General features: G+C 46.0%; 5 protein-coding genes and 1 pseudogene across 6 annotated transcripts; 5 read left to right on the forward strand and 1 right to left on the reverse strand.

Annotated features, from left to right (window-relative positions):
* Window positions 1-12,504: 12,504 nt before the first annotated feature.
* Window positions 12,505-13,413, forward strand: LOC136499627 (subtilisin-like protease 4). Its single transcript, XM_066495216.1, has one exon. It carries the CDS (start codon window positions 12,505-12,507, stop codon window positions 13,411-13,413), a length of 909 nt encoding a protein of 302 aa, XP_066351313.1.
* A 10,447-nt stretch (window positions 13,414-23,860) lies between these two features.
* On the forward strand, window positions 23,861-24,795 carry LOC136499628 (uncharacterized; annotated as a pseudogene).
* Window positions 24,796-25,957: 1,162 nt separating this feature from the next.
* On the forward strand, window positions 25,958-27,401 carry LOC136502217 (subtilisin-like protease SBT4.2). Its single transcript, XM_066497679.1, has one exon. The coding sequence runs from the start codon at window positions 25,986-25,988 to the stop codon at window positions 26,697-26,699; it is 714 nt and encodes a 237-aa protein (XP_066353776.1). The 5' UTR covers window positions 25,958-25,985; the 3' UTR covers window positions 26,700-27,401.
* Window positions 27,402-34,832: 7,431 nt separating this feature from the next.
* LOC136502215 (pentatricopeptide repeat-containing protein At5g66500, mitochondrial-like) lies at window positions 34,833-36,761 on the forward strand. The gene has a single exon (XM_066497676.1). It carries the CDS (start codon window positions 35,150-35,152, stop codon window positions 36,536-36,538), a length of 1,389 nt encoding a protein of 462 aa, XP_066353773.1. The 5' UTR covers window positions 34,833-35,149; the 3' UTR covers window positions 36,539-36,761.
* Window positions 36,762-38,890: 2,129 nt separating this feature from the next.
* LOC136502216 (lactoylglutathione lyase) lies at window positions 38,891-42,127 on the reverse strand. Of its 2 annotated transcripts, none has more exons than XM_066497678.1 (9): window positions 41,939-42,127; window positions 40,915-41,047; window positions 40,723-40,847; window positions 40,443-40,507; window positions 40,148-40,360; window positions 39,972-40,019; window positions 39,732-39,839; window positions 39,497-39,649; window positions 38,891-39,126 (listed from the first exon to the last, which is right to left on the reverse strand). In XM_066497678.1, exons 2-9 carry the CDS (start codon window positions 41,043-41,045, stop codon window positions 39,085-39,087), a joined length of 885 nt encoding a protein of 294 aa, XP_066353775.1. In that variant the 5' UTR covers window positions 41,046-41,047; window positions 41,939-42,127; the 3' UTR covers window positions 38,891-39,084. The 2 variants fall into 2 exon arrangements, with proteins under 2 accessions (XP_066353775.1, XP_066353774.1); XM_066497677.1 differs by having other exon boundaries at window positions 40,915-41,059; window positions 41,939-42,124.
* A 16,263-nt stretch (window positions 42,128-58,390) lies between these two features.
* On the forward strand, window positions 58,391-60,028 carry LOC136502040 (uncharacterized). Its single transcript, XM_066497521.1, has 2 exons — window positions 58,391-58,406; window positions 59,385-60,028. The coding sequence occupies exons 1-2, from the start codon at window positions 58,391-58,393 to the stop codon at window positions 60,026-60,028; spliced, it is 660 nt and encodes a 219-aa protein (XP_066353618.1).
* Window positions 60,029-67,923: the final 7,895 nt, after the last annotated feature.

Below are 67,923 nucleotides of genomic sequence, written 5' to 3' on the forward strand. Positions count from 1 at the left end.
CGAACGTTTTGAGCCTAATTAGTCAACGATTGGACAATTATTACCAAATACAAACGAAATGCTACAGTACATTGCAGTGTCGAAGAAATCCGGCGGCGCCAAATCGGTGGGCAACTAAACATGGCCTTCGCTCGCGCTTCGGTTCCTGCCTGCACGATATCCCGAGCATCGGCACACCAGAGGTGGGAGGGATTGAGACCAACCAAATCATTTGCATAAAAAACAAAAGGACGCCCAAAGAAAATGACGCGTGGGTTGGGACCACATGGGCACGGCGGGGCCAGGCGTCAGGGGCACACGTCGCTCGTGTGTGGCCGACTGGTCGAGCGCAGCATATATTTGAGGACACACTCGTGTGCTTGTGTGTGTGTGGCGTGCCTCTCCTCTCACGTTGCGGACTTGTGGGTGCAGGCAGCCACCGCTGTCGTGTGGCACGCCGGGATTCGGACTTAACGCGGTCAGGGTCGTACTACCACCAGCGCACAGGCACAACTCATACGTGCCTAACGCCAGTCTCCGTGAGAGTTTCGTGGCTCAGTTTCAACGCACTCATATGTATATATTAGAAATAGTGCAGAAGAGTTTTAAACTCTTTCTACTCTCATAAAACTCTCATTATTTCTCTTTTCATCGATACAATATCATGTCAGCATATTTAATACCCATGAAACTCTCATTGAGACTAGCCTAATTCAAGTTCCGCTCACTTTGCGAAGAGAATATTGTGTTCTTGCCCACTACTTTGACGTTCAATCGTGATTTTACCCTTGTTTTTGTCATCGTTGTGATTTTACCACTGCTTTATAACTACTAAGGCTCAGTTTACCTTTTTTTTTACTCCATTAGCGATATTTGGAATAAAAAAATTTAAAAACAACAAAATCCTTCACGGTAAGATCAAAGGACAATAATAACCCTCGTCCACTCCTACCTTCCCAAGTATCATCTTCTACCATGGCCTCTCTATCTCTCGTTCTCCTCTGAAACCTTAGCAGTGGCGCGCGCGTGCGGCGGCTGGGCGGGTCCCTGCTCCCGCGGCTATGGTTTGACGCGACGGCACGGCTCCCCGTTGGTTGGCGGCCGGCGAGGTTGCCGTCCCCTCGTTCTCTGCTCGGCGCCGCCAATGGCAATGGCCAGCTTGAGCTACGCCCGTCGCGTTCCCCGCCCTCCGTGCCATCTCCTCCCAACCGCGTGCACCACTGCCTCCGCCACTTCCTCCTCTCCGCCTGGCGCACCTTGGCCGAGCCGGAGCAGCCCCGATGTCGGGCCGTTGCCGCTGCCACCGTGGGCGCGCGTGGCCAGCCGGTCGAGTGCCACTCCTGGCCGCACTGCTACAAGCCGCAGGCGCGGTGGATCACCGGCCCGCCCGCGCTGCACACAGTCTCTGCCGCCGCCGGCCACCCGCCTGGCCGGGATCGGGAAGTTTGGGCCTCTGTTACGATAGGAAGAAGAAGAAGGGCAGAAAAAGAAAATAGAAAGAAATCTAGGGTTCCAGTTGTAAAGGTACCTGAGACAAGTTTTGGTGGAAGGGCAAATGTAGAATTGGAGAAAGTCCAAGGTTTCCGATGCAAAGCGTGTTTTCTTTTTCCTGCTAACTTTTTCTTTTATATGTAAATAGGATGAAACTTCCATAATTCATAGTAAATAGTAGAAAATTCATAAAAAGAAAAATGAAGATGCTTTGTAATCCTTGTGAGTAGATCTATGCAGTAGAAGTATAATATAGCATGATTTAGTATAAAGTTTTTATTGTATGGCAGAGGCAATTTCGTGTAGGCAAATTTGTCCTTACTCAGCCCATTTAACACCGTTAGCTGCTGTTCACGGAGTAGGGGTAAACTTAAGATTCGTTTTCAAAAAGTATGGTAAAATCACAACGATGACAAAAATAAACGTAAAATCATAATTGGACATTAAAGTAGGGGGCAAGAATGCAATAGCCCCCTTTGCAAAAGTCGCTATCTCTATGGTATATATCGGAGAGAATTTCAGCGTTGCCACTAAAATCTATACCCTCCGATCCCCTTATATACATTATTATATATAGAAGGATTCGATCCGATGCATCTCATGGTAATCGTATCGGCATAGGTTTCTGTCTTGAGGCTCTGCAACGAGCAACTGCTCGCCGTAGCCGTAGGACTTGGGAGCGCCTCTGCCTGCCGTGGCTGCAGCAGAGACCAGACACCCAGCCGTGCACCCAGGCCACTTCTTCTCTGTCCTCCCTCAAAAGGCTCGACTAGTCTCTCCCCTCTCGATGCTCCATTCATGGCGATGCAACGCAACTCCTGTGCATGTTTCACGCTACGCTCTGCGATCAACATCTGTAGGAGTACGTTGCCTCCTTGGCTGCAGAGGTGCACCCAGGCCACTTCTTCTCTGTCCTCCCTCAAAAGGCTCGACTAGTCTCTCCCCTCTCGATGCTCCATTCATGGCGATGCAACGCAACTCCTGTGCATGTTTCACGCTACGCTCTGCGATCAACATCTGTAGGAGTACGTTGCCTCCTTGGCTGCAGAGGAAAACGGATCATTTATCAACAAACAAATTTTATTTTAGAAAAAATAAAGGAAAACGGATCCTAAGGCCCTCCACAGCGTGGGGCTTGAGTGGTGCCAGAACAAGAGAGAGATGATCGAAGAGTCACTCCGCACGCTGCAGCTAGTGGTGCCAGTTCCAGAAAAATGAGGAGCGGCGCAACTACTTTCGCCGTTGTCTGCTACGTGAAAAGCTGGTAAAAGTACTGCTCCGGTCCCACTTCTTCTCGCTGTATTGCTGCAGTATAGACTGTTGAGGGTTTTTAATGCCTGACTTTGCATGCTCGAAGAATCCCAGGAGTGAAGCTTCACACTGCAACATTCTAGGCCGATGTCAGTTACTGCTCATGGGACCCAAAGATTCTTTTGAGCACCACTCCACGTTGTGGAGGGCCTAAAGCCGTAGGTACAATGCAGTGCAGGAGTCCCTGCCAGTGGGCCCAGGCCCGAGCCTAAAAGTCGGTGTCGGCCACGGCGACTGCTACCTGATTCCACCGCTGCAGGTCTAGGCCTGTATCTATGCACCCTAAGGGCTTGTTCAGTTCTCGACAAAATCATCTTCCGGAAAGAATCCAGTTGGATTAGTTATGTAATTTACCCAAACAAGGCCGGCCTGCTCCTCCGCCAGGAGCCCCGTCCACGTCACCCAAAATTCTACCGTTCATTGGATCTTGACCATCGACGGCTCAGGTTGTTTTCATCTGATTCTACTGAGATCAGCTTCTGATTTTACTGCTTAGCTTCTACCTGGTCTCTTGTACCAGAAACGACTTGCTCTTGCTTCTCATTAGAATCTGTAAAAACTAAATATATACTCAGCTTCCCTTCTCTTCCCTTACCTAGAAACTTCTCGGCCCGTCCCGATCCATCCATCCCGAGAAAAAAATCCTCCCTCTCGCTCTCTTTCCCATCTGCCGACGCCCACAGGGGCGGCGACGTGGGGAGATCGTGCCACGCTGCTGCCGTCCTCCTCCTCTGCCGCCCTCCCCGCCCTCCTCCGCCATCTCATCCTCCTCTCTCCCCTTACCTCCCGAGATGCTGGCGCCATCTCATCCTCCTCTCTCCCCTTACCTCCCGAGACGGTGGCGGGCGCAAGGACATGGCGCTGCTTCGAGCGGCATCGCTTGAAGCGTCGTGGCGGCGGGTCGAGCCGGCGGCTCCCTTCCTCTTCCCCATCCTCTGTGCGGCCTCTTGATGCTTCGTCTCGCTAGGGCACGTGTGCTCCTTTGGCCGGTGAAAACTTAGGTACCATTCCGGATGGGCCTAACCCTAGACCCCGCCGTGCACTCTTTTCTCTTCTGCCTCCCCTTCCCTACAGTTCGATATTTGCGGTTCTCTACTCTTTGATTCATAGCTATTGTAGGTTTAGGATTTTGAGCCAAGTTTATGTGCTAAAATATGGTGCTCTGGTATGCTCTACGACTTTCATGCGCTTTTGATCAATGGTCTTACATTCATGTTTTTTTTAATTTGGCATATGATTGATAGTCGAGGGCTTCAATTTATTTGTTTTTAGATATAACAAGACTACTAGGCCTATTAAACAAGGGGTTGTTCCTATTATAATATTTTGTTCATTTATTGTGGCAGTTCGAAATCTAAAATATATTAAACACGCGTTGTGCCTTGTGCCTCTTTAATTGATCCTGGTGCTTATATTTTTTACTCTATATTGGTACCTAAATGTTGATCCCAGTGCTCATATTTTCTACTCTATGTTGGTACCTAAATGTCTAATGGATCAACTACATCAAACCGATCTACCGCTGCATCTCGGTTCAATGGTGTCTCTTAGGCCTTGTACACACCTATATATAATGTTTCCTTCTTTTTATAGTCACGGTTAGAAGTCTTAAATATCTTAGACAGCGCCATGCCTTATGTCTTTTTAGCTTATGTCGATGCCCATATATTCAGCTCACTTTATTTAGGAGGCTAGCAAAATATCCAACGTATCTGCTAACTAATATTAAATATCTTATCCTATTTATCAGCACATGACTTTGTTAATTATATTTGTCAGCAATATTTATGAATCCACCTTCAGATACAAGTAACACCATATTTTTATTAGATTAATGTGCTTTGGTACTCAATAGTAACCTTACTTGACTTTTCTACAGGTTTCGTCATCCGCCTGCTAATGGGTTTGTTAACTATTTTTCATCGACATGGACCTTAGTTCATTGGCTTTGTTGTTCACAAAGACGGTTAGTTTGGCTAACTAAAAAAAATATGAGCAGCCTTGAACTCCTTAGTACCACCTCTTGGAATTACAGTTTTACTGAAATGAATTATTCGTAGGCTCATCTGTTGGCCCTCTTATGAATCCTGCTAATGCTTGGTCTGCTATGATTCCTGCTGCAATCTCCGCTTCAGACTATTAACTAAATGAACCTTACAAGTTGATTGTACAAATTAGAAGTTCACACATATTAGAAGTTCATATTACAGATCTTGAATTTCCATTAGTAGTTCTAGATTTGTCTACCACATTAAGAAGCAATTTATTCATTACAAACTTGGTATTAAAAGAAGAAAATCCATGTTGATTGGTACATTCACTGAAATATTGTGTTTCCTGTGCTTACTCACACTTAGATTTGAGGCTCCCTCTTCATAACACTGTTTAACTGCTAATGTCGGTTTATTGTATGGAGTATTGCTTCATCTGGTTGAAGTGCTATTTCAGTAATGTCTCTTCTGAGCAGATTGTATTTTTCGTTTAGACAGGCTAGCCTTGTGTCTTGGTTCCAGTAATTTGATAACATGGTGGTATGCTCTATTTTTTCAGAGAAACAAGAGGCAGTGAGGAAGCTGATGGAGACCTTAGGTATCTCAGGTATCTATCAATATTTTTTCTGTATCTCTGAATGTCTTTCCTCCTAATGTTACAGCAGTCAGTGCTGTCATTCGTATCCTTGCGATGCAGCTGTGTGAGGTCAGCTTCCAATTCTCTTAATTTTTTCTGTATATAGAATAATGTATGATACCAATTAGGATAGTTACCTTTTTGTAAACAGCAGTGTTGAATTCTTTCGGTCCAGCACTAGCTATGTCTGACAATGATTAATGTTGATCATGATGATCTTCTTTTACCTAAATTAGGTGAAACAATACAATCTGATAATGGATTGGAAGCAGCGCTTACACACACATACCCACGTACACACTGCACTGATCAACCATAAGTGTTCCTTCCTGATTACTGAAGCATGGATATAGTTGAAGATTCAGTGAACCAAACAGCTATGCCAAGGTACACACATCAGCAGGTGCAACTTTATAAATCCTTACTGCTCTGCAGGAATTGTTACTTCCTTTATTTGCCATAGGGCTGCGGTAGGAAAGATGTATCTAGATTAAAGCCGGTCTATTTTTTTAGGAAACAAGGAGGGGGGTCTATTTTTCACCACGATGCCAAAAGTTAATAATGCTATATTTAGTTTTGTTAGTGCTCCTATGTGCACCAAAATAGCATCCTCTATTCCTATGTGGCCATGGTTCAGTGTGTATCTTAAACTTACACTGGATAGAATAATATGTTGTGACGAGCCTCCATAGTATACTGTGCAGGTTACTAAAAAACTCATTCTAGATAAAAAAAAGAATTACTTCATATCCTCCATTCATTATTCTATGCCTTCAATACCTTGGGCCTAAAGAGAATTCAGGATCTAACTTTTCTAGAGTACGGTGGTGGTGGAGATTTCCTCAGTATAAAATTGAAAATCCTGAAATGAAACATGTGTGTGCTTCTATGGAATAATTGCAGTATGGTTCTGCTCCTGCTTTCTATTGAGTAACTAAAGGTGCTCATACAGATAAAAAGTGGTATGCATTTCCATTAGTTTTGTACCATTAAATGGTGATGTTATGACCGGCATCCATTATCAGCGCAGGAGGCCCAATCGTGGCTAAGGAGACGCCGGTATTAGAGGGCCCAAGGGCCAGAGTTATATTATTTATAATATTAGGAAGGGGTTATTTATAAATTATTATTAGCAGGAGACTAGAAATATTTGTAAGACAATTATTGTGGAATTAGGCAGAAACAATATAACTGTTTCCGGCTTCCCTCAGGGAGCCGGGAGCTTGCCTAATTCCCGGTGTGCGGCATGGCCGTCCGAAAGGGCCCCGACGGTGGCTGCCTTCCGACACGGAACGGCGCGGCGCAGTGGATCCCCGCAGCTGGCTGTAGGCGCCGCTGCCCCCTGGCTCCTCGGCGCTGCCTCCTGACGTCGATCCGCGTCGCCTCGACGAAACCCTAGCTTGACACTTCATCATCGACCGCGCCAGTGGTTCTGCTCGGCGGCCACATCTACCGGTACGTAGTCCTCTTCTTCTCTTCCCTCATTTGATGCCTCCTCCGCCAGAATCCTCTCTCCTCCACGGACGTGCAATGGCCGGTGCCAACGTCCGGAACGCCGCCCGCGATTCGTGGCGCAACGGCTCGACCGGGCCCCGTCGGTACCCGACGATGCGGGTACCCCTCGGCGCGGCCTGCTCCCGTCAGAAGCCTCCGGCCCAGCTTCAAATCCAGCCAGTACAGACGCAGGTGCTGCCTTGCTTCTCTCCTACCTCCTTTTTGCTTTCAGTTCCGTGTTAGTCTTTAAAATCCATGCATGCCAGGTGCTATTTTCTAAAATGTTGTCGTACGTATATGTTGGATTCTTCAAATTGTTATTCCGTACTTAATTAAGGAAACCTCGTCAAATGGTCAGACCAATTGTTTAAATTTGAGTTATGCCGTTAGATGCTTTCCGCACAATTTTTTGTCCCAGATAATTTGTTGCTCCACAATTGCTTACCCAAACCTTCTACAAAGAGACAGTTCTATAACGACTGCTAATTTGGCAATGTCTTTTTTTTTATTATGTAGTTTTTCCAGGCCAGACAATTGTTTTTGAGTACTGTCCATGTCTTGGAGTGTTTTGTGCACCAGTGCTGTGATTGGCCTCAGATTTAGACACCACATAATTTGATTAAGTTTTACTGCCTTCCTTGGCTCCCAGAGGATTTAACTAAACAAAAGTAGATCTCGGCTGCAAATTTTTTAGAGTATTTCAATTTAGGCTTCGTAATTTTAGTTCATCTGTTCTACCATGATCCCAACCGAATCTTGATTTTGGGATACCAGCCACCAAAGCATTTCCCATGAATGGTCTTACCCTATTATGTTTATTTCCTTTCTTACATTTGTTGATTTGGAATTTTGGATACCATCCTTGCTCACCCTTTATTTGATTATTATGCATGCTAAACAGTGGTACCTCCATCCTCATCTTGCTATGAGAGAACGCATCTATAGGAACAAATGCTGTGGAATATACGCCGCATAGTTTCTAGCTAATATTGAGAGGAGAGCTGCAAATTTTTCTTGCTTCCATTTCCCCTCAATATTTTTTAAAGAATTTCCAATAGCAGATCAGATTAAACTCTGGACTTCCATTTTTGTTATACATTACAAACCAGTAAAGCATCGTCTGATTCCTTTCCTGTAAATAGTTCCTAGGTGATGGGTAACCTCATTTCTCTACCATATTTCTTCACTCTGTTTCCTTCCTTGAATTACTACATGCCTTATTCTCTTTAATCCCTATCACCACACTCATCATGCTCTTCATCACCCACTTTTTGCTCCTATTTTTTTGGTCTTATTGTTTCACTACATAAAAATCTGGCTATGTGTAGTTTCCCATATAAAAAAAAAATGGTACAGCAAGAAATTTCGTATGGCAGATCAAATTTTTGCCAGGCTTATTGCATCAACCTGTAGAGTAAAGTGAATGAAAATTGAATGAACACTTTTGTAACAAATGCCGAGTCACACTAAATTAAATGAGCAATGCAAATTACTCTCCGAATATTGAATAATCGATGATATCCTAAGAAACTGTGCAATTCATATTACGATTTTGATTGTGCTCATCAAATTGATTTGCCTTACATAAGAACTCATGCAAATTTTACTGCTCCCCATATCCAGGTTCCCCTGATGCTGCTCCCTTCTTCCTTTTGCAGCGCCTAGGAATGGAGACCTACCCATCTAATCAGGCTAGGTGTGTGATGAAGCGCATATGCTACTCTCTGGAGTTTGGAGAACCAGGTCATTTGCCTGATCCATATGTTGAGATTGGATGAAAAGCTACTTTCTACAGCATAGGATTATGGGAAGGAAATATCACTTGTGAGTGATGATGAATTCATTATAGCAGATTGCAGGTTGTTTCATCCATATGTTGACATCTGATGAAAAGCTACTTTCTGCATCACATGTTTCTGGAAGGGAAATACCACTTGAGAGTGATGATGAATATCATAAGGATTCAATGTTTGAAACTGCTGAATCAAGTGATTTTGATGACGAAATCGAAGGCAATATTGTGCAAGATAGACCTGTTAAGGTAGACAATGGTAATGTTCGACCACGCAATGATTCGAGCAGAGTTACGAAAAAAAAAATTGAAGCAAGCAGTATGTCTTTGCTGCTACGGTGATAAAACTTATGTTTCTAAATTTTACGTGTCTAAGCTATTTAAAGAAATGCTGATGATAAATGGGAACTTGCCAATATCATACCGATGCATGCTTGCTAATATATTTTCGGCAGTTTCTCATTTCTATAGATGAGTCCACATCCATACATCTAACCATCTCATTTTAAACTTGCAGCCTAGGTCGTCTTGGTTCCATACATTGTCGAAGACAGAATTACTGTCATAGGTCTTCTCACATTATCTTAGTGAGTTCCTACATGTTTGTGCTGTGCTCTTTATGCATGATACCAGGGTTGGTTTGCATTTTTTTCTATTTGGTTAAGTACCTCTCAGGTTCTTCATGTCCCTGTTTACATTTCAGGGCCAGATAGCATGGGATTTCAAATTCTTCGTGCACTTCGCTTTGGAATGAATGATTTAAAGCTACTTTATCAGATATCGTAGATGGTACGGGCCTTGTGCTTCGTTAACTTCGCCACCTGCTTTCTTACCATGCCTCTGATCTTACAGGAATATTAGAAGCAAAGAAAATTAAAGTGTTTTGCTTGTTCTTCCCATTGCAGTATCTTTAGTTTATTCTGTTTACCTTGGGTGTCTGCTTTTTACCATGCCTCTTTTCTTAGAGTAGAGTGTTAGAAGCAAACAAAGTTAAGTCCTTCGTGTGTTTTTCTCATTGGGTTCAGGGGCTGCCAGCCATCATATTTGTAGTGATCATATTCCTTATGCCTCACAGACAACAGAGAGCTAACAAAAGCAAATCTGCATACAGATCCATCCACCTGGGATGCTTCCCTGGGAAGCTTCTGTCTCCACGGATAGTGACCTCTGAGACCGAGAAGCGAGATGCTAACAAGGTCATCACCGAGTGCTTGACCTACAATGTTTAATTACCTGAACCTGTCACCGTGTGTATAAACTATGTGTCATCATATCAGCACTGCCGTTGCTACCTAGCATGAACTCTAATGTATAAAGCTTGCAAGTGTCGTCAACTGTTATGTAAGGGACCATTACCGCGCTTATCACATCTATGTAAAATATATGTACATAGCATCCTCATGCTACGACCATGAGGAGTTGTTGCTAAAGATTAGTTGATTGTTCAATTCTGCGTTGTATCTTTGGTTGGATAACCGACGCGCGCAATGACGCGCGCAACATACTAGTTTATATAAGCTTCAGCAAACCGGAATGATTCAGGGCTCAATCCCCGCCTACCGAACGAGCCCTAAGCTAGGCCTACGTTCATCAGAAAGTTGACGTGCTGCTCCAGCGACCGGCGAGGGCGGCAGCAACCAGGTACTGTATATACGAATCCTTGTCCTATGACTATTATGATCTCTAATTGTGAATCTTCTCTTTGTGCAATTGTTTAATCTTTGACTAATTGTTATTCTAAATTTTCATAGTACCATGCATGTCTTTTTTTTTAAAAAAATCATAGTACCATGCATGTCATCAAGAAAGTACATATGCTTCTGGCAACGGCAAAAAAAAGAAGAAAAAGGGCGATTGATGATTTGATATACAATCATAGATAGGAGCTCTTCATATGAATTTCTTAAGCGAAATTAGCAATGAGTAGCGCTAGTGTAGCAGTAATAATATCTTTATATATAACAATGCCCAAAATTTTAGTTCCATTAATTCTAGTAGGTCCAAAAAACCCCAGGCGAGGACGAGCATCTCAGTATTATTTTGAAATTTCCTCCTGTGCTAGCTGCTGCAACGAGCCAACGACGACTCTGCACGTAGGCGATGGCTAGCTGGGCGGCCGGGTCGGTCTTCCATGCTTTTCTGCAGACCGTATATATATATCTATATACTAGCTAGCTGGGTTGGCCACTTTATATATATAGGCCTTGTTTAGATAAGTTTTTCCACTCTCTCTTCATCACATCAAATCTTTGGACACATGTATAGAGTATTAAATGTAGATAAAAAAATAACTAATTACACAGTTTGATTGTAAATTACGAGACGAATCTTTTGAGCCTAGTTAGGTCATGATTGGACAATAATTGTCAAATACAAACGAAATTGCTATAGTGCCAAATACTGATTCATAACCTCAATCTAAACAAGGCCATACAAGGATTCGATCCGATGCATCTCATGATCATCGTATCAGCATACTCCCTCTGTCCCAATTTAATTGTCGTTTTTGGTGTCCGTGCCACAACTTTAACTCAATTTGTACAAAATATGTGCAACATTTGTGTCTCCAAATAAATTTGTTAAAAAACTAGATTCAAAGATCTTTCCAACGATGCTAATTATGTATCATAAATAATAATATTTTTTAATATATATTTTGTTAAAGTTGTTTCTTGGGAAACGAGAACGACAGATATTCTGGGACGGAGGGACGCATCGCTTGCTGCTAGTATGCATGTGAGTATGTGACACTGCTGCCACAAGTCCCTAGCGAGCCTGCCTGAAAGGATATCGTCAATGGCCTCTGCTGGTTGGCTGCTACCGCTACCAGCAGATCAGAGACCAGAGCCTCTGTAGAACCTGTTGTTGAACAATGGCGCCCACCAGGTACGTGGTCCTTGCTGCATGGCTTTACATCGACGTAGCACTCGCTGGTGTAGCTAGCTAGGACGAGAGGCCTTTAATTTTTTTTGACACGACGACCGATCGACCAGCCTGAAATTCCTATGTAGCGCGCGCGCACACACACACATTAGGCGTTTAAGCTACACGGATCGATCACTGTCGCCCAAGCATGATCACCTAGCCAGGGAGCATTTCGGATGGGCGCCAGAGTATCCCGGGACGGAATACGATACGGCGTGCAGGGAGAGAGGATGACCATGGCGCGCAGCAAGTGGCCTATTGCTGCTGCGATCGACGGCGCGTGCCCGGCCGGCCGGCGTTGATGTTCGTTACGCTACGCAGGAGCCCGACCCGATCGACGTCCATGGACCATGCATCTCGCAAATGCGCTAGTAATGTACTAGCTAGCTGCCACAAAAGCCGAGCATAGTCGTTGGCAGTACGTATACATAGATAGCTAGCTAGCTACTAGCTGGGTGGTCGACGAATCCCCTTGTATATATAGAAGGATTCGATCATCATCGCACTGTTGTACACAAGCCAATTAAAGCCGCTAGCATGCATGTTGCAGCAGGCGCGTTCGCGGTCGTTTTATTTGTTATACGTGGTCATCCGATCCGCCACGATCATCCGTATGCATGTATACCGACGGTGCGTGGCTGATGGACATTATATTGTGCCCGTGTACCGCCCGCGAGTTCAATTCCAAGTCCAACCCACGCAGCTAGCTGGGCCGGCTTGTGTAGTATAGTGTGTGTCTATATATATATATATATATATATATATATATATATATATATATATATATATATATACACACACACATACTTGATTGCCGCAGCCCGCAGCGCACCAATCTTCCACTGCTACCGCTCGCCAGCCACCGCTCCCGCTCGCCCGCAGCCATGGCGAGCAGCATGCTGCTGCTGCTCCTGGCGGCGGTCGCGTCCACCACCGCCGAGCTGAACGAGAGGGATCCGCACGTTGAGCTAGCGTCCACCAACGCCGAGCTGCTCAAGGCGGTGGTCGCGTCCACCTCCACCACCGCCGAGCTGGACGAGAGGGAGCCGCACGTCGAGCCAGCCGACGAAGGCGGCTACAAGATGTACATCATCCTCCTCGAGCCACCAGAAGGAGGCCAAGATGCCGATGCTGATGCTGCCAGAGTAGAGGCCTGGCACCGCTCCTTCCTGCCGTCGACGACGACTGCACAAGGCAAGCCCAGGCTGCTCTACTCCTACCGGACCGTCTTCACCGGCTTCGCCACGTGGCTGACGGAGGAGGAGCTGAAGGAGCTCTCCGCCAAGCCGGGCTTCGTCCGCTCCTTCCCGAACATCATCTACCGCGCGCAGACGACGCACACGCCGTCGTTCCTCGGCCTGCCGAACCGCATGGGGGAGGCGCCCGACAACTGGCCCGGCAACGGCGGCCGGGGGGTCATCATTGGTGTCATCGATCACGGCATCGATGACACCCAGCCGTCGCTGGAGGACGCTGGGTTCCAGGACATGGCCCCGCCGTTCTGGAGGGGGTCGTGCCATCCGGCCATGAAGTGCAACAAGAAGTTGATCGGGGAGAAGAACATGTACGTCCCCAAGGGCGACGTCACCCCGCCCTACGACACGGACAACGGCCACGGCACGCACGTGGCGACCACCGCGGCCGGCAACTTCGTCGCCAACGTCTCCATCAACGGCCTTGCCGCCGGCACCGCCTCCGGCGTGGCTCCTTACGCCCACCTGGCAATCTACAAGGCGTGCGGCGGCCCCCAGGGAGACTGCCCCGGGACAGCCGTGCTGAGGGCCTTCGACTAGGCGGCGGCGGACAGGGTGGACATCATATCCGATCCGTGTCCATCGCCGCGAGCACCAATCCCACGTTCGACCAAGACGCCGTCGCCATCGGCAGCTTCACCGCCATGCAGAAAGGCATCCACGTCGTCGCTTGCGCCGGTAACGATGGCCCGAACGCATCCTCTGTCCAGAACACCGCGCCATGGCTGCTCACGGTGGGCGCCAGCACGGTGGACCGGTATTTCCCGGCCACCGTGTACCTTGAAGGGCCCGCGGATAAAGCTCACGATTCCGCCGTCGGAGAGGCTCTTACGGATAGGATGAAGCTCCTCCTGACGACGCCGCCGCCGAGTTGGAAGCGTCTCCTGTTCCGTACCGAGGAGCTTCGCAGTGTTAAGATCATTTAGGATCTCTAGCAGTAGATCTAGGAGGAAAATAGTTGGATTCGTAATAACACATGCATATCTAAACTTAGAACACTACACCGAGAGGGAGATAGGGAAGAGGTGCTGGTGTTGAACCTGAGCCCTCGGAGGAAGTCGTGGTTGAGCTGGAGCCGGCCATCTCAGGTTCGGTGATGAAGGTCTGCGCACGGGCAGCGACGGGCGGAGTAGAGGTGACACAGACGTCGATGCAGTGCAGACGGACGGCGTAGCAGTGGCGACGGCGAAGTCAGTGGAGCTTCCCGTCGCTGGTTGCGCGCCCTCTCAGATCGGTCTAGGGTTTGTCGGTGGGGTTTGCGGCTCACGATGAACCTCGTACCTCGAGCCGCCGGCCCCCACCTCTATATATAGCGTAGTGCGACGGGGGCCTACCAACCATGTAGGGTTGGGCGCAACCGATCAGGACGCGCGACCAAGGCCCAATAGGCCGTTGGGCTTATTGGTTGGGAGATCAATCTAACATTCTCCCCCTTGATCTCACTATTACTTTTATCTTTAAACTTTAAACTTCAATCCTTTTATCCTTACTCATTTCTTCACAGATGATGCATAGAGCATGTTTCATCGTCACAGTCAATCGCCGATAGATTTAACAGCTACAATGCACGTCTCTGATCTGAAATAGTTACTTTAACTTTTGGGCCCTTTATAGTCCAGGAATCATAGGCTTTCCCTTAAACCCATGCCGGCTACATATTCTCTGAACACGTTGGGTGGCAAGCCTTTTGTAAGCGGATCCACGAGCATCTTTTCGGTACTTATATGCTCAAGACTTATCATTTGATCCCGGACTTTATCCTTCACATCATAATACTTTATGTCAATGTGTTTGGCAGCACCACTTGACCTATTGTTGTGAGCAAGACTTTCTTTACTAATTTCCAGTGTTCTATTCCAGGATTGCTCTAGAATCTACCAAGTAACCCGATAACAAATGCTAAGTCAGGGCGCGTACACACTTGAGCATATTGCAAGCTTCCAACAGCTAAAGCATATGGAACCACTTTCATTTGATCGATCTCATATTGGTTCCTAGGGCATTAAAAATCCCCATATCTGTCGCCCTTGACTATAGGAGCAGGTAAGGGACTACATTTGTGCATACTGAATTTCTTTAAGACTTTTTCTATGTATGCTTTATGTGACAGTCCTAATACCCCTTTACTTCTATCTCGGTGAATCTCGATCCCTAGAACGAACGAAGCTTCACCAAGATCTTTCATATCAAATTTTGAGGACAAAAACTTCTTTGTTTCCAGTAGTAGATTGACATCACTACTAGCAAGTAAGATATCATCCACATACAGGACAAGGAAGATAAACTTCCCATTCTTAAACTTTGCGTAGACACAATTGTCCTCAACATTATCTTTAAACCCAAAATTCTTTATTGTCTGATCAAACTTCAAGTACCACTGTCTTGAAGCTTGTTTTAATCCATAAATTGATTTCTTTAGGCGGCATCTCAAACGTTCTTTTCCTTCCATGACAAAACTTTTTAGTTGTGCCATGTAAACATTTTCTTCTAAGTCTCTGTTGAGAAATGCCGTCTTTACATCCATCTGATGTAATTTTAAATCGTAATATGCCACTAATGCCATTATGATTCTGAAGGAATCCTTACATGAGACTAGAGAAAGGGTCTTATTGTAATCAATCCTTTCTCTTTGTGTAAAGCCTTTTGCCACAAGTCAGGCTTTATATCTCTCTATATTTCCTTGAGAGTCAAGTTTTGTTTTGTAGACCCATTTACAGCCTACTGTTTTGGCTTCTTTAGGAATTATCTCCAAATCCCAAACTTTATTTGCATTCATTGATCTCATTTCATCTTCCATGACCTCAAGCCACTTTGATGAATGATCACTTTTCATGGCTTCTTCAAATGAGGTGGGTTCATCCTCCATTTGAAATTCCTCATTGTTGTACACTTCATAATCAGCAGGAATAGCTGATTTTCTAACTCTTTGAGACCTTCTAGGGGCCTCCTCATTTAGCACATTTTCTGTTTGAGGCTGTTGTTGCTCCCCCTCATGTGTGGCAATAGGTTCTATAGGATCCTGAGGAACAGGTTCCTCATCATCATTCATTGTTGCCACAGGCGGGATAACAACAGGTGCTGGCACCACAGTGTCTTGTACTGTCGGTGCAGCAACAGCAGGTAGTGAGAAAAATGGCTCATGAATTATTGGAGTGGGTGCATACACCCGCTTCTCTTCAAGGTCAATTTCTCGAGCTACCAAGCTCCCCCTAATCATTTCATCCTCTAGGAAGACAGCGTGTCTTGTTTCCACAAACTTTGTATGTCTGTCAGGACAGTAGAAACGAAAATCTTTTGACTTTTCTGGGTAGCCAATGAAATGGTAACTCACTATTTTGGGATTTAGCTTCCTAATGTTTGGGTTAAAAACTTTAGCCTCAGCAGGGCTCCCCCACACACGCAAGTGGTTAAGTGAGGGTACTCTTCCTGTCCACAACTCATACGGTGTTTTGGGCACCGACTTACTTGGTACTCTATTGAGAATATGAATGGCGGTTTTTAACGCCTCCATCCACAGACTCATCGGTAAAGTGGAGTAACTTATCATACTACGCACCATATCCATCAGGGTACGGTTACGCCTTTCAGCTACTCCATTCTGCTGAGGTTCGCCCGGTGTTGAATACTGGGCAACTATACCATTCTCCTGTAAGAACCTTGCAAAAGGTCTAGGAACTTGTCCATATGGGGTATGCCGACCGTAGTACTCTCCCCCATGGTCAGACCTGACTATCTTAATCTTTAAATCATGCTGATTTTCAACTTCTGCTTTAAATATTTTGAATTTATCCAATGCTTCTGTTCTTTCTTTAATTGGATAAATGTAGCCAAAACGAGAGTAATCATCTGTGAATGTTATGAATGAATCATAACCATCCACACTTTTCACAGGAAAAGAACCACATATATCTGTGTGAATAATCTGTAGAATTCCTGCGCTTCATTTGGCATCTTTCTTAATTTTCTTTACATACTTTTCTTTTATGCAATCTCTACATTGTTCTAAATCTGAGAGCTCTAATGGAGGAAGAATATCATTCTTAACTAGTCTTTCTATTCTCCTCCTCGAAATATGACCTAAACGACAGTGCCATAATTTCGACAACGCATCGTGAGCTCTCTTTCGTTTTCTGTTTACATTGTTCGATGAGGATACATTCTCATTCACATCACATACGGAATTCACATTTTCACGAAGTGATAACAAATAAAGCTCGTCTTGTCGGAAGGCAAGACCAATACATCTATTATTAAACAATATCTGACATTTGCCATTTCCAAAATGGCAATCATAACCATCATGGTCCAACTTTGATACACTAATCAAGTTTCTTTGCAAAGAAGGTACATAAAGAACATCTCTAAGAAAAAGTATGAAGCCATCAGCAAACTGTAGTGGAAGATCGCCAACGGCCTCAACATCTGCTTGTACTCCATTTGCGACTTTAATGAAACTTTTGCTTCTTTGCAAAGTTCTCATCGAACAGAATCCCTGTAATGAATTAGCAACATGAATAGTTGCACCTGAATCAATCCACCAAGTAGATTTTGAAAACTTTACATACAAGGATTCATTTACGAACGTAATAATGTTCTCACCTTTATTTTTCATTATCATCTTTAGGAAATTAGGACAATTCTTCTTATAATGTCCCATCTTCTTACAGTAGAGACACTGATCTTTATCTACTGGGAATTGCTTGTTCTGAGACTGTTGCATGGGACCCTTTTCAGATGACTTGGAGGAAGAGCTGTTATTATAGTTTTTTTTCTTACCTTTTAGGTAGTTGATAGTACCACCTTGTGAAACTTTTATTCTTTCCTCCTTCTGCACACACATGGCTATGAGCTTTTCTAAATCCCATTTTTCAAGCTGTATGTTGTAATTAACAACAAAGGTGTCAAATTCTTTGGGCAAAGAAGCAAAAATCAAATGAATAAGAAACTCATCCTTGAGTGCCAAATCCATTGGTTTGAGCTTAGATGCCAGATTGCTCATTCTCAGTATGTGCTCTCTAATGCCACTGCCGCCACCAGAGTACCTTTCTGTAACCAGCTGCTTGATCAGCTAGGTTGCATATGTCTTTGAAGAGCCAGTGAACTGACTCTTTATTCTTTTTAGGTACTCTGTGACCGTGTCATAGTCTGAAATTAAGCCCACTATTGCAGGCTTAATTGTATTCTTTATCACAGCCAAACATTTTTTATTGGTTGTGACCCACTTTCTGTTTTCAAGGTCAAAAGACATCTTTATGGGAGCAAAGTCCCGCTCTCTGTTCTGCCATACAGCATCAGTCTCATCTGTCTCCCTCACCGGTGCCACAGGTTCTTTGGGACACTGTGTGGTGACAACCCAGTCCACCTCAGCGAGGATGAAAGTCAGGTCTATCTTTTTCTTCCACTCAATATAGTTATCACCTTTTAGAGTGAGGATCTCTTTGATACAACTTATCAAGTTGTATCCTCCTGAAAACACAATTCAAATAGTGTGAGAACACAAATAATAACAACGATAATTGCATGCCTTAGTTCAACGTTGGTCAAAATTAAAACATACAATTATTCTCTACACTAATTCTACATCACCGTTGGGCAGAAATAGAATTAATGTAAGACAAAAACATTATAATATTGCCATTAATCAACGTTGGTCAGAATAACAACAATATTATAATCAATTTAAAACATATCTATTTTCAAAATTAAATTCTCCCGTTGGTTCGAATTTAATAATGAAAATTACATCTTTAAATATGCAGCGGAAACATTAACATTCAATAATCATTTTTCTATTTTCCAGAAGCAACTTTACTATTTACTGAACAAAAATTATCGTTGGATAAATTTTGTACAGAAAATTATCATAAAAATTCAATTCAAATTCATCAAATTGTTTTCTGGAAAATAAGAAAATTAAAAAAACTGTGACTGTACTATTTGTTTGGCCATTTCGGCCCGATCCAGCAGCAGTGCGCGCGGCCCAGAGCCAAAAAGCCCATTTCCTGTGGACGCGCGCGGCGCCTCCCCGCGCCCAGGCCGCAACCTGGGCCCGGGCCAGGAATTCGGCCGAGTAGCATCGCCCGCCTAGGCTCTATTCGGCCTGGAGCGACGCTCGCCGTCAATCTGAATCCGATGGCTAGGCATCGATCTCGAAGGATCAAACCCCCCCCCCCGGCCGCGGCTTCCCTCAACCCTAGCCTCATTCTTTGCCTCCCTTTCTCTCTCATTCGACTAGCGTCGCTCATAGAACAGCCGTAGCAGCAGCCGTCCACGATGGCCAAGGGAGAAGAAGAGCGGCTCCGCCCAGCGCCCTCTCGCCGGCGTGCGTGCTCGCCCGAGGCTGAGCATGCCGCCGTCGAGGGGGCGCATGGTAGTGCCCTGTTGCCATGACCGCAGGTGCAGTGCGGATCTCGGCTCTGTCCCGCACGCAGAGGCGGCGCGGTCCCCTTCCTGCACCATGGCAGTGACGACAGCGGGGAGAGGACCCGGGTAGGATCCCTTCCCCTCCATCCTTTCTCTGTTCATGCTAGGGTTAGGGTTTTGATTTAATTTTGTATTCTTTTCTGATTTGAAATCGGTTCTCTTTCTTTCCTTTTCCCGAGCTCTCTAGAGTTAGGGTTAGGTTTTCTTCATTCGAACCTTCATCTTTTCTCAGATCCGAAGGGGTCGAGGTTAGGGTTCAACCGAACCCTATGTCGGCTGAAGCCCCTAATGACCATCCCCTTTCTGTTAGGGTTAGGTTTTCTCTTTCTTGATCCGATTCAAAATCGGACCAACTTCTTTGGATTTCTTTCGATTGTTTTTCTCTGATCTAGATCCACGTACTTGATAGGCTGGCTCCAATGCCATTGTTAAGATCATTTAGGATCTCTAGCAGTAGATCTAGGAGGGAAACAGTTGGATTCGTAATAACACATGCACATCTAAACCTAGAACACTACACCGAGAGGGAGATAGGGAAGAGGTGCTGGTGTTGAACCTGAGCCCTCGGAGGGAGTCACGGTTGAGCTGGAGCCGGCCATCTCAGGTTCGGTGATGAAGGTCTGCGCACAGGCAGCGACGGGCAGAGTAGAGGTGGCACAGACGTCGATGCAGTGCAGACGGACGGCGTAGCAGTGGCGACGACGAAGTCAGTGGAGCTTCCCGTCGCTGGCTGCGCGCCCTCTCAGATTGGTCTAGGGTTTGTCGGTGGGGTTTGCGGCTCATGGTGAACCTCGTACCTCGAGCTGCCGGCCCCCACCTCTATATATAGCGCAGTGCGACGGGGACCCACCAACCATGTAGGGTTAGGTGCCCCCGATCAGGGCGTGTGACCAAGGCCCAATAGGCCATTGGGCTTATTGGTTGGGAGATCAATCTAACACGCAGGTACTGCGTGTACCCTTTCAAGGAGCTGATGTTAGAATCCTGAACCGGCGAGAGGGAGAAGATGATGAACCCACGCGAACACAGTGGACACACGATGATTTGTTGCTGCAAAGCAGCAACGTTTCTGATTGTATTGCCATGCTTAAATAAGCTATTACAAGGAAATAAGCTATTACAAGGAAACTAATCAAGATCTTTAAACACAATCACAATCAGTGATCATGCGCCTAAATAGCTACTAGAAAATATGGTAAGCTAATCTAGCACACAAGGATTACAATAACAATCTCCTCCTAAGCCTTGCTGTGCTTACTATTTACATCAAGCACGCCGATCTTTCCTCGAAGCTCCTGGAACCGAACAAGCCCGAGCGCTTTAGTGAGAATGTCGCCCAGCTACAGTTTAGTACCTACGAACTCGACGTCGATCAGCTTCCTGTCGCAGCATTCCCGGATGAAGTGAAACTTCACATCAATATGCTTACTCCGGTCATGATGCACAGGATTTCTCATCAAGGCGATGGTGGACTTATAGTCCACCTTGAGCTTGGGTGCGAGGACGGCTCCTCTGACAAGATTAGCCAGCAACCGTGCCAACCAAACTGCCTCGCACGCAGCTCCAGTAGCCGCGATGTATTCCGCCTCGCAGGACGACAGCGCAACCACCTTTTGTTTTGCCGACTGCCATGCAATCGGCCCATCGGCAAGGAAGAAGATGAGACCACTTGTGCTTTTCCGATCGTTAACGTTGCCTGCTAGGTCACTGTCGGAGTAGCCCAGCAGCCGAGGAACTGCTCCCTTCTTTCCTCCCAGATGGTAGTGCACACCCCAGTGCACCATGCCTGCCACATAGCGAAGGACGCGCTTCACAGCTGCCAGATGCTCTTGCCACGGCGCCTCCATGAACCGACTGAGGTAGCCCACCGCGTATGCCAGGTCCGGCCTGGAATTGCACAAATACCTCAAGCTACCAATGAGGCTACGATACTCAGTGGCGTCCACACTTGGCGTCGAGCCTTCCTTCAAAAGCTTCAGCCTCATCTCCATGGGCGTGGCGCTCGCATTGCAACCTGCCAGCCTAGCCTTCTCGAGGATCTTGGTGGCGTAGGCACTTTGGCGCAGCATGTTCCCATGAGCTCCTTGGGCAACTTCGAGGCCAAGGTAGTAGGAGAGGAGCCCAAGATCACTCATGTGGAAGGTGCTCAGCATCTACTTCTTGAACCTCCCCACGACATATGCGTCACCTCCAGTGATGATAAGATCATCGACGTACACGCCCACGATCAGGCACCCTTCTCCTTTGCCATGGGTGTACATCCCGTGTTCGTCGATGTGACGCGTGAACCCGAGCAACAGCAGCTCGGCATCAAGCTTCTAGTTCCATGCGCATGGAGCCTGACGGAGGCCGTAGAGTGCCTTGTGAAGCCGAAGCACCTTGTGCTTGTGCTTGTCGTCGACGAAGCTAGGAGGTTGCTGGACGTAGACTTCCTCCTGGAGCTCTCCATTTAAGAACGCCGACTTGACGTCCATGTGATGGACGCCCCACCCATAGTGCGCCGCGATGGCAAGGAGCAGGCGCATCGACTCCAGTCGAGCGACTAGAGCGAACACCTCTTCGAAATCGATGCCGGGACGTTGCACGTAGCCCTAGGCGACAAAGCGGGCTTTGTACTTGACGATGCTCCCGTTCTCGTTGCGCTTCACCTTGTATACCCATTTCAACCCGATGGCTCGGTGTCTGCGCGGAAGCTCTACCAGCGACCATGTTTCATTGTCGCGGATCGACTTCATTTCCTCCTCCATCGCAGCAACCCAGTTGGGGTCGCCATCGGCTTCTTTCAGCGACCTGGGCTCCTCCACGCTCATGGCCTGGCTCACTGCGTGCAGTTCAGCCTCAACGGTGTCACGGTGTGCCAGTCTAGGTGCTGCATCCGTGCCAAGGATGTTGTCCAGCGTCCGGTACCGGTGCTCCCCCTCCTCATCATCATCAGCGTCAAGGTTTGGGTCAGAGGTGAGCGGTGTCGCGAACTCGACCTGCGTCCCAACCATCAGTGGCGTCGAGAACGGCGATGCAGGTGGAGGTGAGCTCGGTGCGCAAGGTGATGATGAGCACGACGCGGATGGTGGTGAGGAAGCTGGCGAGTGCTGCTCAGGAGACGTCGGCTCTTGGGCCGTCACCTCGGTACGTTGGCGCCGCAGCTCATAGTCGTCCACGATGGTGAAGGGGTGCTCGTTGATGGCGACCGAGGCGTCTTCCTAGTCCCAGCGCGTGCCCTCGTCGAAAGTGGCGTCGCGGGAGACATGAACACGCTCGGTGACAGGGTCATAGAAACGGTACGCCTTTGACCCGTCCTGGTACCCAATGAAGACAACCTTCTGCTTGTGGTCGTCGAGCTTGCTGAGATGCGGGCGCAGGTGCTTGATGTATGTGACGCTCCTGAACACTTTGAAGAAGTGCACGAGTGGCTTCTTCCTGTACCACGCCTGGTACGGGGTCATCCCGTCGAGCGCGCTGGTGGGCGCCCGGTTGAGGAGGAACACGGTGGTGTGCACCGCCTCGCCCCAGAAGTGGCCCGGCATGCCCCGCGCGCGCAAGATGCTCCTCGCCATCACCACGACCATCTGGTTTTGACGTTCCACCACGTCGTTCTGCTGTGGCGCGTATGGGGCCGAGTGGTGACGCTGGGCGCCCTCTCCTGCATAGTACTCACCGAACTCAACTGAGGTGAACTCACCACCGTTGTCGGTGCGGAGCACCTTCAATTTCTTGTCGGTTTCGCGCTCAACGCGTGCTTGGAACATCATGATCGCCGCCGGTGCATCCGCCTTTGAGCGCAAATGAGTGAGCCACATATAGCGGCTCATGTCATCAACGAGCAACAAGAAGTAGGCGTTACCGGCCGGTGCTGATGGTGAGATCGGGCTGCATAGGTCACCATGGACCAGTTCAATCTCCTCCTGAGCCTGGTACTTGGTGGCCTTGGGGAATGGCATCCTCTTCTGCTTTGCTAGGATGTGGTCCTCGCAGACTTGATCTACGTGGTCGATGGCCGGTAGTCCTCACACCATGTCCGCACGCCCCGAGCTTGCGCAGCGCCTGGAAGTTGAGGTGACCATACCGCTCATGCCAGCGCCACGCCACGTCACTGACACGCGCGGTGAGGCACACCAGAGCGGCAATGTTCATGTCGAGGAAGTAGAGCCGGCTCGGTGATCGGTGCACCTTCGCCAGCAGTTTCCGCTCTAGGTCGAAGAGGCGCAGTATGCCAGACTCGATGTCGACCTTGAACCCATCCTCATCCATCTAGCCAAGACCGATGATGTTCGTGGTGAGGCGTGGGATGTAGTAGACCCCATCTAGTCGACGGTGTTCATCGAACTTGCAGGCGAAGAGCACAGTGCCCTTGCCCTGGATGTCGACCACCGATCCGTCCCCGAACTTGACAGTGCCAGTGACGCCGGTGTTCAGCTCGGCGAAGATAGTGCGTGTACCTGTCATGTGGTTCATGGCCCCGATGTCTAGTACCTAGCGGCGAGACACCACGGCCTCCTTCTCTTCCTCACTGAGGTGGAGGAGCACCTTCGGTTCAACGAGGTGGACACGCGCCTGTGGCTCAACGATGGGCGGCGGCGACCTAGGGTGGCAGCATGATACGGACGACGCAATTATCTCGACATCCGCGGCGATGTACATCAGCGCGTGCTCGTGCTCCTCAGCCTGCGCGACATGTGTCGCGCCCTTCTTCTTACCACGGCAATCCTTGGCCCAATGGCTGGACTTGCCACAGTTATTGCAGAGGGTACCGGGTGGTGGCCTCCCGCCACCGGCGTTCCCGGCGCCTGCATTCTGGCCATCACGGCTGTCACGCATCGAGGATCCCGCACCGCCGCGACCGCGTCCGCGCCCTCAGCGCTTCCCGCGGCTGCTGGGGCCACCGCTGCCACCAGAGTTCTCCTACTCACGGCACGCTTTGCGGCGGGCCTCCCAGTCCTCCTCGTAGAGCATCAGGCGCCCCATGGCGTCCGTGACCTCCTTGGGCTTGGCGCGCTCCTCGAACACGCGCAGCCGTCTGAACACCTCCTCGATGGTGACCTTGTTCAGGTCAAGAAACATCTCGAGGGAGATGACGGCTTGGTTCAGCCTTTCAGGGACCACCTGCAGCAATTTCTTCACTACCTCAGCGTCGGTGATGTTGTCGCCGAGGGAGCGGAGGTTGGTGGCGAGCGCGGTGATGCGGATGTCGAACTCGTTGACGCTCTCCCCTTCCTTGAAGGAGAGGTTACCGAATTCCCGGCGGAGCTGCTGCGCGCTGGTGTCGCGCGCGCGTTCGTCGCCGATCCACAAGTTCTTGACCGCGTCCCACGGCTCTTTCACCGTGTGCTTGACGGCGAGGGTGCTCCAGAGCTCGGAGGGTACCGAGCGCAGGAGTCCGGCCATCGCCTGTCGGTCGTCGTGGTACTCATCTTCGTCGGTGTCCGCGGCGATGCCATGGTGGACGACGTCCTAGACTCTGAGGGTCTGGAAGTTTACCTCCATGACCAGGGCCCATTCTAGATAGTTGGTCCGGGTCAACATCGGCCACGCGACATTCGCTTGATGGTCGCTCAATGATGCGCTCGACGACGCGCGACCCAGCGTCCCGGTTGCGCGAGCGGTGACTGTGAGAGCGGCCACGGCGACGTGGCGGCGAGTTCGACGGCTGGACCTTCTTCTCGCCGGAGGCATCACCAGTCAGCAGCTTCTTGGATGGTGACTGCGACATGGCGACGTCGGGACCTGGCTCTGATACCAAATGTCAGAATTCCGAACCGGCGAGAGGGAGAAGATGATGAACACACACGAACACAGTGGACACACGATGATTTGTTGCTGCAAAGCGGCAACGTTTCTGATTGTATTGCCATGCTTAAATAAGCTATTACAAGGAAATAAGCTATTACAAGGAAACTAATCAAGATCTTTAAACACAATTACAATCAATGATCATGCGCCTAAATAGCTACCGGAAAATATGGTAAGCTAATCTAGCACACAAGGATTACAATCAACAGCTAAGGGCCTTGGTTCCTGACAAGGTCGTCATTTGCGACCTAGTCCCCGGCAGACGTGATCTGATGCACAAGACAGCCTTTGTACTTATGGGATTGAACGCTTCGACCGTTGTGTTCGTCGAACCAAAAGAGAAAGGAGATACCATTAACTTGACAACTTCGGTCCATTGAGTCCCGTAGTTCAAGTGACCCACAAGCAGGGGCGGACACACCGATGGGGCGGGGGGCTTATGCCCCCCTACCCATATCACAGCAGTGGAACCTTTGTGGAGCCCCCATAAATTTTTAGGCAAAGTTCTATAATATAGGAGGGGTTAAGATTTAAGATCGAACAGTAGTATTGTTCAGCCCCTGAAATATTTTCTGGGTCCGCCGCTGCCCACAAGCAGGGTGAGATGCTTAAGAAGTTCGCGTCAGGCGGGCCTTTACCCTATGGGCTCGTCAACTGGGGTGTCGGCACACAGCATTCCTCTCCGGCGCCTACGGGCCGTGGCCCGAGCAAGTTGATCCCCGGCATCCTCAATCCGGATGTGCTGGCGCCGGGGCTCAACATCCTCGCCGGCGTGCCCGCGAGACCAGGGATCTGGTCTTTCAAGTCGGGATCCTCCATGGCCGCGCCGCATGTCAGCGGGATCGTGGCGCTTCTGAAGAGGGCCCATCCGACGTGGAGTCCGGCCATCATGAGGTAATTCTATGCTATATAATCCCGAGATGCTAGTACGTACTTCCTATACTAATATTCGATCCTGCTGCTGCTTCGATCGATTTGCATTGCAGGTCAGCACTGATGACGACCGCCTACACCCGAGACAACAGCGGGGGGCTCATCCTGGACGAGCAGATCAGCCGGCTGGGCTCTACGCGACGGGCGCTGGCCACGTCAACGTGACCAGCGCCATGGATCCTGGGCTGGCGTTCGACATCAACAAAGAACAGTACATCGGCTACTTGTGCTCCAGCCTCGGGCAGACTGCGATGCGGGCCATTACTCGCAATTACAGCACCGGCGAGTGCTCCGATTACGCACATGTGGCCCAAGAAGAACTCAACTATCCAAGCGTCGTCGTCGACGTGCTCCCTCTCCGGCAGAATCACGTCGTGGTCAGGACGCTGACCAACCTGGTTGCTGACGGCCTGCCGGAGGTGTACAAGCTGTCGGTGGTTCTGTCCAAGATGGTGTTCGTGGACGTGGAACCCGCCGTGCTGACTTTCACGGCGCCGGGGCAGAAGCGGTCCTTCTCCATCCGAGTCGCCCCGAGGTCCGGGGTCACGCTCATCAAGGGAGCCGCCTTCGAGGGCTCCATCATCTGGTCAAGCAACCGCGGCCACGACGTCCGGAGCCCGCTGCTCGCCGTCGTCGGCCTGGACGCCCCTCCGCCGTCCACGGCATGGAAGCTGGACGACTGAATTGAAGCAAGGGAAGGGGCAGTCACCCTGCGTGCGTCTGTTTCCTGTCTGCCTGCTCTGCTAGCTAGCCCAGTCAGGGCTTAATTAAGTTGTGTGTGCTTTGTTGTCCCCGATCGAACAGAACAGGGCGCTGACCAGCAGGCATTGCTGGCGGTGTGGCGAAGAGTTGCCTAGTGCTAACTCCAACAGTTCCCCTGTTCAGCTGTTCTGATCACTTGTGGACTCTGTCATCGTCGATCGTGTTATTTAGCAAATGAACAATCAAATGGCCGCTCCTCTGAATTCTTTGTCGCCTTCAATTCTTGATAGAAACCTAGCTCTACTTGTGAAACGTCGCTTTATCTTCAACTACTACTTGTGAAACGTTTTTATCTTAATTCACTCATACCTATATCCTGTAGTAGTTGCATCACTCAAGGAAGGAAGAAATTGGCTTGTGTACAGGCTAAACTTTCCATTCCATTCGTATACGTATACGCTTCAGGCCCTTTACGGGATCAGCAACCAATGCCACAAGTTCAGTAACCTCTTCTTAGAATTTCAGTTTCAACAATAATGGGCGCATCAATTCTGGTTATGGGATGATAATTTCATTTGATTTCATCACAACTTTTGATTTTGTTTCATCGTTACCAAGTTTCAAACTGCCCTGAAGCCTCAGGGACAGGGACTGTGTGTGTGTTCACGGTGAGCTGGTGACTTCTTTGTGTCCCCCTCGTTCTGATCTAAACATGCACACAACACAGGCACACCGTAACTCAATAGTGGCATCGGACAAGAGGAAAAAACAGAGTTACTTAGCAGCAGCACTTTAGCAACGAAGGGTCGAGATTTGAAGTTGTGCAGTGAAAATTAAAACGTTCACAGCAGCGCGGTTCTAAATAACCAACCAGTGCAAGCTCATCTGTTCCATCAGTTCGTGAGACCAGCATGACCGCCGTGCCCCTGCACACCTGCAAAAAAACAGAACAGGACACATGAAGTTCAGACCTGTAGTTGTAAACAGGGCCCAAGAAAAAGCAACGACACATATACCAAAAGTAGATTATTTAGCAGTGACCACAAAATTATGTAGTTTCTTACGTTTCTTCAGGTAACCATAGGAGGACTACTCATCCATCCTAGAGGATAATCTACTAGAAACACTAGTGCCTGACAGCCTGAGCCTACTTTTTCTGAAATCGTTCATTGTTAACAACCTGAGTTTGTAAGCTTGCAAGAAGATTTAAGACACACTCCAACATCAGCATTACATCAGCTCCCCTATCGCATCACTCAAATAATAGAGGAATTACTAAGTATAAAATCAAAACTGTCAGAAAAAAATACTTACAATGAGACCAAGCTGTCTGGTTTTCCCTGATAACTTCAGTGGGTCATCTTGCTCTACGAAAGAAAATGACAAGGTTATGGATGGTTCTATTCAGCGCTGTAAAAAGAAACTTAATATTCCATCAGGATACGCAGCATACTGAGAAATGTGGCACTATGACGGATGATCTAGTTCTTTGCAGAACAAAGAATCCCATGCTCCGGCTACACTTAGCTCAGTTCTAATAAGCAATTATCTTATATCCCTAGCCAAATTTTAATTAAACAATTAGCTAGCAAATAGTAACAGCCCAAATGATTGAGATATAAAATGTGCATGTAAATTGTGTCCTAAGTCCCTAGCTCTTGCCAATTTCAATAAGCAATACCAAGTGCTATACAACAGAACCAAAGGAATCAAAAAGTACATCTTTCGGACTCAACCGCTTCATCTAGCACTAAGTTGAGTAGCTGGTCATATCCCTTTAAAGTTCCTGTCACTGGACACATGAATATGGCAGCAGGTCAGCATATAGAACAAACCTGAAAGCTACAAAAGGGTCCACACATTGAAATGAAATGAATAAAGGAGCTTATACATTCTTCAGCTACTAGCACAAGAGACTATAGATATGTATAGATGAATAATTCCAACATAAATATAAGAAACTAGTGCAGCGCGCGTGCCATCGCGCGCATAGACAAAATATGACTGAAGTGTAAATGTTCGAATGTGCAATACAGGCATGAAACTGAACTGATCCATGGATTTAGTATATGCAGAATTGAATACTTAGAAAAAAGTATTGGATCCTTTACTCATCCCCGAGTATATAGTCACAACAAAGTATTACAATGAAGAAAAGCGAACTGATCTACATAGAATGATCACCAGAATGGTAGACAAAACTGATCTAAGAATGATAGACAAAACCCCTTTCATACACAAGGCCCTCAGAATATGATCAATCAGGGACACATGCATATCTCACATTTATGGTCATGGAGATCATGGTAGCCTCCTCTTAGTCATTATCTATGTACTCTATATATCCTTTTGAGACCAGTTCATGCCAACCTTCATTAGGACTCTCCTCGATAAGTGGACAAAAGGATATAAGCTTAGGAGAAAAATTATACACATGTAAACTTAAGTGGAAGCTAGCAGATGTTGATCAATGCCAGACCCTTTGTTGCAAAGCTCCGATATGTGTCTTCTTAATGAGCAGCTTCTGGCCCTCAACAATAAACAATGGATGACTACATCGTCCATAATCCGTGTAGAGTCGATGTTCTTTAAGACCGATATGATGAACCACATAAGCTTCAATGTTGACATCAATCTGAAAATGAAGACCAAGCAAATCTGAGATGTTAAGGCCATTGAATTGCACCCTTAATAACATGCATTGATACCTGTCTATGTATACCCTACCAAAGTAAATGAAAATTTCAGTAGATACCTGTGTCATGAAAAGAAGTTGGTGACTTGAATGGCTACGGATGGCTTATTTAGATGACATCGTACTTGTACCAAAGAGAACCCATGTCTTGGGCTGAGGGATTGTGTGATTAGCCTACAGTAAGCAGTGAAGCGAATAATATTTTTGAGATAAATGCGACAATTCAGAAGAGGAATTAATATACAGTGTTAACTGATTACAAGATGAGAAGTGAATACAGAGGAAATTATGTATAACAGGAAAGCCTTCAAATATTCTTAAATCATGGCTGAAAAAAGAGTAGTCATTCAAACTGTCTAACTGTTGTTATTAGGTAAGCAGACAGCCAAATGAAATCTGCAAGTAAATGAACACGCATCACACAGACATGGTTGTACCTGTTCTCTCTACTTGGAGCCAATAACAGACACTATGGTATGGGGGAAAATGGTATAAATATTCTTCTTAATCTAGAACTTGAGAAGTTTTTTTTTTTTTTGAAAGTTAGCAATATACCGAAGTGATATTATAAATTAATTAGATTGAAGAGAACTGCAGCGATTAATTTATCTTTTTTTTTTGTTTTGCTTGACTTTGCACGGATGATGAATGTCAATTTCCATAATCTGTAATAAATGGTTGCACATGATCTGCAAGTTCCGCTGGAAAGAAACAAAAAGTGGTAAGAACGCCCTGAACTAACACCCATAAATGATGGGCATAAAAGAAATACCTGTCAGGTTGAAAGTTTGCTTCGAAACCTGAATCGTCTCCATGTCTCGCATGGTTTCTTTTGAGCTTCTGTAGAAAATAAAAAGAATAATGCTTGTGTTATGTTATTACTCATGATGAAAGAGCAATACTGAATTCAAACCAACTGCATATCAAACATATACTTGCATATGTCCTATGATCCGTTTAGAAAAAGCAAAACACAGTAGCGAGAAATATGGAATTGGAAAAGTGACAAAAAAAAAGTTGTTGCTTTGAGGGGAGAGGAAATAATCATACCAGAAAGGACACTGGAAAGTGGGTTCAAGGTTAAGGAGAGCCTTGCAGATTAGGTGTCAATGTATAAACTGCATGGCATGGAGATGGAGGTGAGCTTTTTTCAGCCAGGTTCACAAATCACAATCTTGCGTAGTCCTTGAACTCTTGTCCACACTCATGCCAACATCCCCATGTATATAATTCAGTGTGCCTGTCAAACAGAGAAAATGCTCAAAACCTTTAATACTGATAACTTACAACATAAGAGCCATTTCATATCTTGCCTTCCCAACTACATATAGCCTCAATGATGTTCTATGGCAATTTCAACTGAAAATGCTGCGGCGTCACACTATTTTTTGAGAAAATAAACTTTTCAGAGGCACAGATGGCGTGACACAAACAATAAACAACGCTACTTAAGTTCTGTATATGGCCTCAGCGGTAGTGAACATGAGATTAGCTCATCAAATGTGTCAGGGCAAACTTCTTCTTACAAAATCAGGGATGGATTCTTGTATGAATTTCTTTGTTTTCTTTACACAAAGCTAATTAATACGGAAATCAGTTCTCCAAATGTGTCAAAAGCAAAGTTCCTCCTAAAATTCTCCTTGTTTTGATTACATAGTTTTTTTTTCTTTTCCTTACACAGTGTTTACTGGTCCTGCAGCGGCTAGTGAAAATGCATCGTACAAGAAACCACCAACAGTCATATTGAACTTTTTGAAAATAATTGCCCCACAAAAATGAGGAGCGATCTATGCTTGGATCAGTAAACAGTACACTACTGTAGTACGGTGATGTAATAACCAATCTAAAATCTTTAGTTTTGGCCTCCACATAGTTTGCCCAACATGCATGGTTTTCCAAGATTTTCTACTTTGTATTGAGGAATCAGTAAATAGCAGACATAGGTGACCTTGCAGAGTTTGATGTTCTATTATTGTCATAGGGAAAAGCAATAAAGTTTCAATCCGAAACTAAAATTAGAAAGAAAACACGAAACTTGTTAAACCTCTTTCAGACTTTCGAAGCTGTACAAATATTTCGCTGAAGCTGAAATTTGCACTACATAGTTTTTATCTGAACTAACACTCTGAAGTTAATTAAAGAAGAAGAGCGGTGTAAAGAAAAGGTAGGGACGATGCACTTACCATTCATAACAGACTGTGGTGCTGCATATCCATAGGTTTTCATTACTCGATCGGAGACATAAGTTTTATCACCTACAGTCCTGTCTTTCGTGAGGCAAAAATCGGAGAGCTTTGCGTTATACTCCTGCACAAGCAATATAATATATGATGCAACAGCATGTAAATCATGAGGCACACACTCAATAATCCTATTCATTAACTTACCGCATCCAGCAGTATATTGGATGTTTTAGAATCACGAGAAATGACTGGTCAATAAATAGTGGGGATGGGGGAAGAGACCTGAAAAACCAAAGAGGGGAAGAGACCTGAGAAAACAAAGAGCAGAACAAATGGGAAGCAGCATGACTCATGCTAGAGGGACAGAAGAACCTGCGACAGAAGGTGACAGGACGAATGCGGCAGGACTGCGGTGCCTGTTCCGGGAGATGCGGCAAACGGCTGGCGGCAATGTCACAGCAGGCGAGGTGGAGGCGTGGGAGGCGACCGGCATTGCATTTTTACAGCGTTAGAACAATTTAATCAAGTAGAAATGCTTGAAAAATGTTCTTCAAGTAGTAGAGCAAAGAAATAATAGCCTATATGCATGTAGATCAACTGAGTCACATGAACAGTTATTTATCACCGATGAAATTATTTATCACACATCATAGCACCATTCCTCGAGTCCGGTGCAAGCAGAAAAATAGGAATTTAAGCAGCTTTTTACAAACTACCTGGTTTCTTTTGTTAGGTTTTTTCGCTGGGGAATGAAAGATACAAAAGCACTATTATGCGATTGGACCAAGTACTAAATTGAAGCTGTTTTTTCCATCATCATCAGAGAACTGTTGAATCAAAGCTGGAATCCGTACCATTGTACTCGGTACAAATTGAAGTTTGAATTGAACCAAGTAGTAAACTCACTGGAAAAAAGAAATAGTTTTTAAATCCCAACCACAGCACTGTATGTGCTAATTTTATATTTTTCCATACTGCACAACAGAAGTTCTGGTGGGCATGAATATCTATGGAAAACATCCTGTTAAGGGAAAAAGGAACGATACCAGCACGCTGTGACAGCTGATATTCCTCAAAATCAGAAACTATCTAAGGTAAATATGCACTGTGTATTCAAGCTCTGGTTCTAAACATATAAGCATATTTTTTTGAGGTTAATGTAGAAACATCCATTCAATTAATTGAATCAGCACATGGCGACATCTACTTTATTTTATCGTCCTACAAAAGTGAACGGCAAGCATAATGTAGGAAATAATCAGCAACCAGAATGGCATCCAGCCGCGCACATACCTGAGGCAAACCCTAGAACAGTGGATCTGTACAGCATGTATATACAGCATGTACAGAATACACATTCATAGGATCATTGATCTGTACATATAGACAGCTCTATATAAACACAGAGATAGAACATAGATCTGCAGGAAGCTAAAACTGTCTCAACTGAGACGGGCAAGTAGCAAGAAGTGTAGGAAAAGCCAAAGCAAAATTGATCAAGAGCATTCCAATTCCAATTGCAAAATGCATTATATCACCATTCATGAGAGGCTGCTTGCACTCCCTGGCACATTTCTCTTAGGAAAGGCCTCATAATATGCTCTTTTAACCGAAGAGCTCTACATACCAAAAAGATGATGCTTGTGCGCAGCAATTATCAAAACACGAAACTATCTTCATTTAAAAAGAAATGGTCAACTGAATTTGGTAAACATGTATGAAAACTCAAAAAGCTACTTCAGAAAGAAGAGAGAGAGAAAAGATGTCGCCACAAACTTTGCTCTTTATCTTAATACCTATAATCTATCTATAATGATACCATAGGAATGCTGAAGAAATGAAACAAGGAAACAAGAACAAACTCGAGGTGAAGTAAATGGCATTTGAATACATAGCAATGAAGAAAAAGTTGCAAAGCTACATGTCCTGAGATATTGAGATAAGATCGGTGTTCTTACCATGTAAAGCAGCCCCGAGAATGCAACAGAGGATACCAGCGGCAGCCTGAGAACCCTGTTTGTGTGATCAAGCGTTGTACTGAAGTAGCAGCCCAGGGGCAGAGGGTGATTAACCTGTTGTAGTCATTCTGCTAAGAATTCAAGATTTTATTCAGCATCCTCTTAAGTAGGAAATAGGAAGGGGCATGAGCAACAGGAAGTCCAATAAACTGAAGCATTACCACGACGAAAGGAAGAGGCATACATCATATTGTCTAGACTCTGACGCAAAACACAGGTATTCAACAACCTAAGGTTAGAGAACAACAATATTTGTAACTGTTAAGTGATGTTCGACACCAAAGTAGGTCATTCACCTGCACCATATTAGCTAAGAAGCAAGCAACCCTTAGTAAGACCCTAGCAAGTCTTTAATTGAATAAGCAATTCATGTATAACATTTTTTCTAGAAAAAAACCATATGGCAGTAGAACAGTAAAAAATAATTTGGAATTGTATAGTGTTCTTGACTCAACCTAGTACTGTATGGGGGAAAAGTATTTTAAATTGGTCCCTGGTTTATTCCCAACGACCAAAAAAAACAGAGCTGTATAAAGTTCGGAATGCAGAGGAAATGAATTACCTTCTGGCCAGGTACAGGGAGCCCAGGACTGCTTAAGGGCCACTTGATGCAGCATGTAAGCTGAGGTCAACATCAAAATTGGTTGTGGTTGACCATATGATGGAACTTCTCATGACTCAAAACTCTCCTATAGAACTGCCAAGCATCCAGCTCTGCAATATTGAGAACCATTGATAAAAAGAGAACACCGTGAATCCTCTAAAAAAATGCACAACTAATCCCAGGTTTTGTGGTTCTTGCGACGTCCAACAAAAATACTTATGATAGGACCCTTGATTTAAACAAATGCTGGGGTATGTGGCAGGTTTCGTGAACTTCACCGGACGACTTACTTAAAACGACCACACAGCAGCAGCACAAGTTTAACACAAACACAGAGCGCAAAGAGATATTTTTCCCCTTCATTCATATCACAAGCTGGATTGGCACTATTCATAGGAAGCCACCTAATTGTGTTCAGTGGCTAAATCCTTATTATGCAGAAGGTGCAAATTTGGAGCACCAAATTATTCTGACAACAATTAGAGGAGCAGAAGGGAGTGAGATGTGAAATCAACCGTGCCGGCCGCCGGTGAAGCTTCACCTGGACGCCCTTGTCGACGAACTTGGCCAGGGCGAGGCGAGTGCAGTCTCCTTGCGCCCAGCCTGACCAGGAAGCAAACGAACAGCACAACTCAACCTCGCATCACGAGCCAGCCACCACACGACTCTAAAGCAAGCGAACTACTTCGCGCACGAGAAGAGGGAGGGAGATCGATGGCTTCTTGTTACTTACCATCTCAACACCAGCACGCAGCTGAATCCTTCGCACAACTTTCACCTGAGAGCCGCAAATCGCCGCGGGATTTGAGCGGCCGCCGCAGCTGGGGAACTCACCAACAACTGAACAAGAGACGTAGCGTAGGTTGATAGCCTCTCCTCTCTTGCGGCCTCGCTGCTCTGTTTCTGTGGGACGCCGGAGGAGACTCACGAGATGGCGCGTGCTCCGCGGCCGTCTGCGGTGCCCACCCTGCTCCGCCTCCTCTCCTCCCACCCCTCCCTCTCTGCCGCCGCCGCCCACGCCGCGCTGCTCAGGTCCTCTTCCCTCTCCAGCCCCGTCCCGATCGCGGCCACCGCCCTCCTCACCGCCTACGCGAACGCGGGGCTCCCTGGCGCCGCGTCCCGCCTGTTCGACGAAATGCCTGCGCGAGACGCCGTCGCGTGGAACGCGCTCCTCGCCTGCCTCGTCCGCCACGCGCGGGCCGGGGCGGCCGCCGCCGCGGCCTTCCGTGGGATGGCCGCCTCCGGGCTCCCGCCCACGCCCGCCACGCTCTGCACCATGCTCAAGGCGTGCGCCGCGTCGCGCGCCGCCCGCCCCGGCCGCCAGCTCCACGCCCGGGACGTTGTCTCGTGCCACGCCCACGCCAAAGATGTCATCGTGGCCACCGCGCTCGTCGATCTCTACATGAGCTGTGGTCTCGTCGAGGACGCCATGAGGGTGTTTGTGCTCACGAGGTGCCCCAAGGATGCTGCACTGCACAATGCTGTTCTTTCAGGTTGTGTGGAGAATGGCTGGTTCAGTGACGCCTTCTCGATGCTCAGGCGGCACTCCCGGGAGCTCAATGGAATCTCACTGACCTCTGCTCTCACAGCCTGCGCAGCGACAGCGAACCTGCCTTACGGTATGCAGGTGCATTGCAAGGCTCTCCGTGGGGAGTTTGATTCTGACACCATTGTATGCAATGCGCTTATTGGCATGTATGCAAAATGTGGGAGGGCAACGGCTGCGCGCATAGTATTTGACCGGATGGCTACCAGAAATGTGGTCTCCTGGTCAAGTATGATTGATGCTTATAGTCGCCATGGACATGGTGTGGATGCTTTGGATTTGTTTAAGCTAATGGAGAAAGCTGTACCAATGGTCTTGCCAAATGCTATTACATTTTTGGCGGTTCTATCAGCCTGTGGACACTCTGGTCTGGTGGATGAAGCTCAGTCCATGCTGCATTTGATGAAGAGCAAGTACGGGATTGATCCACAGCCAGAGCACTACGCATGTTTAATAGACATGCTCGGACGTACAGGCCGTATTGACGAGGCCTGGGATCTATATTTTAGTCTAACTGCGAGTCGAAATAAGTCTTCCAGTGCCATCTGTGTCGCTATGTTGAACGCCTGCAGAGCAAACATGGATGCTGCAAGGGGAAAGAAGGTGGCTGTGCGCATGCTGGAGGTTGATCCACGAAACCCTGGGATTCATGTGTTGATTTCGAATTTTCATGCTGCTATGAGACAATGGTCTGAATCAAATGAATCGCGGAGGATTATAGTGGACAAGGGTCTCAGGAAAGAAGCGGCTAGCAGTCATGTCTGTTTTGGTTAACAACTAAATGTGCACATATCTTGAAAACATTTGCCACAGAGAGTGTGGCAAAGGTTGGGATACCATGGTAGCCAACCAAACGAACCCTTTACCCTAAGTACCCACCACAACTGGTATACCAAGAATTTTAGTGCTGATTTTGATTTTGTCAGCATAGTGTACTTTTGTTGACAGGTAAAAAGATTGAAAATTGTTGGTGTATATATGCCTAATTAATCCCAAATCATGCAGCTTCATCTAGCTTACTTGTGTTGGCATATCATCACTTTGGTTGATGTACTCACTGTTTGCTGTGAAGGTCGTTTTTTCTCTCTTTTGTGATTCCCCCCTCCTGCTATATCAGCAGAAATGAACACTCTCTGGTCTTTCGTTCAAAAAGAACTGTCGTTGTGCAGTTGGACATGATTATAGTGAGCCTGAATTTTTGTTCTCTTACATTTCTTTTTTCATAAAAAGGATCAACTTGAATGTGTACACCTGATCCATCTCTTGGGAAACTATTAATTTGATACGTTTCATGGCTCCAAAGTCTTGTATTGCTGGGTTTAACTACACCTAGCCCTCTTCTTGGATTATGGGTTCAGAAAAAATTGTGGAATTGTCATTGACCTTTATAAATCTACACGCCAATAGTTTTGTGTCATGAGTTGGAATGACCAATGGTCTCTACTCTCTACTGTATAACAGAAGTATCCAACAAACAAACATAAATACTTTGTGAAGTTGGATGTGGTGAAATACGGAAGGCTCTTCACCTGCAGTTCGTCTGTGTACGTGGTAGTGGCACGGAAGCCTAAAGTGGATCAAGTTCAGCGTTGAGTGATATTCATCTTGGTGAAGAACACCCTTCGATGCGAACTGAGCCTAGCTCAGTTGATTAGGTTCCTTGTGGGCCACTCGGGGTTAGTCGATCCATCCCCTCCAATCCCCGAATTGATCGATCCAAACTAGCCGGTTAGTCGATTACCATGGGACAAGGCCGCAATCACAAATACGGTGGCAAATGGAAAAGGAGAATGAATCTGCGATCCACCATAAGAATCACAGAAAGGATATATCGTCAAAAGCTCTCAGTAAGTTTTCGGTTCCACATGACCTTAGTACCTGTTTAGTTGCACTTCATTTTGCAAAAATTTTCAAGATTCTCCGTCACATCGAATCTTTGGACGGATGCATGAAGCATTAAATATAAATAAAAAATAAAACTAATTACACAGTTTAGACGAAATTCACGAGATGGATCTTTTAAGCCTAATTAGACTATGATTGGACACTAATTGTCAAATAACAACGAAAGTGCTACAACACCATTTCCCAAAAAAATTCGCCAACTAAACATGGCATTAATTTTCTTACTCCTGTAGTATATGCATGTTTGAACCTCTAACAACAGAGAATTGTTGCTGTTGGTCGATTTGTTTTTTTTCCTGCACCGCCCACAAATCATATAAAATCACTAGGGGGTTCATCTTTTAGTTCAGATGGCAAGAGGCCAGTTTTCAAAGAAAACAAGAGCTAAATGACAGACTCGCTGCCATCTGAAATTGTTGCAGATTGTCCGGTTGAGAAAAATTACTGCATTTAAAAAAAAAACGGAGCATACATGACAGAAGCTAAATGTGTTGGTACAAGGATTGCACATTTGCACGAGTCATCAGACAAATCAAATTCCAAAAAAAAAAAAATAACGATAAACTTGCCACAATAAGAGGCTGACCTTGAGATCCAGCAAAGGGAATCACCAATAGTGTGCGGTGTCCCATGCAAAATTCCAGCAGCAAGGAGCTTAGATTCCTTCCTTCTTTATGCAAGTGTGAACGTGTGGCACTAACATATAAGTAAATAAAACTTTAAAAGAGAGACTTTCATTCTATTATCAAAGCCTAGATTTCTTTCCGCAACCATTGGCAATCACATAGCTAGAAAATTGCAATACTGAGCCTGTCCAAGATGAATTGCCACAAAACCTGCAATATCAGAGCAATCTCAGAATGCGATCCATCAACTGACTCATTGTTTGTTAATTTCCCGTGGAGCCCAACCAGTGGAAATCGTAAATTTGGCAATCTGTAGCTTCTTGAAATAAGGTTCAGACAGCAGAAAAGGGTGCAAGAAACACCCTAGCTTTCAATCACAAGAGCACCCAAATTATGCTTCATGGTATCTGAACTGACTTTCAGATCTTCAAATTGCCTTGTTTAGCATCGATAAGCAGGCAATGGGTAAGTTTGCTACCTCCTATAGAATGTGGATGCATAAGGTGACACGAAAAAAAACCCTACAATGGAATCGGATGCCTGCCAAACAGTGCCAGAATCAGAGCACCCTGCCCTGCCAAACAAGCCCTAGATATGTCGCTACATGTAGCAATTGCATTAGTAGCAAGCAGTCACATAGCAAATCCCAAACCTCACTGGCAGAAGCACAGCCTCTGTAGCAACATTCATTATTATCAGTTCATCAAGGCGGAAACAAACCATCCACATCTTATTACATCACAGGCAAGCATTACTACATCCTAGGACAGCACCTGGGTATCCCGGTCTTCAGTGGAGTTCCCTGAGGAAGTCGGTGTTGTCAACCAGAACCTACAATGTTAAGGATAAAATGTCACACATAGGTATAGCAATCATTCGATGTTATGATTCATTAGATTTGGGGGGCTGAGTCACACAAAACAAACACAATAGTCATGAGATGACATGATAGTGCAGATAAAGATATTGGAGCTATAGCTTTAGCTTCCCAGTGTACACCCATGAAACAGAATCCTGTTTTCACAATGGGTGCCAAAGTTTAAGCTTTGAAACTATGGTAGTGCCAAATTAATGCAAAGCATTAATCATTTCATTGTCACTGGCTCTTGATTTGAAGAAAGCACTAGTCAATTTAACAGTTAACTTTTTTATTTTACATGAAAATTTAACAGTTAACTGTACAGAACAGATGGAAGCATACCACTTTCCAGCCATCTGGATCAACAAAAGAGGCGATCTTAGTGTTGATCCCAGGTAGCGGCCCTGGCTGCCGCAAAATCTTGCCACCTAGTTCCTTGGTTGCCAGCTCAACCGCTTCGGCACTCTTGTACACATCATTGGTGCCAATGGCAACCTGCACTTACATAAGCATATAACAATTAAGAAATGACAAAATAAAATTAGAAAAATGCTTCAGATAAAGATTTCATAAAGACCTGAGCATATGCATTGCCCTTGCTGTATTCTGTGACTCCATAGTTGTATGTCAACTCCAGAACAGTTGTCTTGTCCTCATCAGCATAGCCCAACATGGCAATAGTATACTGTATAAGGGTGAAAACGTTCAGTCCACTAAACTGAAAGAATACAACATCTAAGGAGGGAAACTGCATGGCATTTCTCTCAACACTATTAAACATAACAACATTCTTTCAGTGCCAAATAATTGCAAGTACCTTGTAATCAGGTACATCCTTCTTCCTTAGGAGCTTCAACCCTAGGGCCTGCATGGAAACAAACAAACAATACACCATGTATGAGAACGAGACTGCTCCTCTAGTCTAGAGATAAAAAGAAGAAATGCATCTCTAACTTTTGGAATAGCCCAGCTTTACAAAAGGAAAGAAAATACCTTCTCATAAAACTTGATAGAACGCTCAAGATCGCCAACACGAAGCATGACCTGGCAAAGAGGCTCAGGTGTCTCAGCCCTCTGGATAAGCTCAAACATGTAGCCATCAGGGTCCTGTGCGAAGGCAATAACAGTGGATCCTCCCTTGACAGGACCAGGTTCGCGGGTGATCTTTCCACCCTTGGATTTAATATTCTCAGCCAACTTGTACACCTGCATTTGCATCCACGATATCATATATAAAACATAATTCTGCAGCATCAACAGTAGGCTATAGCAAATTGACAATACTTACATCCTCATTAGCGATTGCGAAATGCCCAAAGCCCGTTCCAATGTCATACTTGTCAACGCCATAGTCTGTTGAATAAGAGTGAACTTGTTAACACATTCGAAGTTACAGAAAACAAAAATAATTTCCAAGAAAAGAATTAGGTCAGTTCATATGAAGAGAGAGAAAAATATCCATTGCTAACTTTCTTATCGGGTTCACACAAATTGTGCAACTGCAAACATTAGTAGCATAGTGAAACAATTGTGCCATAAACAAAATTTTAGCAGGTCACTGAACATACTGTATGTCAATTCAACTGCAAAGTTGGTGTCCTCTGGTCCAAAGCCAAGGAAGGCGTTGGTGTACTTCTCCTCAGGAATATCCCTTTTCCTCAGCAGTTTCATCCCAAAGCATTCCGTGTAGTATCTACAAGAATCATAAGGTCACATAAAAAGCATGATTCTAGCCGCAGATGTTGCAAATGTCAGCATACTTGATTGTGCGGTCCAGATCCCCAACACGGTAAACCGCGTGGAGCATCCTCTTGTTGTCCTGTTTGTGCCAGTCAAGCACAGTCTCAGCTGGCACCTCGGCTGGCTTCGAGGCTGCACTACCAGTTGCCATCCCTGATGAAAGAGCTGCACATTTGATAAGAATAAGGGTGGAAAGATAATCTTAACTAAAACAAAGAATGAAAGCATCAGGTGTTCATATATTGCTAAAAAATCCTTTTTTCATTACGGAACGTCTATTTAGTCAATGCTTTTCTCTGAAAAGCAGGAAATTATCAGAAATATCACCCTCTCCTATGCACAAAAGGATCAGTGCCAAATGACAGAACACAAGGTGAATGAATTTCCTCCGTTTCACTGTCCACTTTTCATCCCAATCCCAAACTACACTTAAAATATTTTATATTGGGAAAAGGTAGCAGCAAAGGTTGCAGGTCAACCAAATCATACGCACAGAGATGCAAGGCTCCCCCTTGGGAGAAGTTTGAGGATGCATCAGTCAACTATTCGATGGACACACAACCGAATGAACGAAGACGGAAACCTAGCAAGATAGGAACCCCCAAATCTAGATCGCGGCATCGCAGGTCATGTAAAATCTGTACAGAGCTGCTAACCCTCCCGTTATGTTTCCTGTTTCAGCATTTGGGAGAAGGGGACACCCAAATCAAACTCCGTGGGGAAGTGAAAGACCACAGTAGAGGATTCCTTCGTTTTCAGTCTACTACCAGGGGGGCGCCCGACCCCAACCCCCAAAATCACGAATCGCGATCGGCCAAAGGCTAGCGAGCAGACGAGCAGGAGGAGGAGCGGCGCGGCCGCGCGGCTAGCCATCCAGGCGAGTAGGCGACCAGGCGGGCGGCGGCCAGACGGCCATGGCCACGTCCCACGACGGCCAGGCGGAGGCGGGCGGGGGTCGGCGGCCGGCCAGCCCTAGGCGCCCAGCCGGGCAGTGGCCAGGGGCTAGGGCGGCGGCGTAGATGGATTTGGGGGGTAGACGCTCACCTTGGCTTGGATTCGGACAGGTGTGATTCGATTCGGTGAAGCAGCAGGCGCAGGCACAGCGGTGGTGACCTCAACCGATCGCTCCCTTCTTCTGGCTTTGGCTTCCTCCGGTGGAAGTGGAGTGATGAGTGGAGACGAAGGCACCGAACAGGCTATACAGTCCAGCGACCACAGGACAGGGGACAGGGGACAGGGGACAGGAGTGCCAAGTGTGCCACACGCGAGAAGGTTCCTCAGCCCTTTTTTAATCGGGAACGTATATGGTGTAAATCAATCGGCCCTTGCAAGCTTGATAACTATCAATCAGGGCTATAAGATACTAATCTAATAAACAGAAATAGATGTGTAATTATTTTATGTTTAAGCCCCCACCGGCCAGGGCTACAGGATACTAATCCAATAAACAAGAATAGATGTGTGATTATTTTGTGTTTAAGCCCTCTGCCCGCCGGCCACTTTTCCAACCAGAAACGGACGCAAGGGGGCAGGGGGTATTGGAAAAGTGGCCGGCCGGTGGGGGACCTTAAGCGCAAAATAATTCCACCTCTAATCATGTCCATTGGATTAGCATCTTGTGGCTCTGATTCGTAGTTTCCAAGGTAGCACAGGGTGGTTGGTTTACACCAGATACGTTCCCTTTTTAATTATCATTATATTATTATTTTTCTTGTCTTGTAAAAAAAGACTTATTAAAAAATCGATGTTTTCTTTCTTTATACTTTATATCCATTCCAATTTTATAGATCATTTTAGCTTTTTAAATACATAACTTTTATTACGTATCTAGACATATTGTATATCTAGGTGCATAGCAAAATTAATGTACCTAGAAAATCAAAATGACCTATAATTGAGAACAAATGGTGGTATTAAATAATATAAATGAAAATGTTGTTATCCTGAGTTAGTAAAATATATACTCCTTTTGTCTCAGAAAGACTATTGTTTTTCAGAATGTTTATCCAGATTCATTACTATTGTTTTAGAAATGAAGCTGGATTGATGTTTGTCCAGATTCGTTACTATTGTTTTAGAAATGAATCTGAATACAGATGTTTGCCCAGATTCATTACTATTGCTTGTCCAGATTCATTAGTAAAACAACAGTTTTTTTTACAGTGGAGTACAAGATACTATTTTCTTAATTAAATAATTTGAACGTTGTCACTATCTATCTACTACTAACAAGTGTGAAAGGGAATTGTCCTCGGGGCACACTAATTAATAATTATGCGGCACAATCACTTTCTCACCGACGAGTGAGTCGACTCGACACCTTCCCACGATCCATATACTAGCTAGCTCACGCATGCAATGATGCAAACTACCTATAGGAAGTCATATTTTTTTTCGTTTCCCCCAAATCCTAGCGGCCATACACACATTCTCCTTCACGCTTTCTCACATTACCCCGTTCGCTTGTTGGTTTCAGCCAGCCCAAACCAGCCAGCCAACCGTGTTTTCCTCTCACAACAAATCAGCACCAGTCAGTCCAAACCAACCCAGAAACCAACCAGCGAACAGGCCTATTGCAAGTTGCAACGCACATATACTCACCTAGTTAGTTATTCTGAGGGGAAAAAACATTAATCTTGCTACAAGTAAGTGTAGATCAACCCAGAGAGAGCTTTACCGATGGAGCCCATGGGGGACGACGACGGTGCAGGAGCAAGATTCCCAGACACCTCGCTTACCTGCTCCTCCTGCCTAGGACCAACACCGTTGTTGGTCTGGGCAGCGACAGCACCTAGAACAAGCAGGAGCAGGACGAGCGTCTAGGCAGCCGGAGCCCAACCAGACATCATCGCAAGCACTTGTATAGAATCACCTATCAACGGCAAAGTGCATGGCCATCATATAAAGGCCTGGCCGTGGGTTGCGGCTATGACTGCAGGCTGGTGTGTGGCATATAGTAGGGGGTGAGGTATTAAGAAAACAATAATGTGTTGAGATAGCGGCCGGAGTACGAGTAGTGATGGGCGTTCCGGACGCCGTAGCACGATTGTAGATGTCTTGCACGTAGTTTCAGGGCAAACGAAGTGTGGTATGGGCCTTTACAATGTGCTTAAGCCATCTCCAACGACAGTTAAGTCAGCTCCTAGCTCTAAGACCAGCATAGATGATAGATCGATGTTATCTTAGAGATAACACTAAAACTAATATCTCTGATGAACCATATCTAATTAAGTTTGTCTCTTCTTACTTTTATTAAGGCATGCATGTGTACGGTGTCCCCAAGATAGGAAGATAAACTACAGGCAATCTCTATGGTTGTTTGTGTGCTCGCCATAAAAGAACACGGTAGACATGCATAGAATAAACTTTTCAACCTAATTTGTCCAAACAAATATTAAATGTCACTTCTTTAATTACATCATTCTAAGGTGAGTTCGACCAATTGCAAAGGTCCATACCAAAACAACCAAACTTTTCATTGTTCTCGTGATATAATTTAATTTACGATGGTGGAAGGGGCAAACTACAAACTACTAGCATTTATGCGTAGGCCATGAATGACATAGAAGAGCTAATTGCATGCATTGTCCAACAAAAGCTTGACCACAACCTTCGTTTCCCATTTTGAAAGCCAAACAAAGAAATGTACAGTAAAATGGCAGAATAAGATGAGCCATCAAATCAATTAATACTAACTTCGTCTCAAATTAAAAGTCACTTTAACTTTTGGGTACATTGAACTTTAGACATATCGGCCCTGTTCGGCTTACCCCATATTTAGTTTGTTCGGCTTCTTTTTTCAGCCGGAACAGTGTTTTTCTCTCCCAACAATTCAGCGAAACAGTGTTTTTCAGCTAGTTTCAGCCAAGTTTCAGAACAGCAAACGAGGCCAACGTATGTCTAGGTACATAGAAAATCTAGTGTAAAAAATGTTAAAGTGATTTATAATTTAGAACGGATGGAGTAGAAGTTAAGGATATAAAGGCTTGGCCATAGGTTGCGGCTATGACTGAAAGCCGGTGTGGTAGCATAGGATGTGAGGTGTTAGGACAGTCCCAATGAAACATTAATGGTGGTTTCTATCACTATTAAATAAGATGCCACGTAAGCAAAATATTAACGTGGTAGCCTAATTAATGAGGAGACTGATGAAAATTAGTAGAACGTCTTCTCTTCACTCAACGCATAAAAAACGATGGATTCACCGTTGGGAAGAAACCACCGGTTTCTTGCCAGCAGCACCCACTCGCGCTGGCTGTGCTGCGCCGCGCCGGCTCGTACCGCGCCAACCGTTCGCCCCGCCGGCTCGCACCGCGACAACCGCTCGCGCCGCGCCACCGCGTCCGCCTCGCTCGGCCAAGCCCGCCACACCCGCTCGTGCCGCGCCGCCACACCCGCCCCGCTCGGCTAGGTTTGCCACGCCGGCCACGCCCGCTCGTCGTTGCCCGCCGCTTGCGCTCGGCCGCGCGCCACGCCCGCTTGCCATTCCTCGCCCCGGTGGCCTCCTCTGCCCCCTCCTCCTCTCAGTCTCTTACCTGATGTGCTTGTGCTGGGTCCCGGAGAAGAAGATAAGATGCTAGTCGGAGGTGAAAGCTCTAGTTTGATTTTGGTGAATTGATGAAACCCTAAGTGCTAACATAGTTTATCAAGTGCTCATGACATATGTAGCACACTTCAAGTAGAAGAAGCTAATGAAGATCATAGCATGACAATGGTGATGGCATGGCGATGATCAAGGGCTTAAACTTGAAATGAAGAAAGAGAAAAACAAAAAGCTCAAGGCAAAGGTATAAACCATAGGAGCTATTTTGTTTTAGTGATCAAGACACTTAGAGAGTGTGATCACATTTAGGTTTGATAGCCGTACTATTAAGAGGGGTGAAACTCGTATCGGAATGCGGTTATCAAAGTGCCACTAGATGCTGAAAGGATCAAGATGCCCAAGAGGGGGGGTGAATTGGGCTAATTCGAAATTCTCTTGCAATAAACAAATCCTACGGATAGCCCAATTAACCCCTTGTGCCTAGAAAAGTGTTTCTATCAAACTAATGCACAACGAACTCACAACCTATATTTCAACCTTACTCTAGCAAGCAATTCTATGGATGTAAAACAAGTATTGAATTGCTCAAAGTAAATACTCAAAGTAAGTGCTCAAAGTAAATAGGGAGAGAAAGGAACGCGGCGATGTTTTGCCGAGGTATCGAAGAGTCGCCACTCTCCACTAGTCCTCGTTGGAGCACCCGCGCAAGGGTGTAGCTCCCCCTTGATCCGCGCAAGGATCAAGTGCTCTTTACGGGTTGATTCTTCGACACTCCGTCGCGGCGAATCACCCAAGGCCGCTCACAACTTTGAGTCGGGTCACCCACAAGCTCCGCCGGGTGAACACCAAACTCCCAATCACCACCAAGCCGTCTAGGTGATGGCGATCACCAAGAGTAACAAGCACGAACTCTCACTTGACCACGCGAAGCCTAATGAGACGATGGATGCACACTTTGCTACTCTTGATTTGCTAGTGAGGCTACTCTCTTGGATTCTCAAATCACAAACACCTCACTAGGACCTTGCTCTTCTTGGCACTCACAAACGTGTTTCTCAGCTGTTGGAATGAGCAAAAGTTGCTCCACTCACGAGTGGAGCTTCTATTTATAAGGCAGCCTGAAAAACTATCCGTTATGAGCTTCTGCGGGATGACCGGACGCTCCGGTCGTGATGACCGGACGCTCCGGTCAGTTCTACCCGCGAACCAGTATTTAAAGAGTCGACCGGACGCTGGCAGGGTCCGGTCAGCACTGACCGGACGCGTCCGGTCGTATAAAACCCTTACTGGAACCTTACTGGACTCGACCGGACGCTGAACGCTCAGGGTCCGGTCGCACTGACCGGACGCGTCCGGTCACACTTTTCCAAGTCTGGACCCTTACTGGAGTCGACCGGACGCTAGCTCTCAGCGTCCGGTCACACGACCCTCCAGCGTCCGGTCACAACAGACTTAACCACCTCAGTCAAACGAACTGACCGGACCCTGCGGCCAGCGTCCGGTCGCACCGGAGCCAGCGTCCGGTCAGTGTTTGACCCTCCATTCACTTCCAACTTTCGAACATATGTGAATGAGGTTTGCTCCAAAGGATCTTAGGCATTCATAGGAGCTACCTAGAGCTAGTTTTAACAAGTGTGCACCACACCTAACTCACTAGACTCAACTAGGTCAAGCTACTCGTTCATACCCCCCTTCATAGTACGGCCAAAGGAAAAACAAAGTCCTAAACTACTCTAAGTGTCTCTCCAACTCCAATCGACACTTAGAACTAGCTATCCTTAACCTTGTCGTTCATCCTTTGAAAACCGAAACGATTTCCATCGTAGGGGCATGACAACCTCGATTGCCCAATCGATCTCCATTACCATGACCTAACTTAATTGCCTCTGCAAAACACACGTTAGTCATAGTAATCTTGTATTGACATTAATCACCGAAATCCAACTAGGGGCCTAGATGCTTTCAATCTCCCCCTTTTTGGTGATTGATGACAATACCACCTCGAGTATGTTATGGAGTGAGGTTTTTGACGGGCTTGGTTCATATAAGTTTTTGTCAATAAGAACAAAGAGTTAGTCAAGCTTATATGACCCAAGCCAACACAATGTACTCAAAGGATATGAATTAAGCAAGAGTACAAATAACAAAGCTCATTTGCTTCGAAATATAAACGCGGAAGCAAAAGCAAATGAGCATTACACAAGTGATATGACATATAGATAATGCAAAGTAGAAATCACACATGTCAAATATCACAATCACGTAGATAACACTATCACATATATATAGTAGTATGCATGAAAGTAAACACACGATGGTAATAGTGTATCACACAAATAAAACTCCAAATGTATATAATAAGCTACTACTAGATAACTAGCTCCCCCTAAAACTCGCTCCCCCTAAGTCTACATACTCAAACCCTCTCCCCCTTTGGCGTCAAACACCAAAACCTAAGGGTCGGACGGCGGGGCCGCAGCGGACGAGTCGGGCGCTGAAGTACGTGGAGCAAGATGGAACTGGGCGGCATCATCATCAGATCCTGAGCTCTGAACTGACTGACCCTCTGAAGCAGGAAGTGTCGCTGAAGCGGTCTGGGTCTGAGCTGGGGCTGGTGCTGCCTGTGACGCTGCAAGTAAGTCTGTCGTAGGATCTGACGAGGCGACAGACGAGGGGAGCCTCTGAGTGGTCATGATAGCTGGAGCTGCTGTAGACGGACCGGCAGTATGCATGTGAGGCGGAGTAGGCATGCCGGTCAACTCGCTGAATGATGCTCCAAGACTCCTGGAGACTGACGACTCAGGCACGAACAGCGAGGAAGACTGCTCTAGGTGTAAAGCCCGTCTGAAAAGGCGTGAACTGCGGGGCAAGACCCGGTGAGGCTAACCACTGGGACACCTGTACTGGAGGTGACGTGAACTGAACTGGAGGCTGTCCCTGACTCTGAAGCCCGATGGGCTGTACTGCTGGAGTCGTCGAAGTGGTAGGAGGCTGTGCAAGCTGGGGCGAAGGCTGTGGCATGGGGACCCCAATAGCTGTCACTACATGCTGCATGAATCCCATGAGCTGCTGCTGCATTAGTAGCTGCTGGTGCTGAAGGAGCTGCTGCTGCCGCTGGAACTCGTCCTGACGAGCCTGAAACTGTGCGAAGTTGGCAGCTGTCTCCTGTGCCTGTCGTGTCTGATCCTGCTGCATCCGCTCAAGAATAGCAATGAGAGCGGGGTCTGTCTGTGGAGCAGGTGGAGCAGAACTGGAGCTACCGGCCTCTGCATCGTGTCTGCGTGGAGGCATCTGAGGTATAGGCTGGTAGTCGTCGTCGGAGCTATCACTGTACTCGCTCACCTCCTGCTGTGCCTCTAGCTCCGCCTCCTCAGTAGCTGCAATCCCTCTGATGATCTCATCCTGCTGAGCTGCAGACTCTGGCACGTCGGGGCGACGGCTAGGCTGACTGGGTGCCTGAGGAGTGGCGTGTCTGATCCGCTGTGACAGGTTGTAAGCTGGGAACTCTGTGGTGGCACCTGTATACTCATCCATCATGCCAGGGGGCTTATCCATCACAACTCTGCGAATGAGGAAGGTGATCCAGTGAGCATAGGGAAGCTGCCTGCGACCCTTGAATCCCTCAGCTATAGTATCCTCCATCTCAGAAAGAAGGAGGTCCCAGATGTCAAACACTGTCATCTGCATGATGGCATTGAGAAGCCAGAGCTGTAAGCGAGTCAGGCCCTCCCTGTATCCCAACCTGGGAAGCAGTGTCCTCCTGATGATGGCCTCTAGTATCCTCGCTGTAGGAGTCAAGTCACTGGGGTTCCTGCTCGACCCCTCACCAAATGGCTCCTTGAAGCAATGCCGCACTAAGTCTGTAGGGGGTACCAACCCTCCATGGGGGCGCCTGGGAGGTCCCTGCTGTCCATAGCAAACCTCATGCATCTTTATAGGTTGCTCCTGTAGTCTCAGTATCTCCCTGGCTCTGCCACTAGTCACTCTGTGGTCTTTGCCATTGAAAGCAAAGTGAATGAATCTGTGATGAGGATCAACATAGAGCGAGGCATAAAACTGACGGACCCAAGAAGGTACATATATCCCTGTCCGTCCAATCAGATCTGACAGTCCTGGCAAATATGACAAGTATTGCCGAATGCCCTCTCCGGCTGCTGCCACAATGGACTCTATCTGACAGACCCTCTGTGATCTGAACACTGCCCCACTGTTAAGATATGCATTGTAGAAATCCTCATGCAGTGGCGTGTAGAACCCCTCAGCTGCTCTCTCATCCCTCCTCGGAGGAAACCAGATCTCAAACTCAACAAACCGCAGCTGCTGAACCTGCCTGGCTGTAGCGGCCCTCAAGTCGAGGTGTACCACTGGAGGCGGACCCTCTGGTCTGGGCGGGGGACGTGAACCCCTGCGCCGTGTAACTGGCCTCGGTGGAACTGCAGCACTGGTACGACTCGAGCGGCGTAGCTGAGGTGCCGGCTCGGTCTCCTGACTCTCCTGAGTCTCCTGGGCTGGCTGAGGCTCTGCTGGTGGGGGCTGCTGCTGTGCTGACGGACCCTCCTCAATGGCAACCCGTCGTCCTGCCAACGTGGCAGTCCCAGCTGGACTACCATGACGACGCTCAGCCTCCTCAATCGCAGCTCTGAGTGCGGGTGAAACTGGCTGATCTGCAATAACAACTCCGCTACGGGTACCACCTCTCTCTGCACGCTCTGCGGCCTCTGCAACAGCTGCTGCTCTCGCTGTCTCGGCGTCGGGGTACTTGCGCTTCTTGGATGTTACTTGCTTGGTTGACTTGCCCTTGGATCCGGCTGGCTGACGAGGCGGGGGCCTCCGATCATCATCGCCTGGGCCACCACCAACATTCTTGGTGCGAGCCATCTGAGCTGACAAGATGGTGAACTGCCGCTGATGAAGATCAACTGTCAATACTGCTGCTTTCGAGGCTTGGCCTCGATCCTTACTCGCGAGCTTGGCTCCGAGTTTGCTGCCAACTGCCAGACGAAACACAACGGAACCGACTCGCTGCACGATGGAATAGATGGATATACAAATAAATACAATATATCTAATAGATGCGAAATCCTAATAGAGAAAGCAATGTAGATGCGAAATTGAATCGAGTGGCTTTCTACCTGACGATCAGCAATCCGAGAATAGGTAAGATGTCACGTGGGGGATCTCGGAACCGGCTAGGGTTAGGTCAAATGCCCTGAATGCAATGGGGAACTGTGAGTTTAGAATTTGATCTAGGTCACAATTGGAGATCAAATTGAGACACAAAGATTTCCATACCAATCACTGGGAGAATAGGGCAAGAACACTTGGCGAAGACCGGCAGCCTTGGCACGATTGACCGGCGAGCTTTGGTCGAGAGGAGGCCGGCGAGGAGCTGAGCAGACGAGGTGGCGCGGGCGGTGCTCCGAGATGAGCTGGCGCAGGGCTCGGAAGCGCGCGGCTGGGCTGCAGCGGCGGCGGCTCGGGCTAGGGCACGGCTGCGCGGGCGCGAGGTGAGGCGCGAGGAGGCGGCGGCGCGGCGAGGCAGCGGCGGCGTGACTTGGTGGCCCGTGGGCTAGGGCACGACGGCGGCTTGGTGGCGCGTGGGCTAGGGCACGGCGTGGTGGCGCGCGGCTGGGCAGGCGTGGCGCGGCGAGGCTGCGGCGGCGCGTGGCTGGGGTACGGCGGCGCGGGCACGAGGTGACGGGTTAGGTTAGGGAAGAAACCCTTGAAGGTCCGTTAATATAATCCCCCGAACCGTGACAGAGAAGGAAATCGAAATAGAGACTTGAAGTCGCGCGAGATCCACTGACCGGACGCTCCGGTGGTAGCGACCGGACGCTACCACCCAGCGTCCGGTCGATTCCAGAGAGGTCCAAATCCTCTGGAATCGCGACCGGACGCGTCCGGTGGTTCTTGACCGGACGCAGGCAGGGTCCGGTCAGTACAACTTTGTCATCCTCCGATCGACCGGACGCTGAACCCTTCCTGACCGGACGCACAGACGCAGCGTCCGGTCACTCCTTCAACAACAGTTCACCTCCTGTGAACTGACCGGACGCTGGACAGCAGCGTCCGGTGCAGCGTCCGGTGCACCTTTTCCAGCAATTCTTCAACATACCTTCGCGCTACCTGTTCCCAATCAAGTCCCAACTTGAATAAGATCCAAATAAACACCAATTGGGACTGATGTGAGTGACCTCTCTCAAACCCTCATATTTTTCAAAATATTTTGCCTTAGGCTATAATTCTTTTTAAGAAAATAGGCAACAAGAGGGCAAATGGAACAAAATGACAAAACAACATTCATGCATATGTAATACTTGTAAGTGAATCTAGTTGCTTGTCAAGTTTGATCCAAGGTTAAGCTTCTTCACACGCTTTTCGGCGGTTATCTTAACCATGTTAGACAAGCCCTATATGCATTGCCACAAATTAAACATGTTGTATTTTACAATGAATGCAAGGGACAACACAAGCTCAATTTTTTGTGAAGTTACTAAAATCAAGTACATTGAGCTCGTTCCGCAATCTACAAAATGTAGCTTCATCTAGCGGTTTAGTGAAGATATCCGCTAATTGATCTTCGGATCTTACACCTTCTAGTGATATATCATTTTTAGCTACATGATCTCTTAGAAAGTGATGGCGGATATCTATATGCTTGGTGCGAGAGTGTTGAACCGGATTATTTGCAAGTTTTACCGCACTTTCATTGTCGCACAAAAGAGGTACTTTCTCTAGAACTACTCCATAGTCTAGTAAAGTTTGTTTCATGTATAATATTTGTGCACAACAAGCACCCGCGGCAATGTATTCCGCTTCGGCGGTGGACAAAGCCACACTATTTTGTTTCTTGGAGGACCAAGACACAAGTGATCTACCAAGCAAATGGCACCCTCCGGATGTGCTCTTTCTATCAACTTTGCATCCGGCGTAGTCCGAATCGGAATAGCCAATTAATTCAAATAAAGCTCCTTTGGGATACCAAAGGCCAATGCTTGGTGTGTGCTTAAGATACCTAAGGATTCTTTTTACGGCAATTAAATGTGTTTCCTTAGGACTAGCTTGAAATCTAGCACACATACACACACTAAACATGATGTCGGGCCTAGATGCGGTTAAATATAACAAGCTACCAATCATAGAACGGTAGAGAGTTTGATCAACCGAGTTACCTCCCTCATCTAGGTCGAGATGTCCATTTGTAGGCATTGGAGTCTTGATTGGCTTACATTCATCCATCTTGAATCTCTTGAGAAGATCTTTTGTGTATTTCTCTTGAGAGATGAAGATGCCTTCTTTCATTTGCTTGACTTGAAAACCAAGAAAGAATGTAAGCTCACCAATCATTGACATCTCGAACTCCTTAGACATCAATTCACCAAATTCTTTGCATGAGTCTTCATTTGATGATCCAAAGATGATATCATCAACATATACTTGACAAATGAAGATATGCTCATCAAGCTTCTTGGTGAATAGTGTGGTGTCGACCTTCCCAATGGTGAATCCCTTCTTAATAAGGAAATCCCGAAGGCGCTCATACCAAGCTCTTGGGGCTTGCTTAAGCCCATATAGTGCCTTGGACAATCCTATAAACATGATTAGGATATCTAGGGTCTTCAAACCCGGGAGGTTGATCAACATAGACTAGTTCATTAATAAAGCCATTTAAGAATGCACTTTTCACATCCATTTGATATAGTTTCATTTCATGGTGTGATGCATATGCAAGAAGGATACGGATGGCTTCTAATCTTGCAACCGGTGCAAAGGTTTCTCCAAAATCTAAACCTTCAACTTGAGAGAACCCCTTTGCAACTAGTCTTGCCTTGTTCCTCACAACAACACCTTGATCATCTTGCTTGTTGCGGAACACCCACTTCGTTCCAATGACTCTTGCACCTTTTGGTCGCTCTTCAAGATTCCAAACTTCATTGCGAGTGAAGTTGTTCAACTCTTCATGCATGGCATTGATCCAATCCGGATCTTTAAGAGCATCTTCTACCTTGGTAGGCTCATAGCAAGAGACAAAAGAGTGATGAGCAATAAATGAAGTAAGTTTTTGAGATCGAGTCATCACCCCCTTTGTTGGACTCCCTATGATGAGATCTTGTGGATGATCTTGTAGGAGAGGTGTATTTCTTCTATTGACCACTTGAGGAGGAGGTTGTGGAGCATCAACATCTTGTGCTTGTACCACCATTTGCTCATGGGAGATATGAGTATCTTCATTTTCTACTCTCCCAACTTTTTCACCATCTTGTGGTACATTTAATGAAGAAGGATTGATTAATGACTTGTACATCATCTTCATCATCTTTTGGCTTGATGTCTCCCACCGGAATATTCTTCATAGCCTCCCTCAATGGTTCATCACCTACATCATCAAGATTCTCATGTGCTCCTTGGGAGCCGTTAGATTCATCAAATTCCACATCATATGTTTCTTCAACCAAGCCGGTGGCATGATTAAATACTCTATATGCTTTGGACTTCAATGAGTAACCAACAAGAAAACCTATATCACAACGCCTCTGAAACTTCCCTAGGTGTTGCCGCTTCTTGTAGATGTAGCACTTGCAACCAAACACCCTAAAGAAGGAGACGTCCGGCTTCTTCCCATTGAGCAACTCATATGGTGTCTTGACAAGGAACTTTTGAAGAAATAGGCGGTTGGATGCATAACATGCGGTGTTGATTGCTTCCGCCCATAGAGCTTCGGGAGTGTTGTACTCATCTAGCATTGTTCTTGCAAGAGTGATCAAAGTCCGGTTCTTCCTCTCAACTACACCATTTTGTTGAGGAGTATAGGTTGCGGAGACTTCATGTTTGATTCCAACTTCATCACAATAAGCTTCTATGTTTGTGTTGTCAAATTCTTTGCCATTGTCACTTCTTATCTTCTTGAGCTTTACTTCAAATTCATTTTGAGCTCTCTTGGCAAACTTCTTGAAACAAGATGCAACTTCGGATTTGTCATGAAGGAAGAATACCCATGTATATCTTGAATAGTCATCCACAATCACAAGACAATAGAGATTTCCTCCCAAACTCTTGTATGTTGTTGGTCCAAATAAATCCATGTGTAGAAGTTCTAGCACTCTTGTGGTTGACATGAAGGCTTTGGTTGGATGAGTGTTTGCAACTTGCTTGCCGGCTTGACATGCACTACAAAGCTTGTCCTTCTCAAATTTCACATCCTTCAACCCTCTCACCAAATCATTCTTCATAAGCTTCTTGAGTGAGCTCATCCCAACATGAGCAAGTCTTCTATGCCATAGCCACCCAAGTGTTGTTTTGGTGAATAGGCAAGTCTTCAAGTTTGCATCTTCGGAGGTGAAGTCAACTAGATATAAGTTGTTGTATCTAAATCCATTGAATATCACTTGATTGTCATCTACCTTGGATACAACAACCTCCTTCTCGGTGAATAAGCATTGAAAGCCAAGATCACACAATTGCCCAACGGATAGCAAGTTGAAGCTCAATGAAGCAACATAGAGCACATTGGAAATGGAATGATCATTTGATATTGCCACTTTGCCCAATCCTTTAACCTTGCCCTTTGAATTATCTCCAAATGTTATTTTCTCTTGTCCATCTACCTCTTCATCTAGTGAGGTGAACATACGAGGATCACCGGTCATATGTTGAGTGCAACCACTATCAATAACCCAATGACTTCCACCGGTCTTGTAGTTCACCTACACACAAGAGATTCAAGCTTTAGGGATCCAAGCTTGTTGAGGGCCCTTCGCCTTCTCAACAAGTGACTTAGCCACCCAAATTTTCTTAGGCCTACTCTTGTTGGGGGGACCTAAGAACATGACTTTCATCTTTCCACTCGAATCTTTTCTAAGCATGTAGTGAGCATTGAAAGCAAAAGGTCTAGCATGCTTGGGCAAGGGTTGTGGTGGTGGAGTTTGACACTCATGAGCAAAGTGGCCTTCTTGTCCACACTCAAAACATCTCTTTGGCTTTGGCTTTGGCTTTGATTGTTGGTGTTGAGCTTGAGCCTTCTTCTTCTCTACACTTGCCATATATCCAATGCCACTTCTATCCATCTTCATGACGGTATTCATGAGTAGCTCACTTTGGAGATGCTTGCCTCTAGCAAACTTGCTCAATCCCATCTTGAGATGCTCTTTCTCCATCTTGAGCTTCTTATTCTCTTCCTTGAGAATATCATTGTTCTTCTCCTCCTTGAGTTTCTTGATTTCTTCTTTTAGCTTCTCATTCTCAAGGATCACCTCTTTATCATGATCAAGAGTTTCTAGCACAATGGTGTTGTGACTTTTCATCTCTTCAAGATCTTTCATGAGCTTTTCATTGTCACTCTTGAGCTTGACAAACTCATCATAGTCATTGCACTCAACCACTTGCTTGCCCTTGCTACTAGATCCATGCTCAATGCTTTCATCAATTAAATCATCACATGAGGTAGCTATATCAATCTTAACAACATGGTTAGTAGCATCATGTGGCTCATTTGGTAAGAATTCTTGTGCAATAATAAGGGTATCATAATTGATCTTTAGAGTTGTATATTCATCTTTTAGCTTATGGTGACTAGTGACAAGCTCATTGTGCACCCACTCAAGTTTTTCATTTTTATCTTTAAGCTCTTTCTTAGAAGATTTGAGCTCCTTGAGTTTGGATGATATAGAATCATTTGTTTCTTTGAGCTCATCATTAGCCTTTTCTAATGTATCACACTTAGCTAAGAGTGAATCATTTTTAGCATCAAGTTTTTCATTTGTAGCTCTACTCTTTCTAATGATCTTTGTATATTTTCTTAGTATTTTGACAAGATCATCATATGTAGGTGAGTCATCATCATCGCTATCACTATCATCATCACTAGCATGTTCATCATCACTACTATCATCACTCTTAGTTACCTTGCGTTCACCTTTGGCCATAAGGCATAGGTGTGTAGAGGATGATGGCGATGGTGGTGGTGAAGATGCAAGATCAATAGGCAATGGCGGCCACCTTTTCATCGTCACTCTCATCATCGGATGATCCACTTGATGAATCAATGTCCGTGAGCCAATCACCGACAATGTAGGCCTTGCCACTCTTCTTCTTCTTGTAGAAGTCCCTCTTTTTGCCATCTCTCTTCTTGTATGGCTTGTTCTTCTTCTTTTCATCTTCATCACTTGAATCATCTTTCTTGCCCTTGTTCTTGAACTTGTCTTTCTTGGGCTTTGTGCATTGATGAGCTAGATGGCCAAGTTCGCCACAATTGTAGCAATCCATCTCGGAGATTGGCTTTCTTCTTGAGCTTGTGAAGAACTTCTTCTTCTTGCCATCAAACTTGATGCCACTCTTATTTAGCCTTTTTAGCATCTTGGTGGTCTTCTTCACCATGAGGGCAAGACTTTCTTCATCATCTTCATCACTTGAGCTCTCATACTCAAGTTTTGCTTTGCCCTTGTCTTGGCTAGCTTTGAATGCTAAGTCCTTCTCTTTCTTCTTTGTAGAGGATGAGCCGTCTTGTGGTGTGATGTGCATGTACATCTCATGAGCATTGATCTTTCCCAAGATTTGTGTCGGTGTAGCGGCGGAAAGATCACCTTGATGTAGCACGGTCACAATGTGCCCATATTTGTCAATGGGGAGGACACTCAAGATTCTTCTCACAACGTCGGATGGTGACATTTGAGTAAGTCCAAGCCCATTGACTTCCTCTACAAGAACATTTAATCGAGAATACATCTCATTAGCACTTTCTTTGGGAAACATCTCAAAAGAATTTAGCTTTTTAATCACAAGATGATAGCGTTCCTCACGCTCACTCTTGGTTCCCTCATGGAGCGCACAAACGTCCGACCATAGTGCATGGGCGTCTTTGTGGTTCCTTACACGATTGAACACCTCTTTGCAAAGGCCTCTAAAAATGGTGTTGCGAGCCTTTGCATTCCATTTTTCATAATTTACTTCATCGCCTTGAAGTTGGGCGGCATTCCTAGGTGCGGGGAACCCTTGGGAGGCGGCTCTAAGAATTCCAACATCTAGAGCTTCTAAGTATGCCTCCATGCGGATTTTCCAATATGGAAAATCATCTCCCTCAAAGATAGGAGGAGGACCATCCCCGTGAGACATCTTGCTCTAAGCGATTAAGCTTAAAAACGTGAGCACGAGGCTCTGATACCAATTGAAAGGATCAAGATGCCCAAGAGGGGGGGGTGAATTGGGCTAATTCGAAATTCTCTTGCAATAAACAAATCCTACGGATAGCCCAATTAACCCCTTGTGCCTAGAAAAGTGTTTCTATCAAACTAATGCACAACGAACTCACAACCTATATTCGACCTTACTCTAGCAAGCAATTCTATGGATGTAGAACAAGTATTGAATTGCTCAAAGTAAATACTCAAAGTAAGTGCTCAAAGTAAATAGGGAGAGAAAGGAACGCGGCGATGTTTTGCCGAGGTATCGAAGAGTCGCCACTCTCCACTAGTCCTCGTTGGAGCACCCGCGCAAGGGTGTAGCTCCCCCTTGATCCGCGCAAGGATCAAGTGCTCTTTACGGGTTGATTCTTCGACACTCCGTCGCGGCGAATCACCCAAGGCCGCTCACAACTTTGAGTCGGGTCACCCACAAGCTCCGCCGGGTGAACACCAAACTCCCAATCACCACCAAGCCGTCTAGGTGATGGCGATCACCAAGAGTAACAAGCACGAACTCTCACTTGACCACGCGAAGCCTAATGAGACGATGGATGCACACTTTGCTACTCTTGATTTGCTAGTGAGGCTACTCTCTTGGATTCTCAAATCACAAACACCTCACTAGGACCTTGCTCTTCTTGGCACTCACAAACGTGTTTCTCAGCTGTTGGAATGAGCAAAAGTTACTCCACTCACGAGTGGAGCTTCTATTTATAAGGCAGCCTGAAAAACTATCCGTTATGAGCTTCTGCGGGATGACCGGACGCTCCGGTCGTGATGACCGGACGCTCCGGTCAGTTCTACCCGCGAACCAGTATTTAAAGAGTCGACCGGACGCTGGCAGGGTCCGGTCAGCACTGACCGGACGCGTCCGGTCGTATAAAACCCTTACTGGAACCTTACTGGACTCGACCGGACGCTGAACGCTCAGGGTCCGGTCGCACTGACCGGACGCGTCCGGTCGCACTTTTCCCAAGTTTGGACCCTTACTGGAGTCGACCGGACGCTAGCTCTCAGCGTCCGGTCACACGACCCTCCAGCGTCCGGTCACAACAGACTTAACCACCTCAGTCAAACGAACTGACCGGACCCTGCGGCCAGCGTCCGGTCGCACCGGAGCCAGCGTCCGGTCAGTGTTTGACCCTCCATTCACTTCCAACTTTCGAACATATGTGAATGAGGTTTGCTCCAAAGGATCTTAGGCATTCATAGGAGCTACCTAGAGCTAGTTTTAACAAGTGTGCACCACACCTAACTCACTAGACTCAACTAGGTCAAGCTACTCGTTCATACCCCCCTTCATAGTACGGCCAAAGGAAAAACAAAGTCCTAAACTACTCTAAGTGTCTCTCCAACTCCAATCGACACTTAGAACTAGCTATCCTTAACCTTGTCGTTCATCCTTTGAAAACCGAAACGATTTCCATCGTAGGGGCATGACAACCTCGATTGCCCAATCGATCTCCATTACCATGACCTAACTTAATTGCCTCTGCAAAACACACGTTAGTCATAGTAATCTTGTATTGACATTAATCACCGAAATCCAACTAGGGGCCTAGATGCTTTCAACAGGTTTACATTCGCTGCCACAATTGTTGTTGTTCTTGCCGACTGACAACACCTCCTGCAAGTGTGGTAAGAACAAGTAAGAACTTGGTTAAGCAAGTTTGAGAGGAATGGAATCAGCCATTACTTAGTTTTTCTTTGTTATTCGAGCACCTTCTTGTGTTATTGCTGTTGTTCACTAACCATGTTAGGAAATGGTGAGGGGAACATGCACACTCACCACGCACAAGGGGCATCATACATGACTTCGAGCGCCATATGAGGTTACGCGCTAAAGGCCTCGAAGAGGACGTTCGTGTTACCAATAAGCGCCTTGGGCAATTAGAGGCAACTCAAATTGGCACCAACCAAAGGCTTGCTGCGATGGAGGTTTCCATTGGAGAAGTGAACACTTCTCTTGTTGCTATTTTGGCCAGACTTGAGAGAATGCAAGACGGAGGACGTAACCGTGCACATCAACACCACCACAATGATGGTAGTATGGGTAGTGTTTCAGCTGAGAATGATGATGTCTATGCAGGAGACACTGAGCATGATGATGAGGTGGATGCTCAACCCCGTCGTCAACTGCACCGTAATCACCATGGAATGGGTGCTAGGCCACCACGCCGAGAGGTACGTGACAATGATGATTCTTTGGGTAAAATTAAGTTCACCATGCCATCTTTTGATGGGAAATATGATCCTGATGCATACCTTACATGGGAACTAGCTACTGATAAGAAGTTTGCTTGTCATGATTTCCCTAGAAATAAACGAGTTAGGGCTGCAACTAGTGAGTTTACTGATTTTGCTTCTATTTGGTGGAGTGAGTATTGCCACACTAATCCAAACAATACTCCTTAGACCTAGGATGCTTTGAAAAGGGTCATGAGAGCAAGATTTATTCCTTCATATCATGCACGTGATTTGTTACATAAGTTGCAGCAATTTAGGCAAGGGAATAAATCTGTAGAGGGATATTATCAGGAATTGCAAACTAGTATGCTTCGTTGTGGTTTGGTTGAAACCGAGGATGCGGCAATGGCTAGATTTGTAGGTGGTTTGAACTGAGAAATTCAGGACATTTTAGCTTATAAGGAATATAATTCAATTGATTGTTTATTTCATCTTGCTTGTAAGGCTGAACGGGAAGTACAGGGACGTTGAGCTAGCACGAGGACTAACTTTTCTGCAGGTTGTGCTAACTCTTGGACACCAAAACCTACTAATGCACCATCGACACGAGTAGTTGCTCCATCTCCTTCAAACAACAAACAACGCCCTTCTCCATCAAATTCATCAGTGTGCCCGGCTGAACCAACAAATGGAACAACAGCTCCAACAGCCAAGAGTTCTTCCATTGCTTCTACGGGAAGAACAAGAGATATTTAGTGCTTGCAATGCAAGGGTTATGGACATGTGAGATGGGACTGCCCAAGCAAGCGTGTTTTGATCGTGCAACATGATGGTGAATATTCCTCAGCTAGTGATTTGGATGACGAAACATTTGCTTTGCTTGCCGCTGACCATGCAGGTGGAGATGAGAATCTAGTTGAAGAACACATTGGAGCTGAACATGCAGATCGTTATGAGTGCCTCATTGTGCAACGAGTGTTGAGTGCACAAATGAAGAAGGCTGAACAGAATCAGCGCCACACCTTGTTCCAAACAAAGTGTGTGGTATAGGAGCGTTCATGTCGTGTGATCATTGATGGAGGGAGCTGCAACAACTTGGCAAGCTTAGAGATGGTGGAGAAGCTGGCTTTGGATACCCTACCGCACCCCCAACCTTACAACATTCAGTGGTTCAACAACAGCGATAATGTAAAGGTAGCACGGTTGGTACGAGTCAATTTTGCAATCGGCTCTTATCATGATTCCATTGACTGCGATGTTGTACCTATGCAAGCATGTTCTATGTTGTTAGGTAGACCATGGCAGTTTAATATAGACTCTATGCATCATGGTAGAACCAATCAATATTCTTTTGTGCATAATGGAAAGAAGCTTGTGTTACATCCTATGTCTCTTTAGGATATTATGAAAGATGAAATTGCTAGAGCTAGAAAGTTGAACACTAAGGAGCATGTTAAGAGTGAAAATTAGATTGTGGCTAAGGAACTTGAGCAACATAAAAAGAGAAACACTAAATCTGTTCATGATAAGAAAAATGAGATTAAGTTGAAGGGTTCCTGTTTTCTTGCTACCAAATCTGATCTGGAAGAGATTGATACTTGCACTACTATTGCTATGCTTTGGTTTGCAAAGAAACTTTGTTTTCACTTGAGGATACTCCTATTTCTTTGCCTCCTACTATCACTAACCTTTTACAGAAGTACGCCGATGTTTTCCCAAAGGTGGTACCACCGGGACTGCCACCAATTTAGGGAATTGAGCACTAGATTGACCTCATTCCTAGGGCCTCCTTGCCAAATCGTGCTCCTTATAGGACCAACCTGGAGGAAACTAAAGAGATACAGCACCAAGTGCAAGAATTGCTTGACAAAGGTTATGTGCGTGAGTCTCTTAGCCCTTGCACTGTTCCCATACTTTTAGTTCCTAAGAAAGATGGATCCTGGCGCAAGTGTGTGGATTGTAGAGCGATTAATAATATCACAATTAGATATCGTCATCTGATTCCTAGACTAGATGATATGCTTGATGAATTGAGCGGCTCAATTGTGTTCTCTAAAATTGATTTGCGTAGTGGTTACCACCAGATTCACATGAAGTTAGGAGATGAATGAAAAACAGCATTTAAAACCAAGTTTGGTCTATATGAGTGGTTAGTCATGCCTTTTGGCCTCACTAATGCACCCAGCACTTTCATGAGATCAATGAATGAAGTTTTACGTGCTTTCATTGGCAGATTTGTGGTGGTATACTTTGATGACATTCTGATATATAGCAAAACTTTGGAGGAACATCTTGATCATTTACGTGTTGTTTTTTATGCTTTACGTAATGCTCAATTATTTGGTAATCTTGAGAAGTGCATGTTTTGCACAGATCGAGTCTCTTTCCTTGGCTATGTTGTAACCCCGCAGGGTATTGAAGTTGATCAAGCCAAGGTCGAGGCAATTCATAGCTGGCCAGTTCCCACTACAATCACACAAATAAGAAGTTTTCTAGGACTTGCTGGGTTCTATCACCGCTTTGTGAGGGACTTTAGCACCATTGCATCCCTGCTATATGAGCTCACCAAGAAGGGTGTGGCATTCACTTGGGCTACAGCACTCAAGAATGCATTTGACACGCTAAAAGATACGTTAACACATGCACCTTTACTCCAACTTCCTGATTTCAATAAAACCTTTGAGCTTGAATGTGATGCTAGTGGAATTGAGTTGGGTGGTGTGCTGTTACAAGAGGGAAAACCTATGGTGTATTTCAGTGAAAAGTTGAGTGGCCCTAGTTTGAACTATTCTACTTATGATAAGGAATTGCTTGCTCTAGTTCAAACTTTGAAAACATGGCAGCATTATTTATTGTCCAAAGAGTTTGTCATGCATTCTGATCATGAATCTTTGAAACACATTCGTAGTCAAGCAAAACTAAACCATAGACATGCCAAGTGGGTTGAATTCATCGAGTCCTTTCCTTATGTCATCAAACACAAAAGGGAAAGGAAAATATAATTGTTGATGCTTTGTCTAGACGTTACACCATGCTTTCACAACTTGACTTTAAAATCTTTGGTTTGGAAACTATTAAGGAACAATATGCACATGACAATGATTTCAAAGATGTATTGCTAAATTGCCAAGAGGAGAAAACATGGAACAGATTCGTCCTCACCGACGGGTTTATCTTTAGAGCTAACAAGCTATGCATTCCAGCTAGCTCTGTGCGTTTGTTATTGTTGCAGGAAGTGCATGGAGGAGGGCTGATGGGACATTTGGTGTGAAGAAAAACGGAGGACATCCTTGCTGATCATTTCTTTTGGCCCAAGATGAGGAGAGACGTGGAAAGGTTCATTGCTCACTGCACAACATGCCAAAAAGCTAAGTCATGCCTTAATCCTCATGGTTTGTATATGCCTCTACCTGTTCCTAGTGCGTCTTGGGAGAATATTTCTATGGACTTTGTTTTAGGGCTGCCTAGAACAAAGAAGGGGAGAGATAGTGTCTTTGTTGTGGTGGATAGATTTTCTAAGATGGCTCATTTCATACCATGCCATAAGAGTGATGATGCTACACATGTGGCTGACTTGTTCTTTCGTGAGATCGTCCGCTTGCATGGTGTACCAAACACCATTGTTTCTGATCGTGATCCAAAGTTTCTTAGCCATTTTTGGAGGACTTTGTGGGCTAAGTTGGGGACTAAGCTTTTATTTTCCACCACTTGTCATCCCCAAACGGATAGGCAAACTGAGGTTGTAAATAGAACTTTATCAAACCATGCTTAGAACTATTTTGAAGAAGAAACATAAAATTGTGGAAGGAGTGCTTTACCTCATGTTGAGTTTGCTTATAATCGTTCACAGCATTCTACTACTAAGAAATGCCCTTTTGAGATTATTTATGGGTTTTTTGCCTCGTGCTCCTATTGATCTTTTACCCCTTCCAACCTTAGAGAGGGTCAATGTTGATGCAAATAAACATGCCTGAACTGATTTTAAAACTACATGAGACCACTAAAGAGAATATAGAGTGCATGAATGCAAATATAAACTTGCTGGTAGTAAAGGAAAGAAACATGTCACTTTTGAACCTAGTGATCTAGTTTGGTTACATTTGAGAAAAGATAGGTTCCCTAATTTGAGGAAGTCTAAGTTGCTACCTAGAGCAGATGGTCCTTTCAAAGTGTTAGAACGGATTAATGATAATGCATACAAACTTGAGGTACCTACAGATTTCGGGGTTAGCCCAACATTAACATTGTAGATTTGAAGCCGTACTTGGGAGAAGAGAATGAATGTGAGTTGAGGACGACTCAAATGCAGAAGGGGAGGATAATGAGGACATCTCTTCCTTGGACACAACCATACCTATCGCACAGCAAGGGCCAATGACTCGAGCTAAAGCACGAGAACTTAATTATCAGGTAAAGTCGTTCCTCGCTGTCCAAACAATATCTTCTCTAGATGGGGTACTACTAAATCCTTGTGATGATTTCCTTATGCTTAGGAAGATGGAAGGAACTAGCTAGGTGCAAGGTCATCAAGATAACCATCAAGCGGATGCTAGTGTAAACAACAAGAAGACCATACTAAACATTCAAAGTGCACGTTTGGACATCGTAGCAGCACCAGATTGATTTGATCATAACTCTCGACTCCGGATGTTGTTGAAGGCCCATGAGTACTCATTGGAATATCTTGATGTCCATTTTCAAATGGATCCAACCTCATGGCTAGACTCCACCAGAAATGAGCAGAATCAACAAAAAGATGTTTGGACCTCCAGTCATGGGCTGAGAACCACTTATCGAGTAAAGCCCACTAGGGGCCATTCTAATTTAGGGTTTCCACCCTCCCACGCCTCCTAGTTGTTTCCCACTATAAAAGACATGTAGCAGCCACCATTTGAGGGTGGGTTTTGTTCAGATGCAAGTTTAGCTTTAGCTACTTCCTTGTAAACGCGTGTGTCGGCTAGATCACCCGATTTACTTGATTCAGAACCCCAAATTCATGTCCTGATTCAAATCCATGAGTTGTTTCTTGTTTATCTTGTTCTTGCTTGTTCTCAATTGCTTGTAGGTTCAGGGTTGTTCTTGGCACGACAAGAACAACAACAAATCAGAGTCAGTGTACCTGTTGCTAAGGCGTAGCAACCCTGCTGGATGTTGTAGTCGGACAGCCAACGTCGAATCCTTCCCCAAATCGAAGTTACCCCATCCTCTCATCGAAAGATCGGGATCAGCCCCTGCCATATCACTTTAGAGCTTTTGACATGGCAGTCTCCCGACTCTCAGCGGCTGCCGCACTGGCATGCGCTTTGGCAAGCTGCACCTGGAGCATCCTAGAGAAATCTCGGTTTCCTTGGCTCACCGAAGGCTCTTCCTCAACTCCAAGGCTTGCCGGTCATACTGCTCATCTAGAGCAAGCAGATATGTGGTTAAGTGCACCGTGATAGGACTATCTTCTTATGCATCCTGCCCTTGCAAAGCCTCCATGTGAGCCCTCCATGCCCGTCGATTCCTTTCCAAAGGTGGAAAGAACCTCATGGGGGTACGAGCAATGGGCTCTTCATAGATCTGACCAAGGTAACACAAGGCTATGCGGGCCACAACCTGGTAGGTATCGATGAAGCAAAACCCGATTGCGGTCACATTCTAGGCTTCAGTGATGTCGGGGAACTCTTCACTCTTCCAATATACGGTAACTTCACACCGCTCAGTGCCATGCTTTTCATACTCATGACCCTCATACTCAGGACAATCTTTGACTTTGAGCTTTTGCAGGGTGGCATATAGGATCTTGGGAAAACCCTCAGTGTTCAGGCAATAACTACTAACCCAGGCTCCTGCCATCGTTGGCGATGGTTGTAAGGAAGGCCTGAGCGAAAAGGTGCCTCAAAGGAAAAGCTAGGTGAGCTAAAGTGCACCGAGTGGTGGTACCAACGGCTAAGCCAGACCCTGCTTATAAAGGCAGCGGTCAGTGGTCCTGACGCGGTCCACCAAGGTTCCAGCCCGAAATCACTATAAATGAATCGATCGAATTTTTCGCACGTTCGAGGCGAGCGATGTTCGAGGCCATTAATGACTAATCGGCTGTAGGACAAGGTTCTGACAAGAGCGCAGAAAAGGTACAGGGAGATGCAGGTCACGGCAGACGTGAACCATAGGCGACGCGAAGCACAAAGCCACAGTTTAGCATTAACTCCAGAACAGGAACGAGTCAGTCGTGCACCATACGACACGCGTGACACCTATGGATGGCGTATCTGCAAGCAATACGTGCACTACAATGCACAAACATGATCTATCAAAATACTATCGAACGACTTTTATTACCGAAATAAAAGTTGTATTTTCATCTATTAAACTTGCGCTCCAAATTTTATTCAAGTACTAAATATAATTATTTTATTTTGTTTATAAAAATTGCTTCCATGCCAATGTTTAGAACTATTTATTCTACTCTTCGCATTAGGTTTTTTCATTAACACATATTGGCATTTATGTAACTAACTCACTATATTAATAGATCTATCTCTCAGGTCATATCTCAGTGCTTAGTGAGCTCGTAACAAGAGGTGTTACACCTTCACTCCTGACGCAAGGTACTTCTGTTATTTATTTGACATATTACATTAGCTTTGTTCTAAGTCAAATATTATGATCCTTTACCATCATTAAATATTTTTGTTTCACAATATGAATTATATATATTATGAAATCATTTCTCATAGTGAATTTAAAAATATATTACCCTCCACTGTATAATAATAAATCAATTTCTAGAATCACCAAATAAATAGTGGCATGAATCTATATAATTTTGATGGAGATCAATGGTTTAAAATACAAATGTTTGACTAACAAAGCTAGGGGTGCATATACATACAACTACGATTGGGTACTCTCGACCATATCCAACATCTTTAGAAAAATTTAGCACGTATACACATATATGGTATTTTAGAGCAAAGTTCTTTTTTATCCTGAAAAGACTCTAGACGTAAGATTCTACACTGCTGCCATCGTACTCATCAAAATAGCCCACAGACGGACACGGTTATTCCCATCCGACCCACCAGCAATTTGTGAAGGCCTAGCGCGTCAGCACATCACCAAATCCCACCGCATCCTTTCTCAAATGAACAAAAACTGCATTCCCCACCGCCAGCGCAATCCCTCGTCGACCTCCCGTCCCCGACACTGTTGTACGCCGAAGTGCCGCTGCGCGCGCCTGCGCCCGTGAGTCGGGAACCCTATGTCGCTCGGCTCCAGTGGTTCGATGGTCCTCCATCCGGCCTCAGCCTGCACTGGCATCACCCAGGCCCCCGGCCTTGGCCGCTTGCCCACGGTCGCTCGTAGTCCGTTCGGCGCATGGCCTGCAGCGGCACGGTGACACCCCAGCACGGCGGCGTGCTGGTGCCCTCCCTCTCTACCCCAAAGGCGAGATCGCCACGCTTGGCGGCGGCGGCTCCGCACGAAGGCGAGATATGAAGGCACCTACAGTTTATATTGTCCTTGCATGCATAGTCATGCATGGAGGTACGACTTCATGTGGGTCATGGACGCTACTTCATCTGGGTCGTGGAATTTCTATCTAACGCACCAACTAAATGAAACATACGTGGACACCCTAGAAGGCCGCCTTGACGACGTGCCTTCATATTGAGGTCGCATAGCCTAGGCGGCCTCCCAGCGTGTCCACGTAAGCTTCATTTGAGTGGTACGTTGGATAGAAACTGCACGGCCTAGATGAATCACTCTGTTGTCCTTGCATGCATTCAACCATTCATGTTGGTAGATGAACCAACAACTTATCCAAGTGGGCGCATGCGCATTGAATGCAGCAGGTGGATAAACGAGAAGAGCATGTACTACAGGCCATCTACCACCACCGTCCACCACTTTGGGTAAGCAGGTGGACAAACATTTAATGCTTGTTGTCCTGTACAAATAAAAATTTACTATCAGTAAGTTCAAAAAATAAAAATGAATTATTAGTAAGTAAAAACGGGTCATGACTTTTAGGATCATAGTATTACCACACATCTCTTCAGCTAAATTCATGAGAGACATATATTCTATAACTAAACTAACAGTACTTACTTTACACCCTGCATGCAATATTTTTTTATGTT

This window comes from Miscanthus floridulus, chromosome 13, assembly GCF_019320115.1.
Source record: "Miscanthus floridulus cultivar M001 chromosome 13, ASM1932011v1, whole genome shotgun sequence".
Classification (NCBI taxonomy): domain Eukaryota; kingdom Viridiplantae; phylum Streptophyta; class Magnoliopsida; order Poales; family Poaceae; genus Miscanthus; species Miscanthus floridulus.

What these genes read in the sequence shown, in the direction of transcription:
- LOC136499627 (XM_066495216.1), top strand. Translation starts at nt 12,505, where the DNA reads ATGGCGAGCAGCATGCTGCTGCTGCTCCTGGCGGCGGTCGCGTCCACC.
- LOC136502217 (XM_066497679.1), top strand. Translation starts at nt 25,986, where the DNA reads ATGCTATATAATCCCGAGATGCTAGTACGTACTTCCTATACTAATATT.
- LOC136502215 (XM_066497676.1), top strand. Translation starts at nt 35,150, where the DNA reads ATGGCGCGTGCTCCGCGGCCGTCTGCGGTGCCCACCCTGCTCCGCCTC.
- LOC136502216 (XM_066497678.1), bottom strand. Translation starts at nt 41,045, where the DNA reads ATGGCAACTGGTAGTGCAGCCTCGAAGCCAGCCGAGGTGCCAGCTGAG. An exon ending in TGCAGTTGAATTGACATACA is followed by an intron (nt 40,508 to 40,722) that starts GTATGTTCAGTG and finishes CTTATTCAACAG; the next exon opens with ACTATGGCGTTGACAAGTAT. An exon ending in TCGCAATCGCTAATGAGGAT is followed by an intron (nt 40,361 to 40,442) that starts GTAAGTATTGTC and finishes ATGCAAATGCAG; the next exon opens with GTGTACAAGTTGGCTGAGAA.